Source organism: Hippopotamus amphibius, chromosome 11, assembly GCF_030028045.1.
Source record: "Hippopotamus amphibius kiboko isolate mHipAmp2 chromosome 11, mHipAmp2.hap2, whole genome shotgun sequence".
In the NCBI taxonomy this organism is placed as follows: Eukaryota; Metazoa; Chordata; class Mammalia; order Artiodactyla; family Hippopotamidae; genus Hippopotamus; species Hippopotamus amphibius.
Window position 1 is genome coordinate 86,860,617 of NC_080196.1, and position 72,089 is coordinate 86,932,705.

Here is a 72,089-nt window from a genome sequence, read left to right on the forward strand (position 1 = left end):
ATAAAATGCTATGATTTAATTTCTGCTGGAAGGATTCTCTCGCGCCTTTATGAGGCCTCTGAAAGGGTTCCTGAGTCTCTGACCCATTCAGATTTTGGCCCTGTAATTCCTTCTGGGTGTTCAAAGGGTCTCTCAAATTCTAGGTACCAAGAGATCAGAAAAATCTAAAACCACTGTCTGTACAAACTGCATGGAGAATCCGGAAGGGACAATTTGTGATGTGATGACAAGACTAGGTTTTGTGTAACAGCAATATCTAATTACACAGGACCACAGGCATCCTGAAATTGTAGTCCCCAGGGTGGGTGTAGGGGTGTCCTACAAGGGTGTCCTCTCCTAAGAAAGCAAAGATTCATGATGAAATCTGTGCATGAAAGGCTACAATTTGCTGGTCCAGTATGTTTCATAAGCTGTAATATTCCAATGTAGTTCTTAGGATGAAAAGGGTCAATGTATGTGAAAGCTCTCCATGTAATCTTTAATCAAAATTTGTCACTGTCTTTGTTGGTGCTGTTGTTGTTATTATTATTATTATCCCCCACAGTACTTGGCAGTCTCCTACATACATCCTTTACTAAATATACCCTTATCAATCATTAAGATAGATATTGCTTAATCCATATGCACTCCAACATCAACCCTCTGACACCAAATTGGTGTCCAATAATTCAATTCAGTTCAGATACTAACTGCCCAGAGTTAACATGGACCCAACAGATTAAGGAATCAGTCACACAAGACTGCCTCCCCTTCAGACACCAGCCACAAGTCCTGGGTGTCTCCAAGCACTTCTGGCTGGTTACAAATATGGGGCTTCCCACAATCCTCTCAGGCTTTGATAATTCACTAGAACAGCTTGTAAAAGGCAGGAAACTTCTGTATTTATAATTACTAGTTTATTATAAAGGATAAAAACAGCCAGGTGAAGAGGTACATCGGGTGAGGTCTAGTAGAGTCCCGGCAAGCAGATATTTTGGACGCAAGGGGAAGATTCAAATTCCAGAAATGATGTCAAAAGAATCCACTCTGTTCCTCTCTGTGAAAACTCAGAGAGATTGAGAAATAAAGAAAGTTGTTTGGCCAGGAAGTGAGTGCAATGAGAATAACTCCAATAGAACACACTGTATCTACTCTGTGCTTCTTCCTACAAGGAAGGAGAGACTTGGTTCTTGCCTTTATTTATTCATTTAGAAATATGTAATTCAGAATTTACTCTATGCCAGGAATTCTGATATGCCAGAGAAAGGGAGATTACAAAGGCAGAATCTCTGAACTCTAATGATAGACAGGCATTCAGGAGAGAAGCCCAGATCACATCACATCATGCACATAACGGCCTCTACTTCTCCAAAAAAGCTCAGCTCTGTTTCCTCGTTGTTATCACCCTGCTGTTCTAGTTCTCAGGCAAACTCCAACCAACCATCTCTTCTGGATTTAGTTTCTGAGATTGATCCATGTGAATTAGCTGGCTTATTTATTTGCACCGTTCTCGATATCATTCCATTATAGGACCATTCCAGTTTAGTTATTCAATCTCCTGTGATAGATCTGTGTGTTATTTCTGGTTTTATACTATGCAACAATTCATATATGTGTCTTTTTGACCTTTCTCTGAGTGTTAATCTAGGGAAAATACTTATAAGAAGAATTGTAGGAATATAGGAAATGTGCATCTTCAATTTTACTAGGTAATGACAAGCTGCTCTCCAAATTGGGGGTAACGGTTTACATTCTCATTATCAATAAATGAAAGTTTCCACTGTTACGAGTTCTTGCCAACACTTGGAATTGTCAGACTTTAAAATGTTGGCAAATATTATAAGTGAGAAACTTCATCTCACTACAGTTTACTCCTGCGGTAATGAGTTGAATTTCTATTTACACATTTATTGTGATTTTTATTTCCTCCAGTTCTCCCACTAATCTCTTCATTCTTCTCTTTCTCTGGGCTTAGTTTCCACACTATAAAATAAAGATATTGTACCAGATCAGTCCCAGGTTCACTTCTAGCCCAAACACCTCGTAGCTGTGATTATCATCACGGTCACTACTGTTCCTCCTAAACCTTCAATTCTATATTCACCCTCGACAACTCTGGGCCTCACTCGTTTCATCCGTAACAGAATGTTAGACTCAACAAACTCATGTTCAGTTCCAAATGCTGTAAATCTATAGCCATCTTAGGAGATGGATAGGATGGAAAGAAATTATTTACTCCAATTGATAAAGAAGCTGAGGCTCAGAGAGGCTGAGTGACTTGCCCAGAATCATGCTGTAGGAAGTAAAAAAGCAAAAACAGATAGCTCAGGCTCTAAAAATCAAACTGAGGCATCTGTTTCCTATATCATTCTGTCTCCTGTTTTCTTTGCATTCGGACCAGTTGTGTGGCTCTGCCTTCCTCTTACATGGCTAGTCACAGGATGCTTACAGCCCCTTGCTTTGAATTCAGCAGCAATTGATTGGGATGCTAGTGTCAGAGGTTTTGACTGGCATCAGGCTTCTCCTGGCCTCCCGTTGTTGACTCAAGAGAAAGGGTTGGACTTAACGATATAATCCATGCTAAACTGAGGTAGTTTATAACGGGGTTCCACTGTGTTCCGCTCAGTCTCTCTAGGCTCATCTTGCTGTTTGTTTTTAAAAGGTGCTTCATGTTCCCTGTCCATTTGGACAAAGATCACATTTGGAAGGACTATCAATTCACTGGGAAGCTTCCCTTGATCAAAAACACATTATTCAGCCTGAGGATGATATAAAATGGGAGCAAAGCCACATAATGGGGAGCACGTACATAGATTCCAAGGCAGGTCTGTTATTCTCTTCAGTCATGGGAGAACTTTGCAGTATACTAAAAGTGGCATATTGGGACCATTGACCATGTTGCTGGGATAGAAACCGACTCATTTTAAAAAGGCTGCTAACAATTCCCTTTTACCTTGTTCTGTGTTTTGATTGGCTGGCCACATTCCAGCTTCCTCCTGGGGTGGATAGAAATGTATCATTGGGCTCCCTTGGCGGTAGACCAGCACACCCATTCCAGAACACAGCAAAAGTCACGCAGAGACAGGCAGCAACTGTTGTCCACAGGTTGCACTGGGAACTTCAAGCTGATACAGTGTGCGGTGAATGCAGTGAGGATGGGGAGACTGCACAAACATAACCTCTTTTGGTTACAGCACTCTCTTCTCCTGGGCATTTCCCCAAATATTTCCCTTGAATTATCCAAGGTGCCGTCATCTCTAGATTGTAAAAAATTAAAAGGCAAGAAGTGGAACATAGAAGAAGATTAAGAGAACTAACTAGGCATAACTTAGCTAAATGAAAATGCCAGGGGACCTGAAGCCAGCCGTCTGTAGGTATTTTATGTGCTTAGGTAATTTGGCAAAAAAGCAACATCTAAATTCATCAATGGTAGGAAACAATGACTGCTTAAAGAAGTATAAGAAATCAAAAGTACTCAAAAGAAGCAATATTAACAACGGTTTATTGAGCATCTACTGTGTGTCCAACCCTATGTACAAAAGAAGATTTAAGACAAAAGCAAAATAAGTTACAGCCCTTGCCCTAAGTAACAACAGAGCTAAACAGACAAAACACATGCCCTTGAACAGAGTCTGGGGAGTGAACAATATGCTAAGAGTTCAGGGCAGGGAGAGAGCCCTGTGACCTGAGGTGACCAGAATAGCTAGAGAAATGTATGAGAGATGGACTTAGAGTATTTTCTCCAAAGTGAGTAAATGTTGCTAAAATCAACCTGGATAAAGCCCCAGAATCACACATGTCACTGAAATGCAAGGAACAGTTGCTATTTCTGATTTCTCTGATTCCCACCCCTGCCCTGCTGTGACTCAGAGAGGGTTGATTATAAAACAAACACACTCACCACTCAAGGTCACAGGAAGGGCACGTTCATCACTGTGAGGGGAATTCCTCAGGAAGAGGCTGCAGTTCAGTCTCCCAACGGCAGGACCAGCACTGCTCTGTGTGCTTGATAATTAGAAGGTTCAGTTGAATTCCCAATATCTGGGCCGCAATCGATCGTGGGAGCATGAGGGGTGTGTGGCTGGACTGGTTTATGTGATGGGTCACACATTAGATACCTAATTGATGTGGCTTCTCGGGATGCAGCGGTGCTGCTGACACCCCCCACTTCCTATTACTACTAGGCTTAATGGCTCACCTTTTGATTTCTGCCTCCCTCTCAGCACAATGTTATTTAAATAAGACCCTGTTAGGAGATTTACTTATCACAAGGAAAAGATTTATCCAGGAAAAAAAAATCTACCAAGACGCAACAGTTCCCTCTTCAGAGGTGCCACAATAAAGAAGACAATAGCAATATTTTCACTGTTTAGGTCGATACAATTATAGGATGGGAGAAAGCAAGGAGCAAAAAATATAAATTTCACACTCAGTGACCTCGTAATTTGTCAGTCATTTTTCTGCATTAAACCTAATGCACCCTCTGGGGCTGGGGCAGAGGATTCCAGAGAAATCGCACACTTAGCCTGGCCATGCTCCGAATTCTGCACCATCTCTTTTATTCTCCTTCCTTCTTGAAGATTTTTTTTCCCTCTATGTGTTTAATTGTCTTTGTCTTCTCAGTTCCTATGGCTTCCTATTGAGAGTTTTCTTTGGTCTTTTATTCTGATACCAATTGCTGGAAAAATAATCTCTTCACCTACCATATGATCATTTTGTATTTCTATTTATTTATTTATTTTTGGCTGCATTGGGTCTTCATTGCTGTGCACAGGCTTGTTTGTGGGACTACCCTTCTTAGCAGTGTGTGGGCTTCTCATTGTTGTGGCTTCACTTGTTGTGGAGCAGGGCTCTAGGTGTGTGGGCTTCAGTAGTTGCAGCACACGGCCTCAGTAGTTGTGGCTCGCAGGCTCTAGATCACAGGCTCAGTAGTTGTGGCGCACGGGCTTAGTTGCTCCGTGGCATGTGAGATCTTTCTGGACCAGGGCTCAAACCCATATCTCCTGCGTTGGCAGGCTGACTCTTAACCACTGATTCTTAACCTGGAAAGTAGTACATTTTGTATTTCTTTATTGGAACAAAAGGCCCTAAAATGAAGTGTTGGAAACTCTTGACATTGATCAGTTTAACTCTGCCAGCCATGGAAGCAGGCAAATCCCATTCTTCCTGAGTCTCCAGCCCATATAATCTCCATTCCCCCGCAACAGACTTTCACTACTACACTGATACAGTTTTCATTCAGCAATGCAGGCCCACTGTATTTGCAGCCAGGTATTGGGTTTGAGAAATACATATAAAAGAGACAGGAGGAAAATTGTTCTCTCCAGGAGTTTACAATTTACATGAGGAGATAATACACACATTGAACATGAAACAGTGAAGGACACTATGTGAGGAAGATGGGCTGGAGACAGAAGGAGGAGAGCAGGTGTGGCAACTGTATCCAAATACAGGAAGAACTCTGATGGGAAAGGAGGAGTGGATATACTGTGGAGGCTCTGAGGGACATGAATGGGATTGGATCACAGGATCATCAGGGAGAGAGATGTTAGGTCAATGTAAGAACTTCTCAGTCCATTAAACAGAGTCATCTGGCAAAACAAAGTGATATATATGAGCAACTCATGGACAGGCTGTGGTGGAGGAGTTGCTGCACTGGACAGGGTATAAGACTGGCCCATTCAAGCCCCAAGTTCTCTGGTGTGACAAGTATGTGCTTTAGGAGTCTGCACAAAGTACACATGGCGAGGACTGTAACCACCAGGGAAGACTTCAAAGAAATGTAAAAATTGAGTTAGGTCCTATGTAAGAGCTGAATTGGCCAAGAAGACACGGGGAAGATACTTCTAGAGAAGGAGCTATATACACTCAACCTGCCCTCACACCCCTACATGCACCTATTATTTTTTATAATTCTCTTTCCAAAGAACAAACTTTCTTCTTTTAAGTAGAGAGAAAGTAGTTCACAACATTTTCATTCATCCCCCAAAGAGAAGGAACAGGCACAAGAAGTGGACCAAATTTTAAAGTTGATGCCTTTATTTTTTTTCTCGTTTGCCTTTTCACTCTTCCTGTTTTTCAGTCTTCCAAAAGTTTACTGAGGATCTAGGCACTGGGGCCAAGTGCTGGGGATACAATGACAGATGGTCTCTGCCCTCACAGAGCTCACAGTCTATCTGGGGAAATAGATATTGGCCAAGTAATGTCTCAGATATATATGTATAAATGACACCAAAGAAAAATACAGGGAGTGCTGAGGGCAGGTAAGAGAGAGCCCGGGGTAGGCTGCAGTGGTGACAGAACAGGCTTCCCTGAGGGAGGGATAGGTGAACTGAGATCCAAGGTTGAGAATGGTAACAGGGTGAAAAGGAGCGGCAGTGAAGAGAGTAGAGAGGTAAGGAGCGGGGCAATAAGCTATTCCAGGAAGAGAAAACAACAGCATAAGCAAGAGCAAGAGGAAGGGCTACATATACAAGGAACTGAAATAAAACCCTAGGAAACACCAACAGTTGTGTGTACCCACAATGGTAGAAAATTCAGTTTATGTTTAGCGACCAGGGGTATCAGGAAGGAATGGGGGTGAACTGATAAAATCTGGGAACCTGGGATCTCTGTAAATATTACAGTTCTGATTTTGTATTGTTCTTTGGGAAGATGAGAAGGTTAGTATTCATTTTTATAGGTCCATTGTGTTACAGAAAATATTTATGATTTGGGTCCACGTGACCTAGTTTTAGCATAATTCTCCTGCAGACCCAGGCGGAATTTACAGATTAGAATTGCAATCATATCATAATTATCCGTACATGAATTGTCCCCAGTGACCTGGGCCCACAAATAATTTTCCTTTCTTTCACATTGTTAAGCCTCCACAGGATGGGAAGAAGAACACATATTAGGTGTGGAGGAATCCTGGGGCTGGGTGCCAAGAAGATGGATATATTTGAGAGTCCAAGTGTGTCAGGTTTGAGTAAAGGTTGTGACTAGTCGTTTTCTTCTTGCCACCTTCCAAGATTAAATACAGATGCCTGGATTTTCCAATTTTTTGTATTAGTCTACCTACAGCTGCTTAGGCTGGGTTTATTCTTAAACATTACAGATGTATGTTAAACACACAGATTAAATGAGTTGCTAATAGTTTTCTCCTTTCTGAGATTAAAAAGATTTTTAACAAGGATGGACGGGGACTCTCCCAAACCGTGCCAAGGAAGGCATACCAGGTGGAGATGATGAGAATTATTTGTGTTCAATTGGTCTCCTCCATTACGAAAAAGAGGCAAAACTCTTAGCTTTCTCTCTAAAATACTGAAGGTACTTAAGGTAACTTTTTGAAGGGTGTCGGGTTGAGGTAAGCTATAAAGTGAATGAATAATTGTTCTCTTTAACATCAATACTAAGTAAAAATAAAGACAAATTACCTATGCTACAACCAGTAGAAATCGCTGATTCAAGCTTATCTAAGCTATTGATGTTCTGCGGCTCACCAATCCAACATGTTAGCATTCTATTTACCTAATCAATAGGCTTCAAAAATCTCCAGTGAATCCATCAACAGAGATTCTAGGAATCAGAATTAGGACAATTTTTGAGGAAACTTGAGAAATAGGCAGGATCTGCATGGACCAGTTTCTGAGCTGGTAGCAGAGGTAGCTGTGATTCATTTCTGCACTCAATACTCATCCATCTTAAGTAATATCTAGTGTGCGGCCAACACTAGAGAAAAGCCATGTCAGATAGTTTTGACATGTGCAGGTTCCCAGTTCAAAGGAGCAGACAAATGTAAGCATGTCCTCAGGTCTCGGAAGGATACCATACCTGAGTCCTAGCTCGTGAAGTCAGAGTGCCATGTCCATGGTGGTGGCACTTGGTTATCTGGCAGGGTCAGCTTGTCAGTATCTTGGTAAAGCAACTGCTTTGGTAAAAGATGATTTCCACGGAAGTGGCCAGACAAGGTGAAATTAGGAAGAGGATGACGTTTTCAGAATTCAACGTGGCATGCTGCCCACCCAAGACTTTCTCTCATGTGCTCTACTGGGTTTGCTGTTCCACAAAATGTCACAACCTCCCAATGACCTCTGGTTTAGCCCTCTCAAAACTCCAAAGAATTTTCAGCTGAGTGTACTGGGAAGCATCAACTGAAAAAACTCATTTAAGGATGTCAGTGACTGGTCACTCCCATGGCGTTTTATGTTTTTTAATGTATGCTGTCTTCAATGGATCATATATTGACGGAACTGAAGAAAGACAAAATCATGGAAGAAACACTTGAGGCTGACCTGGCTTTGAGACATGGAGACAGGGCTCCTTTACCTCCCAGCTCTATGGTCTAGGGCAGCGAGAAGCTCCTGGACATCTACATTAATCTCTTCAAGTTCAGATGCTCTGGCCTCTACAAGATCATGCCCCTCCCTTATGGGGAAACAAAGTACACAAGAACGGGGCCTGGAACATAATAGGTATTCAATGAAAGATAGCTTTTACGACACTGACAAGGACTCAAGTCTCACACAGCAGTAAGAGGCCATCTTTTTTTATTGGCTGCTAGGGTAGGTTGAAGAGGGGAGGTTTTTTTGGATAAGAAGCACAAAGACTCCTGAGCCATGCTCACACAGTCAGGGCCTGCACAAGGCTTACCTGGCTTCAGACAGAATACCTGGGCCCCAAACATTATTGTCTGAATGTTCCTGCTCCATCTCAGGGCTCTGGGTAGGCTGACCAATGAGCTGGCCAGGCTGGGCTGCTGGGGGACAGTAGGGGCAGGCTTACCACCCAATGGAGCAAGAATAAAGAAGACCCTAGAGGGGTAAACACCAACCAGGGTGCTAAGGAGGAGCTGACTGCAGGAGCCAGAGTAGATGAGAAGGTGGAGACTGTCTGTAGCTGGGATAGGAAGTGGTCCAGAACTGTTGTGAGCACCCGAGGGGTTTTGTTATGGCTTCGATGGGAGGCAGTGAGGGCTCTGTGGACATGTCACAGCTGCACTTAGCATGCTGTGATCTTCAGTGCTCAAAACACCCAGGAAGATAGGGTGTAGGGGTCCTCACATGCGTCCCTTGTCTTCTCCAAGTCTCCGTTTATAAATCTGTGCAGCAGGAATGACACTGGTGGGTTTTATAGCTTTCATTAGGACTAAATGAAATAATGAGTATGGAACAACTTTGTTTCCTATTATAGTGACTGTTAGGACCATGATTATTATATTCTCAATAATCCTCACTGTATAGGGTTGCTGGTTAAACAGCATTCAACAGACTTTTATCATATTTACAGAATTTCTCTAAAATGTGGTAATATACCACTGATTGATGTGGAAAGTGGTCAAATTTGAGATCAGAAAGCTCGCCCCAAGGCCATGGCTGGAGGAGAGAAAAAGTCTGAATGCAAAGAGACTGAGAGATGTATTGAGAGCAGTTTAATAGTGAGGGGTCTGGATCTGGGGTCCTCAAACCTGGCTGGTTTTACTGGAATTAGCCTGGGAACTTTAACAAAATTACAGACCTGCTGAATCAGAATCTCTGCGTGGTGTCTGGGGCAAATCTTTTTTAAAGTTCCCTAAGTGATTGGGATGACTAGCCATCCAGGTTTAGAAAGCAGAGGTTGGGGCAGTTTGGGGCCAGGTGCCAGAAGCCATCAGCCCTGCAGGACCAGGTGTCCCAGGGCCTGGGGCCTGGCTGTCAGCTAGACCGTGACAGCACGCCAAGCACTGGAACACAGCAGGGGGTGATGGGGCAGCCTTCACCAGCCTGTGGCTTTTGGTTATTTGCTTACTTCTAGAAATTCAGGGGCTACAGTTCAGGCTGTTGGAGAGGCTGGGTCTGCAGGTGTGAGGAGGGGGAATGCTGCAGTTAAGAGGGGAACCTGCAGGAGCAGCTGAGGGTCAAGACCAGGATGGAGAGGGTGCCTCTTCTCTCAGTCTTAGACCTTCTCTCTGAGGAAGTGGCTTGGGACAGTTTTTTTTCTGCTGCTCTCAGGACATGGTGAGAAAACAGAGCCTGAGGGGGAAATAATGTGGTGGAATTAGAAGAGGAAGGAAAAATAAGAGTGTGGAACTGGGTTCCCCCCTCTTCACCTCCACCTCCTCTGCAGCTACATCGGGGGAGTGAGGGGAAGCTACAGGTGCCCTGAAGAGCGTGATGCTCCTGGGCCCACGTTCTCAGGCGGCCAAGGAAGAAACCGGCTTGGGGACTGACAGAATCCCTGGGGAAAAAGCTGTTTTTACACCTTGGTGAAAGGTCGGACTCCTCCGCATCTCAGGAGACTTCTAGAAAGCCTCCAGCTCTCAGATACAGCTTTGGTAATCACAAAGCAAAAAAAAAATGTCCTCGGAGATACAGTAAAGTTTGTGAATCAGCACAGATAAGCAGGTGAGGAATTCCCCAATCAAGGTAGTTGATTGTGCATATTTTCAGTTTAAGAAAAAATTTTAAATAACCTCTCTGAAAGAGAGAGAGAGAGAGAAAGAGAGAGAGAGAAATATTAGTTGTCTATGCTTTGTCCCAGTGAATTGGCAAAATTAGGATTCCACATTAAATTTCCCAAATTTTGCAGAGGGACTGAGTTGCAGTGAGTGAGTTGGTCTCCCAGGCCAAAGCCTCACTGCCCCCACAGGCCACTCTGGCAGGGCTGTTCCTTCTTGGGGGCAGTGCCTGCCTGGAACTGGGTTCCGACAGAGCTGTGAACATTGGTGAGACTCCTCAGAGCCCCAGTGGCCCACCAGGGAACATAATGAAACACTGTCATACAACCAGACTTGGTTCAAGTCACCCATAATTAAACGTGTAATATATGACCAAGATGGCACAACAGAGAAAAAAGTGTGAACTTTCAATAGCAAGTCCAAACCCAACTTCTAACACATCCAGTTATGAGGCCTTGGGCAAGTTAACAAACACCTGAAAAATGGACACAAAAGACTCCTTCCCCAGCCACCTGGAGATGTGAAGGGACTCGGATGAGAGAACGCGCAGGAAGCCACTTTTTAGTGTCTTAAGTGTAGCAGCATCAAGAGCGCATCATAAACATGGTGCTGCTGCACTGATTCCCAAGTGCATCTCTCCCAAGATCTTTCTGCACACGGAGGGTCAAAAGTGGGATCTCTGGAGAAGTGCTGTCTGAGCTGGAAGATGAGCGGACCAGGACTCCAGGCATGAGCTAAGTGAAGGCCCTCTTATAAGGCCGGTTTGAGCTGGGTGAGTGGGCAGAGGTGGAGATAAGCTGGAAAGACTGGTCGGAGTCAGACTGTGAGCCAGAAACAGGAGGCGGCAGGCCCCGCTTCTAGTGCTGCTTCTAAAGAAGCTCCCCAGGCAGCGGCCCCGGCTCCCACTCCCCAGCCTCCGCTGCCCCCTGCATCAGGCAGTTAATGTCTAACCCTTTGGAACGGGTCCATGTGGGGTGGAGGCCTCAGAGTCTGGGCCTCCTTGCCCTGGGGGAGAGAAGGAGAGGGCCTCCTGGACAGGCAGGGAGCACCACACCTCCATGCCCTCGGCTCTCCGGGCTGCGCCTCTGTGATCAGGTGTTTATCTCCAGGTGTTCGCCTGAAAGGAGGTCATGAAAAATCAACACCAATCAGGGCAGTTTCCTTGCAGGCTGAAATTATCTCTCAGGCATCTCAGAGCAGGTGCAGGGCTATTTTGGGCCAGCAATCACTGTGTGCAGAGGAGGGAGCTTCGCCTCTTCTCACAAGGCAGCAGCCCAGAGAGAGCCAATTACGGCAGACGAGCGCTTCCAGCTCCTTCTGTCTGTGCCACCACTGAGGGCTTCTCTCCAACTGATGAAATGATAGGGGCTCGGCTTCCTGGTCTGAAAAAGAGTGTCCCCCACCTGCAGGAGAAAGTTCACATCTTTTAGCTTGGAATTCAAGGCTCCCTCTCTCCAAATGCACATGCAATCTCTATTCAGGATCTTTGCCTGGATTCCTCCCATGCTCTTCGCCAACCCAGACCCTCCACGCCTGTTGGAGATACCTTCATTTTAACCCAGATATGCCCAACCTGCCTCTGGACCTCTGCCCGGACTGCCCTCCACCTCCTCCCTCCTCCGTCAGAGTTTTCACTTCCCCAGATTCCCCTTCATCATCAAAGGGCACTTCCGCCCAGAAGACCAGCCCAGCCCACAGAGCTCTCTCCTTTCTCTGTCCTGCCCTCGTTGGAACCACAGGACCCGACGGTGCACCTGTGTGCACTCTTCAAGTGGCAATGAAGGCTTCCCGGGTGTATTACACCACCCCCTGAAAACAGGAAAGGGGCTTCAGGATCTTCTACTTCTTCATGTCCCCCCAGTATCTAGGACAAAAGTGTAGGCACTGAATAACCACTAATTCAATTGCTATCTCTCCTAATTCCTCAACTTTCCGCAGAACCTACCTCGTCTCCCCTCACCTCTCAAAATCTCCTCAAGTCTCTCAAGTCATTGAAGTCGGTTACGTTCAGAGGCAACATCCCAGAGTCTGGGAATCACTGTTTCCTAAAAGCTTCTGATTAGGTTTGTCTTGTGTCTCCAAACAGTCCATGTCTGAGGACAGGGCTGTGTCTTAGATATCCTTTCTGTCCTCACTCTCCCGCCAGCTAATAGTGGTGGGGGCGGGGGCCGGTGGTGCTCGGTGTGTGTTCTCTTCCCCTAAAGACTCTCCACCTGGTGATCTGGTTTCCAAGGAAGGGAAATACTTGCATTGTAAACCGGTTTATTAAAATCCGTGCCCACGATTCTTGTCTTCTAGGAGCCAACAATCTAAAAATATGCCACAGAGAGAAAGGGCACACAGATAATGAAAAGACAAGAACTGGGAGCAGACAGTATCTAAAAATATCAGGGTTCTGAACAGAAAAGGGCGGTTTTACAGTGTCACATGTTGAAAGCTTGTCCAAAGCATCACATCTCCTCTCTCTCTCTCTCTGTCCCTCTCCCTGCCACTCCTAGTTTCTTCCCTTCTTTTTCTCTGTCCATTTCCTGCCTTTGAATATTTAAACCTTAAAGAAGTCAGAACACAGTGCCCTGAACAGCAAGCACCACACCCATCCTGCTTGTTCTCTTCCCTGAAGAACACCCCGTGCCAGTCCTGTCGGATCATTGAGCTGAAAGGCCTCTCCTTCCCCTGGTAGCATTTAGTGTCCTCCTGACCCTGTGCTGATGAAGTTGCCTGGGTGGTAGTCCTGTGCATGTGGTTTCCATCCCCTGTTAGACTATAAACCCCTTCATAGAAGGGATCGTGTCTCATTTACTCCCAGCAGCCACAGAACCCAGTGCTGCCCAGGTTTCCGCATAAGAAAGTGTTTTTGCTAAAGGAATGAGCGAGCGGTTATCTGCAGCCGTGATTTTCTCTGGCCCTTGACAGCCTGTGGACACGCTGATATTAATAACCACGTTGAGGTGCCACACAGCTCCCACCTCCACAACCAGACAGTCTGTCACACATTGACTCCATCTGAATCAGAAATGAAGGAGGGGGCACCTCGACAATTCTGTCTAATGGAATCTCAGACAGACCCTAATGTAAGAAACAGATGGGACAGGTTAAAACGTCTGGGTTTGGCAGAAGCTGCTTTGCTATTGTAGAGGCTCTAAAGCAACGAGGGGCCTAGGGCTCTGTGCTTGGACCCAAGGGGCCGTCTCACGAGTAAAAACCAGGCAAGCCAAGCATGGCCCTGGCAGCCCTCCCCCTCCAACCAGGGCTGCTCTGTTTCTCCCAGGGTCACAGTCTGGGATTCCATGCAGGATTCTGTCCAAAGAAAGTCTTCCAATAATTAGGAAATAAACCACTAGGTTACAACAAAGTTTCCCGATCACTGCTTCCTGGAACAAAATGCACTGCTCACGCCCACCTTCTCCCCAGGAGCACCCCTTAACTGCTTCCCCAGAACTGCTTCAGACCACTGGCCACTGTGCAGTAGAATTGGAGCCGGGGGAGTGTGGCTACAAATTGCCCTTCCCTGACCCGTGGAACTGCCGCAAGTTGTCTTTCCTCCTGCCTCCCCCCGCCCTCGCAGACTTCAGGCCCTCCTGCACCGCCCTTCTCCAAACTCCTCATGAGTGTCCTTCATTATCACACGTGAATAACTGAATGTGAGAGTAGGCATCCACTCCATGGCCCTCATCTCAGATGGAGAAATCCCCTGTGATTACAGACAGCCAGATTGATCTGCCCAGTCACACTGTTGCACGGTGGCTGTGGAAAGACTCATCCTCCTTCCAGCCTTAGCATATTTAGCAAGTTTCAAAGATCACAGTGAAAGAAACCAGGGCCATCAGAGAATTCCGAGCATCAGCCACGTGCAGGTAGGGCTGAATTCTGTCCAAAGCAGGGAGAGCAGTGGTTCTTCTGCAAGCGCCCTCAGCAGGTGGGTCATCACCCTCTCTGTGTGCAAAGCCCGCACTGCAGAAACTTGTTTTTTTCTGAAAAATTTTTGATTGTTTCAGCCAAATGGGATTGGCCTTGAACTCCAAGAAAAATGTTTAACTCACGTCTTCCCCAGTTTACCTGTCCCAGGAATATGCGAGAGAGCTGTGCTGGAGCTGCCGTCCAGCTGGGGACAGGGATGCTACAGGGACCAGAGCTCGCTGTGTGGCACCAGCTTGACAGCATCCGTGTGAATGGAATCCAGCCAGGCCTGGCATTTTTCTGCCTCTCACAGAAATTCCTATCTTCCTCGCCTGCCCCCTCTCCTCCCACCCCTGCCCCCAATCAAGAGTGTTGTGTTTCCCAAACCCCATTTCACAGCAATGTTGTTTTATAGGGCCCCTCCAAAATACCTTGAATAGTCCCTTTTTATCGCTTCCATTTTCTGAAAACTCCAGCTGCTCCTCTGAAACCATCCAAATCTAATTAACCGCCTAGGCTGGAGTTCGGGGAGCGGCTCACTTTCGGGTCCTTAGCATACCCATTCAGGCCTTCTTTCAATATGGGCACAAAACCAGGGATTTCTAATAATTGTATCTATGGGCCTGGAAGGGAAAAAAAGAGAAGAGAAAGAAAAAGAAAGAAAGAAAGCTGCTAATAAGTAGGTCTGTGAAAGCCGGGAGATCAGCACCTCGCCTGAACTTGGCAGCCCAGCCCGGAGAAACTCAGAGACAATGCCACGGGGGATCTGAACAGCTTAGCCTCCTGACTCAAATCCTGTGAGAACCGACCCGGCTGTGAATAGAGATCCCAGCCTCCGCGCTAAATGGTCCCAGCTCAGACTCATTGAAATGTCTTCTCACAGAATTGGAAAAGAAGAGGGCCAGGAAAGTTTGCAGAATGTCAATAAGGCTGTGCTGAGAAGTGGAAGATGGGGAAATTCAGAGGTTTGCTCCTGAATGACATGGATTGAGACAAAAGCAGCACATTGGGTCTCTGCCAGGTGGTGCTGACAGAAGGGGACCGTGCTGCCTGGGGAGCTGTCAGGGACGGGAGCTACCTGGGCATGGACCACTTCCTGGGGTGTCACGCTGGGGTGGGAGACCTTGGGACGTCACCTCACTGCTCCTTTAACAGAAAAGGCACGGAGAGGGCAGGGGCTGGTACGTGCTCCCCAGAGCCCCTGCTCCCTGCCTCCCAAGAACGGCCTTCCTCGCCTCAGTCCCCTCACTGTGCCAAGAGAGGCCATGGAAAAATAAATATTTGTGCCCATTTTTCCAGACCCATTTCAAACGCTAGTACCTCCTAAATCCTTCCCTGGTCCTCACTGCAGCTCCCACTGGCCAGCCCTTCTTCCCACTTTACTACCTAACTGGCTGATTCCAGGGGTTTGGGACTGCACTGTATACTTCTGGTATGCTCCACAGTTCCTTATGCTTAGGACTTAATTAATAAACATTATTTGAATAGACACATGACTAACCCAAGCTAAGCCTGGAATTCAGCTCTGCCAAATCTCACAATTCAAAATTTTACCACATTGTGTTGAAAGGCTCTTCCCGATGGTTGTTGGTTTACTTGTTTGATGATTGTGGGAGCAAAAGTGGAAGAAGAGAGGGAGAGTTGCTTTTTGTTAGCGCTATGTTGAAGGTGGACAAATTGTAAGAAAAATTAATTGATGCATGAACAGATACAGACGTGTTCACTATATGTATATACGTGTGTATACAAATGTATATGTATAGTCTTACATATATGGAATGGCAGTGAATATGTTTATAACAGAGCAATTACAATACGAGAGAAAACCGTTTTCTTCTGGAAAGAAGTCAATGGTCTCTCGTAAAGAGGAACCGCAGGTTTTTAACAAGGGACATAGATCAGGCAGTGCACAATTTAGAGTAGTGCTTGGCACCTAGCAAGCACGACATGTTTTATCATTGTTATTATCAACGTTGTTTCAAGTTGTTTTTCCAGGAGTTGTGTCTTAGGAATAGGAATTCACTCACAGGGGCTCACTAGTGAGGTTTTACTGAGAAGAACTGAAGCACCATGTCCAGTCACATCTTTGCTCTTGGTGATAGTGATCTGAAGCCCAGTTGTAGCCCAGATGTGATGAGTGATAGAACTGGAACAGAATGAATCACAAGCTGTTTCAGGCCACAAACTCCTCTCCAAATGAAATCACAGGCAGGTAAATAAGTTAGGGCCATCTCTGATTGGGTGAGGTGTGTGGAGCCCCCCCTCCTGCTCTCCCCTCCCTGCCCCACAAACCCCAGCAGCCCCAATGGGGCTCATGGGTTTCCTAGCTCAGAGGACCATGCAAAACCTTTGCTTTCCTCCAGCACCCCAGCTTTACAGAGTTAGAGTTAGAAATTCCAGCTGCAGGTCTCAATTCTGCCTTTTTCTAGCTGTGGCCTTGGGAGCTCGTTCCCCTGGAGTAATCTAGTTAATCTTGTGTAGAAAATGGTCACTATAAGCACAGTACAAAACAGTGTGCATCCCTCCTCTTGTGGATCTTCAAGGACATCAAACACAAAACAGAAGACGTGACCATGAATCTTCTTGGTCTTGACAGTCTTCATTATTTAGAGAAAAAACAGAGGATTTGAGATACTGAGTGTTGGGCCCAGGTCACCTGGAGCTCCGACCTCAGTGCTCTTCCCTCATCTCACCTGGTGACACTCCTGGTGAAGAGGAGACATCTATCTTTTGGTGGTTACTATCACCAACTCTAGAGCCAGAAGGGTTAGGTTCAAGTCACAGCTTCCTCACCTGGCTTATAATAAGCGCTATACGTGTTAGCTATTATTATTATTACTATTATTGCTGCTTTTAATTGCTTTTCCAAGATTGTGAATGGACTCTCTCTTGTGCAGGCAGCACATATAAATCGTCCAATTAACCAGTTTAGGGCTACAAATGGGACTAGATTATCCCTTAGGCAGGCAGAGTGCATACACCCAACCAAAAAGGTTGTGATGAGGCCAGACTCAGCTCTGTCCATCCAGGTGCTACCAGGTGGGGAAGCCACTTTTGATAATCACAGGGACAAACGCACTAATGTAACTCAAGCCGAGGACCCCTCTGACACCACCCCATCTACAGTAAAGGCAGCTGAACATACACAAGGCAGATGTCAGCAAGCTGTGAGCTAGAGAGCTGTCTGTCACTTTCTACCTTTCTCTTCAGGTTCCTTTTTCTTCCTGTAGTGCCTTCCTCTCTCCTGCTTCCCAGAAGCTGTGTGTGAGCTGGCCTCTGGCTGCCCAGGGTAACTAGCTGCAGCCTTCTGCCCAGGACATACCTCCACCCCACAGAAAGTGAGACCGAATCTTTGTCTCCTACTTTCCCACCTCCACACTTATGTACCTGGTGTGTCTCTATCATTATTGAGAGAATTGGCTCAGCTGGTACCCGGTGGAGTGTTTATCAATACAAAAGCATTCATGGCTACTGAGAGATTCCATCTGCTTCATCAGAGTGGTCTATGCACTTCAGAATGGGAAGAATGGAATAGGGTTCACTTGCAGAAGTAGAATGTCAGGCCAGGTACTGGGCCAGTGGGAGGGCAGTGGAAGGACAAAGGCTGGGACTTGCTGATATCCTTTCAAATCACACAGCACGTTGAGGCCCTGCGGGAGAGGCAGTAAAATCTGTCAGAATCACAGTTCCATTTGGCAGAGGGGCAGGGGACTGGTCATCCAGCAGCATGTAAACAATAAAAGGTGTTTCTTTGGAAATTTTTACTTGTATTTTATATCTTGGATTCATAGCTTTGGGGTTTTCAGTTTTGGATTAAAGGAATGTTAGAACAATGAGGGAACTTAGGAGATTTTGTAATTCACCCTCCTTATTTTACACATGTAAAAACAACAACCCAGGAAAGGAAAATGACTAAGGTCCCAGAGCAAGGTGGTGGACTGTGTGTTTGGGGAAAATTAGCAAGATTTCACAAATGTAAGATAAAACGAAATCGTCTATAGGTTACGGGAAAAATGAGGCCCCTTGCTTCAATGTATTCTTCTTTTTGATTTTGGGGGTCTCAGAAACCAGCTGAATCAGGCATGGAAAATGCATGTGAAGAATTAGCATCCTTGGATGTGGGGGTGACCTGGCTGCACCTGTCACCCCGTGGACCATCAGGGTTGATTCGGTTGATCTAGTTGTCTAGGTGGTGTCTCCTCCCTCCGTCACTGCTCTAGGTGTGTTCCTCCCAAAACTGCGTGCTCTGTCAAAGAGGCCGACCTTCCCTGATATAGGAGGACCATTCTTTGGTCGAGGGTAGACGAGTAGCTGTGCTCCCTGGCTAGAACCTCCAAACAGGCTCTTAAAGTCCTTTTGCAGGAGAACAAAGGTAGTCAAGCTTCCAAGATCCCAGACACATCCAAATGACATGCTGCATGTAGCAGTCAGCCTTTCTTTTAAATAAATAAATAAATATATATATATATAAATAAATATTTTTTTAAAAAAAGAATTCCCTTCTTTCCATTTTAAATGACAAATTGACCAATCAGTGAGCAAGCAGGTTGGAACATCATGTCACTGTCCTGTGGTTTGACATTTTAGTGACCCCATGACCTTGCAAGGGTTACCCTCCCAGTGGTATGCTGGAACTGTCTCACACCAAGCCAAGTATGTTCATCTTTCTCCAAATCCAGTTTTAGTAACTTCATGTTGGTAGCTTGAAGTTGGCCATGTTGAAAGTATTTACACCAAGGAAACCAGCAAAGCTACAAATCAGACCTTTTTTTTATTTTTATTTTTTTCATTGAGCTGGTGCATCAGCTTTCTTTTTTCCAGGACCACTACTTACCCCGCTATCAGAGGCTGTCTTGGCTCAGCTTACTTCTGGCTCCCCTGTTGAAGAACTGTAATCAGAGCAAAGTGGCAGGTCTTTAGAGAAAGAGACACTGAAGTCTTAATGCTCTTTTCGATTAATCAATGGCAAATCTTGAGCTCTCTGGTTGACACCTTGGATTGGAAATATCTAGGTGGCTGTGATCCTTCATGTCCCCTTGGTACTCTGTGCACTGTCATTCTTCATTCCTACACAGGGAACCTGGGAGGTCAGGGACAACAGATACATCCTTTGAGCAAATTTGACTTGGAAGAGATGAAGAGACACACTCTGCCCTAACGCTAACCCTTAACTTGAATAAAAGGCACTGAAGAATTTTTGCAGGTCCTATGTGCAGTGCTAATGAGCAAGGCCTCCCAAAAGAGTACTATCCCCACACACACAGTTAGACATTGCCTTTGACTGTATACTTTGTCCTGTTGCCATTGGGACTGTGGGAGGGAAAAGAGAACTATTAAGATAGTAGCCGTATACTTGCTTACCAAGAGCTAAGAAACCTTGGTCCCCCAGATTCATGGTTAGCTTTTTTTCTGGGTCTCAGACACGAGGAGTCAGACTGAGATGTGGGTGGAGTTGATGACTGCATCTATGGCAAGATTGAAGGGAGGACCCATAGCACATTTCCTGTCACATTAGGCCCATGACTTTTATAATGTTGTTTCCCTTGTTAAGCAGTTGGAAAGTCAGGTTTATTATCTCCATTTAACAATACATGAAACTACGCAAATGTCAAACCCAGGAAGACTTTGGGCCTCCAGTGCTGAGGTCAGAGAGGAAAGGCCATGTAGACAAAAGAAGGATGTAAAGAGCAAGTGGAAGGGGTTTAAGACCAACCTCAGCTTCCTCATAATTTTGCTTTGATTTGTCTTCACTCCTTGTTTCTCTCACACTAATGAGAAATTGGTCCTATTAGATATTGAAAGGTTCCAAATAATATGAGTAGCCAATAAATACCAAAGATTTTGATCATCCAGTTAAATTAACATTCTCCTAAAATTTTTACCATTCAACAGTAGAATGGCAGGCCTTAAGAAGAGATGAGTTCCCATCATCTTCAGCCAAGAAGAAGCTGAGAAACACCTTGGGCTATAAGGATCTTATTATGGGGGTTCCTGAATTGAAGGAGTGACTGCAACTGGCTGAGAGAGAAGCTAAGATGCTCTGTGAGGTGGTGGCACTTGTCCTGTGTGAGTCTCAGTCAACATGGGAAAAACAAATAAAGAAATGTTATCCCTGCTCACCTCTCCCTCTTGTATCCCCTTCCCTCCTTCCCACCATGTGAGAAGGAATTAAGCCTGAGTGCCTAGAGCAGAAAGATGGGGGCACTTCAACATCTGAGGAAGACAATCTCCAGCTTTCTCTTCCAGGATCCTTCTACCTTCCCAGTCTTCCCTGGGTCTCAGCCACAAGGGTACTTGCCTCTTCTGTTCATCTCAGGAAGTCATTTTTCAAACTAGTTCATATATATGACTTAATATGACACCCAAACTCAGGTGCATTTACATTTTAAAGGAGAACACTAAGAAAACATATGGCTTTATCCAAAGAGAAATCACACATTTAATAGTGAAATCTCAAGGATCCAAGGTGAGTATTTCATATATGAAAGAATTGACTGAAGGATAGTGTTCCAGTGGAGGGTAAGCTAAGATTAATTTTATACATACATGCATGTTTCATGTTAAAATCATATTCTAGTGCATTGTTCATAGTGCTTTCATTTAATCTGTTTTAAATGTACAAGCAAAGCTGGGAGAGTGTGTGTATGTGTATACATAAATCTTATATATGAACTTGCTCTAGATCATGTGTTCATGATTAAATACCTACCATGCAGCAGGCACAGGGCTAAGCTCTAAGATACAGGGGGAAGCCGAGAAGACACTGGCACTCCTTGTGAAGCTTAGAGTCCAGTGTGTAACCTTGTAAAAGGCCTGGGCAGAATCAAAACCAAGACTCCTGATAACAAGCCCAGGATTCTTTTACTATGTGATAGTTGTTCTCCTTGGAAGTGATAAGAAATGGCAGAAATGGGTATTGGTAGGGCTTTCCAAGAGATACCCATAGATCACACTGGATCCTTGGTAAAACTCTATGGACTGAGGATGACCAAGGCTCTAGGCAAAGCCATTTTCTCTGTTTGGTCTGTAGGGAGTGAAGTGATGCTTTCTCCATCTTTTCCTTCGCTGTTCCTGACACAGTCTTTCCCCAAATCAGAGGGGACTCTGCTAGAAAACACACAGGGAAAGCAAGGGAGTCAATTGCCTTCATGGAAAAGGGACTTAAAGTCTGAACACATGGGGGAGCCCCCACCTCAACCACTCCCCAAGAAGTTTCATTTTCTCTGGGCCCCCAGAAACTCCAGGGAGAATCAGCCACTGGGAAAGACTCCAGCGAGGTCTGCATTCTGAAGACGTGAAAGTAGGCAACACTATCATCTGCTCCCAGGGAGAGGAGGCTGGTGAGCTCGGAGGCCTGTTTTTCTCTTAGCAGATGCAAGAAAAGAGCTGGAAAAGGTCAGAGATAAATGCAGTCCTCACTTTGTTCTGCATATTCAAAAGAACTTCTCTAAAGAAAGACCCAAAATATATGTGTGTTCACTCAACCTTTTCCTGTCAGGCACAGGGTTCCAGATATGGAAATGACAGGGTAGCCACCAACGAAGTGTTTGCAGGGCTGTGCACTAGCGGCACTCACAAGCTGGCCCCTCAAAAGAGCATCCATTGTGCAGGACCCATCAATCTGACTGGAGAGAGCAAAGCTTGGAAACAGCACAGTATCTTGAGAAATTACTCCCAGAAGGGAGCAAAAAAAGTTCCCAGGGAGAAATCTGGTGGAGGGAGGGGGAGACCGGAACACCGTCATCACAGGCGGCTGGATGGAAACAGGGCAAGACCTCATGGTGGCTGACATCCCTGCGCATAATCAGAAATTCCTTTCAATTATGTGGGAAAAGTCTCTTTGCATTGTCAGCCCAGACGCCCCCATGAAGAAATAGCATGAAATGAGTGTCCGGGAAATGTCAGCATGGGAGTGAGAGCCGATTGCCAATGGCTGGGTGGGGGAAGACAGGTCAGAGAGATAGGGCTGATGGAATAAGCTGTTGTCCCCCAAGCAAAACAACATCAGCAAAAGTAAAGGGACTCTGCACCCTGGCTGGGGCAGTGCGGATGTCCATTTTCTCATCGGTAACCCCCAATTTTTAATCCCATAACCCTGAAATACCTCTTCTACCTGTTTCCACAACCAAGGATGAACCAAACTGCCTTTATAACCATAATTCCCCCTATACCCTTTGGTTCACCAAAATAGACTCTCTTCAAACATGCTTAGGACTTTCATACACCACCTCTCACCCATCTCTCCGAATCTTATAGTACTTGAAAGATGACTTCAAATTCCACCTCTTATTAGTAGACCCTGTCCTAAGGCTCTTTTCACACACCTCCTACCTAGCCACACTCTATATTAGTCTCAAATACTAACAATGATAAAAATAATAGCTAATATTTATTGAGCACTAAACCTATACTAAACTAATTTAATCCTTGTACAACTTAATGAGCGAATAAACAGTGACATCATTTAATCCTTTTCAGAGAAACAAACTGAGGCTTAGCTAGGTCAAATGACTTATCTGTAATTACACGTATAGGCAGAGGATACAATCTCAGTCCGTCTGACTTGAGAAGCTCTATTCTTTACCCTCATGCTTTTCTGCCTCCCATAATGTTTGCTTACTATCTATCTTGTGAGGAGAATTGATGAGTGCCCATTTTGCAGGTCTAGCCCAGAGAAGTTGTTCAGTTGTAAATAATGGATGCCTTTGTGTCTGACTGTTTTCTTTACTCCATGCATATATTCCAAATACTAAACTCTTCACTGCTTGCTTTACAAGAAAATTCATTGATGAGAATGAAACCTGGAGTAAAGTTTTCAAAAGGACATAAGACGGGGTTATCTGATACACAGTTAACAAATGTTCTTGAAAATATTAGGAGAGTATTTTCTTCTTAGGTAAGACCTTGGGAACAAGAAATTCTAAAATTAAATGTTATAGTGAACAATTAACTTCTACCAAACAACAAAATTTCTACATTATAATTATAGACAGGGCTGGAGATGATTTTAAGGGCATCTAGCGCAGCTGACTTTTTGTTATAGATGGGAAATCTAAGGTGTAGACTCAGGATGGACCTTGTTCTTGGTCATTCAGGTAGCTCGTGTCAGAATTGACGCTGTTGAAGTGTGAAAACTAGAAAAGATCAACCCGCAAAGGGAGCATGGAACACTGGTGGTGTCTAGTGTTTCTTGAACTCGAGTAAGGACACAAATCAAGTAGGGGTTCTATTAACAGGCAAATTCTGACTCAGTGGGCCCAGGGCCCAGGTGAGGCCTGTACTAATTGCCCATGGACTGACTATACTCTCAACAGCTGGGATCTAATCTAGATTAGCAATGCCTGATAGAAAGATAACTGGAGCCACTTATGTCATTTTAAATATTCTAGGAGCTATATAGAAGAAAGTTTTAAAAAAGATAACATTAATTCTAATGTAATTTTTTGGATCTAATCTTTGAAATATAGAGTGTAACTTTAAATTGACAGCACAATTTGGACTAGTCAGATTTCAAGTGCTCTATAGACACCCGCTTAGACAGAATAGCTCCAGACCACACCAGTAGACTGTCTTGTGAAGTTTACTTCATTTTGTGGTCTTGAAACCCAGCTAGACCACTTCATCCCTCAAAACAAGCTCATTTCTGTGTGTGCCCTCTGACATCTTGCCCAGGTCTGGGCACATACACATATAGTCAGTGAAGACTTAATAGATTTCTACTTGCCCTGACTTCTTATAGGGAGAACACAGACTTTCCCACCATCTTCACACATTTACGTTATTCAGCTCACAGCTCTCTAGTTCCTGCACTGGATATGACATTAGATGAGGGGACGTCCAAGCTTTCTTCTTCTTCCAAGAATCTGTGATTTTATCCATTCCAATATTAGCTACAGTCACCTTCTCAGCCTCCTCTTTTTCTTAATGGCAAACAGTTCTTCCATCCCTCCTTCACTTTCCCTCTTAAAAACTCATTAATCACCTGCATGCTCCCTCCAGAGCCAATTTCAGGCGACTCTCAGATTTAGAGGCTTAAGTGGAATGCTGGAGTCTAATAGAGGACAATTGGGGTACTATATCAGATGCTCCTATTTCTACACGTCCTCAGAATCCTGTCTCAGGTTTATATACGGCCCTGAGAAAAATGGCCCATGATCAAATTATTAAGAGTGCAAGGAAGAGTAGAGTGTAGTGGTTAAGTGCACAGGCTCTGGGATCAGAGAGCCTGTGATCAAATAGCAGGTCAGCATGGGAGCAAATGTAAATTCTCTAAGCTTCACTCTCTCCTAATAGCTATGTAGTTCAATGAGAAAACCCAAGTAAAGGACATAAGACAGTGTCCCTACAGATTAGTTCTCAATAAGTGGCAGGTAACTATAAAAGTTGGGATTTTTTGAATCGCGAGAAGGGGACCTGATCCTTGCCTGGCTTGCCCAGAAGAAGTACCACGGCTCAAAAGGACTGAGCACATTTCGGGTGGTGCCTAAGTTAGAGCAAAACTATTTCTCTTTCACATTAGACATTTAATCACTCTAATCTCAAGATCTTCTCATGTCAGTCCTTCTCTTTAAATCTCTTCACTGGTTTCCTTCTCATCACCTCACTACCCAGCACTCACTGGCGACCTTCACCTGACCCTTTAAGTACCTGTCGAGTGCAGGTCATTGCAGAGAGCCCTGTGCAGAGACCTCCTGGGTGACGCCTTGTCTCCATGCTGCCCAAAGTCACCTCACGCAGTTTGCAAATAAACAACTTCTCTCCTGAAAGAAAGAACAAATAGTTCATAATTGGCAATCTGCATAACGAGTGGCGCATCTATGCAAATATAACATTTGGAATAATCTATTAATATCTCGACTGTGATGTCTGTGGGCCACCACTTCCCATGCTAAAGAGCTAGAGCCAAATATTTTCTGACTCCTCTTGAGGTGAGAAGAGAGATTGACAAGCTGCTTTCTTCTTGGGGTTCTGATTAGAAACCTGGAGACCACCAGAGTTGGAAGGGATCTCAGAGGCTGTTCCATCCCCACCCCCACCTACCTCTCACATTAAGGGTGAGGAGTTAGAGTCCAGAGATATGTGGCAGCCTCTACATGGGGTTCCTGTGCTGTTAGTGGTCACAAGCCCGTGCAGAATCCCAGCCTCAGCCCTCCCCGAGATGCCAACATCTGATCAACATCATCTCCTGCCAATCAGGTTTTGCTGCTAAAATGCAGCCTTCCAAGTGGAATTGTCTCTAGCTCTCCCTCCCCTGCCTTCCCTTTCTCTTGATTGGACTCCTCTTGCTGATCTGGACTTCTAACCTAGAGAACCAACTAGTGGGACTGCAGGACAGAGGACTGGGGAACTCAGACCAAAAGCATCTGCTCCCAAACAAGATGCCACTTGTGAGTTAAGCAAAAGACACAACCCCTGGGTAGGGCTGAGCCCTTTGCTTTTGAAGTAGAGAGACTCTTGAACATACACACACACACACACTTAAAAAGATAATACCACTGAACTACCAGCACTGGAGTGCAGGACAGGCTCTGTGAACAATCCATGACCACATTTCCTTAACTCTTCCCCTTTTATCGCAGGCTCTCCAGCCAAACTTAGGCAGCTTTGCCACTTCCATTATGCTCCTTCCCTGCCCTAGAAGCTCCTTCTGTCACCCAAGCATCTAACAAGCAGTAGTGCATGTCCACATACCTGGCCAGGGCAGGATGGGAAACTGTGGCCGGGGACAGAACCACTGGTTGCTCAATTAGGCAGTTAACCATTGCCCAAGCTAGAAGAGTGACAGTGTGGTTCTGGGAGGTTTGGGCCACACCCAGGCAGGGATACTAACAAGCTTTAAGTTCTCCATCTTTCTTTAAGGCACAGGGCAAACAGCTCCTCCTCTCTGATGCTTTTTCTGGACCTGACCTCACTATTCAGGTTGAATTAACAGCCCCTCCTCCTGCTTCAGCTTGTATAAACTACCCTTTTCCTTTGTACAATTTATACTTTGCTGAGCTGTTTGTGCCCCTCTTTCAGGCTAGATTGTGAATCTCTTTGTCTCCTGAAGCCCTGAGTACCTTGCACAGTGTCTGCCACAAATAAATCCTCAGACAGAATGAGTAAACTGAGTCACAAAAACCTCTGCAGACTTCAATTTCCACATCAGGAAAATGAAGTAGTTGCACTTTCTCAACTTAACTCTATGACTCTAAGATATTATTGAGCACCTGCTGTGTGCTCACATTCTGTGAAGAGGTACTGAGAATCAAGGGAAAGTCTGTGGACAAACCACCCTGAAGGTGCCTGATCTCATCTGATCTCAGAAGTTAAGCAGGGGCAGATCTGGTTAGTACTTGGATGGGACATGTGAACCTACTCCCAGCCCTCACGAGTCTAGTTGGACAGAAAAACACATTCAGTGAAGAAAATCATTTCAGGCTAAACTGACTGGCTACAGTTGATGCAACAGAGGTTCAGAGAAAACAGATATCACTGCCAGGTGCGACGTTTAAAGACAGTTCTCAATGGCAGTAGGTGAGTGAGCAGAAGGTGGGACCATCCCAAGAGGAGAGGATGAGTGAGCCACCCACGGCATGGTTTCGGGTCTAGTCGTTCAAGCCAGTTATCTGTGGAAGGGCAATGGCAGTCTCGTACCTGATTTCTGATGGCCCATTCAGTAAGAGACATTTACAGCTAGATTTTGGCTCTTCTCTCTGGCTCACATCTTTAGCTTCTCCTTCCTATACACTTTGTCCTGAAAATGGGTCCTACTTTAATAAACCATTGTATCACCAATGCTATCCTCTCAAAATGTTCCTTCACCTCCTAACCCCATGGAAATGTGTCTCACATCACTGACTCCACTGCGCAAACAGCCCCATGCAGTCTGGCTGCTTCCTCCTCTATGTGCTGTTGCTACCTTCTAAAGGACTCCAAAACATCTTTAATTGCCAAACCTCAAAGCTATTTCTGGTTGAATCTATCGACCACCAGCCTGTGATTCTTGAAATGTCCGCTCAACTTCAACTGCTGTCTGTTCAACTTCTTCATCACAAACCTCACTGTCCATCTTTTTTTACTGCCTTCTCTTCCCTAAACACAGATATTCCCCCAAACCACTGAGAACCCTTACCTTCAATCCCTTGATAGTTACATCTTTTCACATAACATTGGCTTCTACCCAGATGACTTGCCAATTGCTGATACGAACCCCAAGTCCTCTCCCAAGCTTTGGACACTGGCTTCCAACTGCCAACTAAACTCTCCACCTGGAGTCCTAGCAACACCTCAGAACCACTGTCTAAGACCTAGACCCTCCTATTTGCTCTTAACCCAGCCCTTTCCCCTGCCATTCCTCCTTTCTCCCCCTTTCCTTTGTCAGCCACATTTATTCCAAAGCTTAAGCTTTGTAGATTCTCCCTCCTCAGCATCCCAGTTTCCTCCTTTTCTTTCCATTTCACGTACTCGCCCTTTTGTTTGGCTCGTCTCTCCCTCTTAGACACCTGCCCAGTCACTCTCACTTTCAACCTATATAAAACTGCCATAAGCACCGTTTCTATGCCATGGCTCTGGTTATTCCTCTTCACTGGATGAAAGTTTTCCACAATCCTCCTTTACCTACAGAACTTGAAAGAAATCCTCGGTCTGGGCATCCAAGCCTCTGTCTTCTGTGGCCCCATCTGGCTTTACCTCCCACCACTGACTATTCAACTTCCCAATTACAGAGATCTTGACTGTTTTGCAAAGATATCCCACAAGTTCCCATCTCTGTGGCTTTCTCAAACTCATGTGTCTTCCTGAAATGTTCTCTCCCCACAATTACTGTAAAAATGTATGTATTCTTCAAAATTCCTATAAAATTGCCATCTTCTTCTTGAACCCAGAAACCAGTGTAATGTCTATCTCTTTGTTTCTCCCATAAGTCTCCTCTTAGATAATTTATTTTGAATTTACAGTTATTTATCTGTGGGCTCCAAACCAGACAGTAAGCTCCTAAGACTAGGGGCTAGGTCTTGTTTCGGAATTTTCTGGAGTATTTAACACATTGCCTTAAAGGCTCTCATTAAAAGTGGGTTGAATTGAACTGAACTGAACTGAATTACTGATAAAGGGGTCTGATGACAGCTTCCTTTGTTCCTCATATCCAGAGTAAAATCTTTAGAGAACTACTACTTGAAAAGAATCTGTGAGCTACAACACAGATAACATTTAGACTTGAACTTGGATGGCCATCCCCTACATCTAGTGAAAACTGACTTCAAACCCTTCTGGAAGTAGTTTTTCCTTTGAAACTCTGAGATAACATGACAGAAGCAGGTGATTCAGCAGGAGTTGGACATCAATTGTCCTGAATTCTTATTTACTCTTGCACATGCAGCCACATTTATGGGCTGACACTTTACTGATGCTCTTTGGGAGGTAAAAAGTTAGATAGTAACACAGTTATGGCTTTCAAGTTTAAGAGCTTGATGAAACTCTAGGAGAAGAGGTTCCATCCTTTTTTTTAATCAAGGTATCCACAGAGTCTGGAAAACATCAGTGTGTGATACATTTTCACCAAATGAATCTAATGGGGAGATGATATCTGAGCAAAGAGCTAATCAAATTAAAATCCAAGGTAGCAAATTTTCATATAAAAACACAGGTAGAAAAGTGATGACATCATGTTAATCCTTGAATTCTCCATCCCACCCTTATCCCATCTAATGCCTAGAATAACCCGCATGGGCACATTAGAGATGGAGTAACCATAGGTGTCATGGAATAAAACTTCCACTTGGTACAGGATCTGCTCTCAAGTGTCCTTGACAAAATGTCCTCCAGGTTCCACTTAAATTCCCTCAAGAATAGTAAGCTTGCTGACATCTACATTGTTGGACAGCTCTCCATGTTAAAAAGGCACTTCCTATATTGAGCCAAAAGCTGGCTTCTTATAAATTCCACCTACTGGTCCTAATTCTGCCTCCAAAGTACCATAGTGAAAATCTATTTTCTCTTCCATGTGATGGCCTTCCCATGTCTGAAGACAGCAGTCACATCTCCACCATGCAAGTTGTTCTGCAATCCCTGCCACCATTGCCCCAAGCGTTCTTCCTGTGACCTGGTTTCAAAGCCATTCTTCACCATCATTACCCTCCTCTGAACGTGCTACCCACCGATCCTCTAAAATGTGATTCCCAGACCTGAACAAAATATCTTATTTATGCTCTATCCAAACTGTTACCTTCTCTAATCTGAGCCCCATCCATCTCTTAAAGAGGCCTATGAGCATGCCAAATTTTATCGAAGCTTCATAATTATTTGCTTACGCCAAGTGTATAATTATGTTAAAACCTCATGTTCATTTTAGATAAAATCCTCCCCACCAAGTCTCTCATCCTCTAATTATCACAGGACTTGACCATGGCCAAAAAGAATGTAAAGCAAGTACTGCGTTTTACACAGGGACTTGTAGGAGCTCTATGGTAGATAAGGAAAGGAGCTCTCTGCTAACTAGCTAGGAGACCGTATGCAAATCACTTTCCATCTCACCTGCCAAATGGCACAGTGATGCGCATCCCACCTTCCTTACCAGAATAATATAAGGCTCATATAAGATAGCTAGATTTGAAAGGGATTTGAAAAATTGAAATGGAGACTCAAATGGAAATATTAAGAGGATGCATCCTCCATAAATCCCCAGTGCCTTACAACTATCTCCTGATGGCTGCCACTACAATATCCAGGCCTCTCTCCCTTGTTCAATGGTGTAGTAGCCAGGAAAGAACAAATCCAATCCTTACTAACTATGTGACCATGGCAACCCATTTAACCTTATGGAAATTTTCAACATCCTCCAGCCAAAGACCACCAGGGACACACCTGTAGTTGAATATGTTGGGGTTATTTCTCTTCGTAGCAAGGAAAATTGCACATCATGGGGAAGCACTGTCATCTCAGGCAAAGGGTGCTGAAAAGAATCGATTGTGAAATTTTGACCTAGTTTTGGTGATTTCAGAGAGGGTCAAGGAAATGAAGGTTTGTTCTAGATTGGATTCTATCAGAAAGTGGGAAAAAGCCTATGATTGGGTATCTTCATAAATCTCATGTACAGTGAGAACAAGGAAAAATCTATAACTGGTAAAGAAGTAGAAGTCACTCATTTTAAGTGGGTTTTTAGTATTTGTGGGTGGCATGGTGGCCTTGTTTTTGTCTATGTTTAGATAAAATTATTAGGTACCCTTGCTTTGTCTCATTTTATCATGGTCTCAGAATAACCTTGTCTGAGATCATTATTCTGTGAGATTGTTTCTGTCCATCAGGAGAATAACATGACCTAGCTGTAAGTGCCAGGCGAGCTTTCAGATGTCAAAGACTGCTCTTTTTTTCTTTCTCAAAATTAATTTAACTATTTGTTAATCTCCTTGAATATCAATTACCTCATTTAGAAAACAGAAATAACAACTCTCACCGTTGTGGTCGGGGATCAAAAGTATCCACATTTGTGGAAATGCTTTGTCAACTCTACAGTTGTTTGATAACTATGGGACTGCCTTGCTCAGCTCTGGGCTCTCGGATCTATGACCTGTAGATGTTCTTGAGTTTTCTTGGGCCCTGTTAGGCCATCACGCCCTCAGAAGAAAAAATCTTACCTATAGCTTTATAGCTTGAGTCCCCTGAGGAAGCTGCTGTGCACTTTTCTGATAAACCTCCCTCCAGAGATGAAGCCAGCCAATTTCTGTACTTATTGAATTATCTCTTCCACCAGCTGAAGCTGATCTCTCTGCTGGGGCAGAACCCAGCACGCCTGAGTTCATCTTACCATGTAATGCAGTTTGATAGTGATGTGTGGCATATATTTGGTTAATAAATAATTGCACCCTTCAAGTCAAAACATCATTGGAGACAGGACATACTCTTGACCAAGCCTTTCACTTTATAGTTAAGGAAGTTAAGGATCAGGAAGTGAAAGACCTCCTGAGTTTAGTTTTCTGTGGTCTCTTGATTGGGGTCATCTAAAACTGCATAAGCCACAAAGACACAGTACTGGATCTGATCTATTTCCTTTGCTTTTAGATCCTGACCTGAACCAGTGAACGCTTCAACATTTGAGTCAATATTTTATTTTTTCTTCTTCAATGTGTCTTGGGCATAGCTTTTAGGGATCTAATAATATGGACTATAAACTCCTTAAGGGACAGACTGGCTGAGGACAAACATTGTGATTTCAAGTCAACTCAAGTAACATTTGGGAGTAATACTTGTGCTCAATGTTGGGGATATAGAGAAGAATTAAACACAAGCTCTACCTTTAAAGAGCTTGTACTTTTAAAGGAAGGATAGTACATGATAGAATGTACTGAGTAGTACAATGGGTATCAAGGACAGTGGGATTTCATTTTACCTGAAGCCATATGGGAAGACTTCATGCAAAAGGCATTTTTGCTAGAGTTAGTCTAGATGGCTTGGTCTGCAAAACACCTAGCTACCATATTATGTCTCCCAGATTCTCCACAGTGCTTAGCTCCCTCTACCTCACTTTTGCTACCTGCATGCTAAATAATTACCTACCTTGCATTATTAGAAAAAAAACCATATGCCCTTATGGTTTGGAGTGAGTTTAAGTCAGGTGTCATTAGTCCCTGAAATATTTGTATTTTAGGTCTAATCTCTCTGTAAAGAACTTGTGAAAGTTATAGGCAATTCTTAAAGATTTCTCAATGATTAAATGACACCAATACTTTTAGATGTTCCTTTTTATACTTCATGCAGCTGTTTTGAAAATAGCTGCTAGATATCAATTTTTTCTATGGCCATGTCAGTCTGTATAATATTTGGCAGAGGAAGAGTTTCATTTAGAACTGTAAGAACCTTTAAAATTGTCTAAACCAGGAATGGCAAACAGCTTTAGTCTCAAGAAAGAGCTTCTAGTTGGTTGATAATGGCTGTTTCAAATGCTGTGTTGAGAAGGATTCTGAGTCTAGTTCAGTAGCAAAGATGACCTATTAGCATTATGTGCTATGGGTATGGACTGCTTAGCTCCATTTGTGCTACACATTTGCCTTCCCTGATGTATTCAATGCCTGTATTTGATAGAAAAGCAAATTAAAAACTAGAGAGGGAAAGTGACTTGCCCAAGATCACACAATGGGTTATTGAGAAAAGTAAGACCAAGACCCAAGTCTCCCTGATTCCAAATTTATTGCTTTTCCCATAACCCCATGCAGCTCCCAGAAGCACCTGGGAGATTCTGTGCAGGCTATCTGTCAAAAATAGAAGAAACTGGCCCATTGTATATTAAAACAGCTCATCTCCAGGTGTAAAACACAATGACCATACAGAAGCTACTTTGAGGCTATGGAAATTCAAAACTCCATCCAGCTCATGGAATCCCAGAGGCTGAGAGCTGAAATGGGCTTAGCAGTCATCCAGTAACACTACACATCCAGAGCAAGAGTCTTTTCCATAGCATCCCTTATGGCCCTACACAAAACTTTGGTATGGGCTCGATTTATATTTGTTACTCTCCCATCTCCCTTGCCTTCTCTACTTCTCCCCACCCTCCTGGGACTCCTTTCATGGGCTTCCAGGTGTTCAAACCCTTATGATGCTCTTGATCCAATTTAGACCTTCAACCCAGGCTTAATCTTACCTCAAGTTGGCCCATAATTCAAACTATCTAAATCACTATCCCTGCTGGAGGTTACAGAAGAACAATCTGAAAAATATCCTTGGGTGACTGCCATGGGCTGGGCATCCCTGGGCTTATTTTTTCCACTTCTGGACCTGTCTCTTCTCTGCAGCCCCCAAAGGGCATCTGACAGTGAGGTGAGGTGGGAAAGGTGAATGAGGTTAATCTGAGATTTGTTTGCAGGATGGATTTGAGGAGAAGGATGAATATTAATGATAAATCCCCAGAAAATGAACACATTTAGAGAGCCAAGGAGAGTTTCTGGGTTGAGTAGAAGTGGAAAGAAATTTCTCTTATATACAAAACATGACTAGCATAGGCAGAAGTAGAGATTGGATATAAATTACATTTGTTTGAAAATGAGAGAGCTGAGTCTAGAAGCCTTTGCCTTTCCTCTTAAACCACTGAGCCCTGACCCACTGCACAAGAGAAGGAGTAAGAGCTTGAGGGAGCCTCATAGATGCTCTTGTCTGCTGACTGCAACATGCTGGCTCCATCTCTAGCAGCTGATTTCACCTTCAAAATGAAGAGCAGCATGGACCCTCCCAGGACCAGACTGGGAATTCAGGAACAAACCTTCCTGCTGTAAAGTGAAGGGATCAGAACCTTTGCTCTCTAAAGGGTTTTGTGGCTCTAGGATTTTCTATGGGAATCAGCCCACAGCCTTCACAAAGGGAATCAGCCCACAGCCTTCACAAAGGAAACATCCCTCACTTTCATGGGGCTTCTGGGAATGCCCCAAAGTCACCCCCAACATGCCTTGGCCTGTCTCTAAATAAGGGAAGGATTTAGGATTGACTCTTAGGCACTGCTGCCCTCTGCTGGGTGGTATGTAGCCAACTGGCCCCACCAGGTGCTCTGTCCACCCTTCAGCTGCCCAGCCAGGTGCCCTATGGTGACCTGTCTTGCATCTCATGTTCAAGTGGAAAACCACAAGGAAACTGAGGACCTGGGAGTATGTGTGTTGGGGAGAGACGGGCATGTGGGGTTAAACCCAAATGGCCAGTTATCCTCAACTAAAGGTGAAAGCTCCCTTATGACTTGAGTGAGACCTTAACTGTGGTCTCACTCAGCTGAAAACCACGTGCTGGTTACCACAATCATGGCACCTTCAAGCAAAGATGACCAGGGCAAGCTTTGCTTGTGTTTTATGATCAGTGAGCTAAAGCACAGAAGCAAAATGGGAATAACCGGATAGCAGGGGAACATCAGGATATTGTAATTGTTCTCCTTAGAGATGAAAAGGAAAGCAGAAAAACATCTGCACTCTGAAATCTGCTCTGATACGCTAAGTGGGCCAAGAAAACCTGCAGCCACGAAGTGGGGCTAATTTACTGCTCTAATCACCAGCAACCAATCTGAAGCCAGACATTATCTTAAAGTACACACCAGTTCCAGGTGGTGCACAGCAAATGTTTGATTAGCGCTACCAAATTCCCTGCAACTTGATAACGCATCCCAGTGCACAGGAATCCCGGGCTGCGCATTGATGGAGCTGGGCTGCCACTGGCTCCGCAGCAAGTTGTTTACCTGTGGTCACAACCTTCCTTAGAAACACAGCCAGGCCCTTGTTCCCAGGGTACTGAGATGCTGGGTTTGAACAGGCCAAAAAAAAAAAAAAAAAAAAGGAACTCAGCAGGGGCAAGGAGAGGTAGATTTAGTGGATGAGGAAGATGAGGAAGAAACAGGTTGTTTCCAGTGAGGCTTAAAAGTATAGTAGAGGAAGAGTGGGGAATTAAAAACCCACAAAGGGTCTGATCTATGCCATGTGCCGGATGTTTTGTATATCAACCAACCTCACATACTAGTACCTGGTTGCCATCACTATCTTCCCATTTTGCAGACGAGGAAACTGAGGTGACTGTTCAAGCTAGAAAATTATAAAACTGTAACCTGGACCCATGACTGACTTAAAAGCTTTCAAAATAAATGGCTTCCAAGGAACTGGGGTTCAAATGAGCTGATTCGGATGTTAGAGTGCTTTAGGGGTTGCACAGAAAAGTGAGAAGAAGATGTCAGTCCATGACAACAGGAAGGGTGGAAATAAATGCACTTGGGGTAGCCAAGGCCTTCACCGATCCCTTGCCATGTCCCCAGGACTGTATTAAGTGCTGTGAGTGAAGCAGAAGGCACAGTGCCTGCCCTCAAGGGGTTTAGGTTCTATTTGAAGGAGACGAGATTGGCCCAGAAATGAGAGGTGCTGCAGGGTTCAGAGTTAAGAACTGCGTTAAGAAAGAAGGATGATTCAAGTCAGCAGAGAAAAGAACATAAGCCAAATTGTGGAGGTAAAATTGATGGTGGTGAGTTATTCTGGGGTAGATGAGGAGGCCCAGAAGAGGAGTCACATCTGTCTAGCTGGAATTGGTTCAAAAATTGCAGCTGGAAATTACTTCTGGCTGACTTTTAAAACCCAAACTGAAGGGTCGAATGTCTCATGGAAATTTCATATCCAAAACCAGTAGATGGGAAGGGAGATGGTAATAAAAGTAAAGGGAGGACCAGGGTTGAGTGAGGGTCGGTGACAAGGAACTCAGTTTTTCAAGACACCTGGAGTCAGAGCTGTTTCCTGCAGTGTCTTCAAGAATTCAAAGACCTCAGGAGGATCTTGGAACACAGAAGCCAACCAAAGCCTTGTAGTCTGAAGGCACACGGCGCCCCCTAACGGGCGCAAGCTTTGCCTCTGTACCTGGCTTCTCCCTATCACAGCTCACCTCCCTGGGTCCCATCCTGGAAAGGCTCGCTTCCTGCAGAGTAGCAGTGGTGCAGCTGCATTAACAGATACATTAAGTCTTGCTAATAACACATAACTCTAGATTCCCCCTCCATTCAACAACCGCTAAGGTGCCTGATTTCAGAAGGAGAACAGCACTGTGGTTGAGAGCAGGGCCCCTGGGGTCTCGGCAGTGAAGCCAGCTGGCTGTGTGACCTTGAGCATCTCACTAGACCTCACAAAGCCTCAGTTACCTCAACCAGGTAATTAGAATGGAGGTAGAACCTACCTCCAGGGACATTGTAAAGGCTTGTGGCAATAAGGTACACACACCTCTCAGCACCTAACCAGGCACACGGTGAGCACATGCGATAAGTAGTAGTTTGTTATTAGTTGTGGAATTGTGATTCAATCTAAATTATTGTCTATAAACATTCTATGAATGTTAACTCTCTCTCCCTCCAGACCTGGGCTCAAAGAGTTTCTGGAATGCTCTTGTCTGAATCACTGTTTTTCTCTAAACTGGTCCTAGCCCACTTGCCACTTCTTTCATTGGGGCTTCACTAATATTCTACACGTTGAGTCATCTCCATAAGAATTCTGCTGTATCTCCCTTAGAACTTTCTTCCTTGTATTACAGTCATTTATGCCCATCTTTCGTTCCTGTCTTACAAGGATGAGCTTCCTGTATCAGTCAAAAGAGGCAAGGCTATGCTGGCATCCGTGGCCACCAAGGTTTTCTACCAGAAAGGCTTTTGTCTCCCTTGTGCCCCTTGTCCAACAGCTGAGGGGTTCAGCTAATGGCAGTCACTCAGGGGAGCAGCCCCCATCTCACACTTTGCTGGTCACTAGGCATCAAGAGGGTCTCACACCAGCATGTAAATGCTCCAGCCTGGAAATAACACACAGGACTTCTTGCCACAACTCTTTAACAAATTTGTCACACGTCCTGCCCCCAACACAAGGAGACAGCAGATGCAAAGCACCCTACCACATGCCTCCCCACCCCTGAGGTGATGAGAACCAGATGTTGGTGAGAATGAGTGAGGACAACCACACTCCTGGATTGCAAAGGCAATGTCTACTCCACTTTGAACCACACCCCATGTCTACCCTGCAGTGTGCTTTGCACAGTAAGTGTACAGCAGAAATCTTTGAATAATTAAGTGAATGAATATATTAGTTCACAATTATGTCCTTTCTCCCAATAAAGATCAATGCCTTAGATAAGAAATCTCGTAATGACTACCAGTAGAAATTTCAGGTACCCTCGTGGCAAGTCAGAGGGATGGTATTTGGATACAGGACACAACTTTATTTCCCTCTTAGTCACATCTAAAACATAAAAAGTTTTATGAATTATTGTGACAATCAGTAACTGAGAAGGACTATTTAACTCACACATGAAATAACATCTACACCTGATGTAGCTGGAAGACAATGCACAGCGCGGAAAATGCCATGAAGCTGGTCCACACAGTGCCCACTGGAGGAACAGCAAAACAGATGGATTCCCATGAGGTCAGTTATACAGGAAGGAGGTCATTCTTCACCTGACTCTTAAAGACAGCGCGCAGCTTGGGAAGGCTCTGAGGGAGAAAAAGTCCTGGATCTTCTAAAGCTCGCCTCGTTCATATTTCAAAGAAATCATGAATCTGAAATGAGGCCTTATTTTATTGCAGATGGAGAACAAATTCACTCCTTAGATCTTGACAATAAGAGCTGCTGAGAGCTTCTTCCATTCCTTCCTGGTAGCTGGGGCCGCTCTGGCCAGGTCCCTTCCATGTCTCAAGGCTGAGAGTACCGAGGGCGGACAAGTTTTATGTATTGAGATACAGAATCTCTAAGCCTTCATTTCCCCTCATAGTCCCCAAGAAATGTGAAAAAATAAGAATCCCATCCATGTTTCTCATTCCAGATGCTAACTAGAAGGAAGAGCTTCTTGGTACTTGCATGGAGAAGAGATGAAAATCACAAACTCCTCCATTGTGATCTATGAATATGAGGGGGCTTAAAGGCCACAGGTGCACACAAACAGGCATTTGTGTAGGATAGGACTATAAAACCAAAGGATTCTTCTATATCCTTATACATTAAAATGTGGGTTGGATCCTTCAAAGAAGGCACATTGATGTGCTAGAAGCATCTAATAAAGATTTTAAATATTGAATAAATAATGAGGGGAAGATAGAAGTAAAATATTCATATATATAAATATGTGCATATAAATAGACACAGTAATCTGGCATGGATGAGAGCAAGAGTTAGCTCTTTGAGAGGTAAAACCTTTTGATTTCAAATCATTTTGATGGAGATCTTTCTAAAATATCTGACACAAATGTGAGCCCTGGTATATAGAGGAAACTGGCCATCCTGAAGCTAAATGCTGGTGATAAGGATCGACATTCTGACCAATCGTTGATAGGTTGGGGAAGCTTGTTGTAGCTTGAGTGGTGGGATGGAATGTGTGTGAACTCCAGGGACAGGGTTGCTCCTTGTTTCTTTGACTAAATTTTTTTGTTTGATGCTTTATAATTTTTTGTTCTCATAAATCTGGGCTACAGATTCCATCTTCATCATTTCTTGAACCATGGAGTATAGTTCTATTTCCCCCACATTAATGGTCAACCCAGTGGCCAAACTAAGCTTTTCCAAAAGGATTGTCTCATTCTTCATCAAATCATACTCCTCCTCATCTTTGAGCACGGACCATTTTTGCAGTAAAAAGGCATTGTTCTTGCAGTTACTCTCAGGGTCCCAAACAACTTCAACTAGAGTTCTACCTTCCTTGGATTAAGTTAATAGCAAACATTGCAAAACCCTCTTAGGGTTTTGCTACAAAAGATTTCTCAAACAATTGTTGAATTACAGAAATAAAGGTGCTTTACATTTGAGGCTATTTGCTTATAGATGCCTGAGGGCAAGATAAGCCTTAGGCAAAATAAGAAAATTGGCAAAGTCTGGCACACTTTGCCCGATGGTTCTCTCCTATCTCTCCTATCTCTCCTTTTATCTGGATCCTCAGCCCCATTCCAAAAGATCTGTAAATTAAATTTCACATTTACTCTAAGGAATAAAAATGGTTTTCCTGCTAAATATCTTTGCATTTTGACATATACCCAAACTTTAAACTAAAAGATTATTGAAGAAACAAAAGCCCCATTGGCATTTGAGAGAGAACTTGAGAGAAGACATGGCCTTGCCTTAGGGCCTGGAGCAGCAGAACACAAATAGTCCTTTACCCTCCCTACGCACCAGGCTATAGCCTGGGGCAGTGTAACCTGCATGCCGGGAGAAACCCAGTTGCGGGGTGGGCACTGACATACCGGTGATGCTGAAAAGGGACCTTCACTTATCCAGTTTCCCCTGTCCCCACCTGCCGTCCTCTCACTGGGCTTCATTATGAGGCAAGCAATAAGCAGTCTTAGGCTGTGTCTCATTACTGTCCCAGGTGCTTGTAGGGCTCCAAAAATGGTACAATCAGGGTGGACTAAGGGATCTTGCCTTCCCCTGAGCTACATGGCAGGAATGGCGCTCCATGTTCTGCCTCAAATTAGCGAATTCATTCTTCCATCATTAAATAAGTGTTCCTTGAGCACCTACTAAATGCTTGGCGCTGTTCTAGGAGTAAACAGAGGGGAACTTACATTTTATTATCTGAGAGAGACCACTTTGAAAGACGCACAAATAAAATAGGGTCTGTATAGAATGTCTAGGAAGGAGGTTAAGAGGTGACTGTGAATGAAGCGGTGTGAGTTTAGCTGGGGTGGTCAGTTCTGAAAGGCCTAAAGGAAGTGATAGCATTGCTGCCTGTCATGAATGGCCACAGAGGCCAGGCGCTGAACTGAACACTTTTCACTCAGCTCTTTTAGCGCTCACAATAACCTGGCCAGACAGTCAATATTGCTGTGCCGATTTTACAGATGAGGAAAGCAACATTCAGGGAGGTTAAATACATTGTCCCAGGACACACGAAAAGGAGTGAAAGCAGGATCTGAATCCCAGAGTCCTAACCACCATGCTGCATCACCTTCTGGGAATGGGCCAGATGAACAACAGCCAAGCCACCCCAGGCCATTTGACCCCACGGAGACCCTCGGGATGTGCTCTCACTGACAACTCCCCACCCCCACCCAACACACACAGACTTTTCACCTATATTTGCTGGTTTTGTACTTTTAATCTAAGGGTTTAATTTTGTTTGAGCTGTGTTAATTCTTATTGCTAAATGTTTAGAAGGAGGAGAATTGAAAAAAGCACAGTCAGCTGGCCCAGGTGGTACTTGGACCAATGAAAACCTCACAGCACAGCACGGTAGTCAGTGTTCATGCTGCTGACTAGTTCACCGCAAAATGTCAGGATACATTTAATAGCTCTGTGTAAGATGCGCCAGAGTAGAATAACATATTTTAAGAAGATTTTCCACTAAAGTGGTTGGCGTACACAATATTTGCTTTAACTGGCATATACCATGCTTACATAAAGAGTTCACTTACCTAAGTGTTGAAATAAGGTGTCATTTGTGTGGCTATGCACTTTATATCTGAGCCTTTGGATATATGTACACACATTTATATGGAAATATGTTTGTGTATGGTTTTTCTATCTCACTTTGAAGTAAAGGTACATAGATAGTTAGAAAGTCCAATCTTTATTTAAATCGTTGGGATTAAACTAGTTTTTTTTTAAGAGCACATTTGCTTTCTAATAATATGAATCAACATATTTTCTTTGTTAAGGAAGCAGTAAACTCTTAGTAACTGAAGAAAGAATATGAAAGATTTTTCTTTATAAGTTCCCCCAGCATTCTTTCTAAAAATGACTTGACTGGAAAGTTTCTCCTCTCTCAACATTTCCTCTTATACGTGTGTGAGGTAATATTGATTACCAACAGTTTTATATGTTGGTACATTTTTTAGGGCTATTTTGCATGCACATGATCCCAACCTATATTTAAAATAGCTTAGAAGTGTCCAGGAAAACCCAGACTTCTAAACACGCCTTGCCCTCATCTGCCAACCCATGCCTGAAATTTTGCTGGCAGTTGGTTCATTCCATTGATTGAAGCCTTATCCTCTACAGCACAAATTTATAAAATATATGCATTCTTGGGAGAGGGGGCACATCAGTGGCTTTAACAGAAAAGCATGCCCCAACTCATTTTTCTCCACAGAAAAGTTTGCAACGATAGACAGTCTCTGTGCATCATGGAAACCCAAGGTCGGAAACAAGGAAGCTTTTAAAGGTTTTAAAGGTTTGCTAATCCAAGAGAATAGGAGAGAGCTTGATGCTCTTGAGAGTAACATAAGCCCTAGGAGTGGACCCTGCTAGTCCCCTCTGACTTGGCCTCCTCTGTGATGTCTGAGGAAGCACCCAAATTGCTCTCTTCCCTGACTCCTTCTTGCATTGTAGATGCACAACCCTCACCATTTCTCTGCCAGTCGTCCTCATCAGAGCAGCAGCCAACATCACTGAATTCTCACTATGGGCCATACACCTTAAAGCATTACGATCCTATTGAATCTTCCCTAAAGCTCTTTGTGGTATTATCAACCTTGTTTTACAGAAGAACCAATAGAGACTCAAGTTCTCACTATTAGTAAGTGATGGAGTTGGGATCCAGACTCAGGTCTAAAAAGCTCCATGCTCTCAGCCCTTCCTTATCCTGTCTCACAGATGGTCTTCATTCATTCAAGTTTGCCTACTTAGAGCAACTCAGGATTTCTTCATTTGCCTGCTTAAAGAAACCAGAAACATCATGCACATTAAATAATGTGCTATGCTGTGATACAATGATACTTTTATTGAACCAAGTATTACGTGGGGTCAATCAACTGTGGATTGAAAATTCTTGTGCTTACCTCCTCTCATTGTTCTGTTGTGGAGTCACTTTGCAGTGTCGTGGGTTTGCTACTTTAGGCATCTCTATTCCTCTTAATTGACTTCATATAATCCGTTAATGTGCTAGAAATAAAAAAAATCATGCTCCTTAAAACTGCATGCAAATCAAAACTAAAGAGACATTAAATCAGGTCCTCAGCCTTCACTACAAATAAAATATATATAAGATTTGTAGCATCCTTTGCAACTCAATGTTTTTGATTATTTTAAATTTAGAATCATAGACTGTCAAAGTAGAAATTACTTTTAAGACATTATCTATTTTTTGATAATGGCCATCCTAACAGGTGTAAAGGGATAGCTCATTGTGGTTTTGATATGTATTTCATTAATAATTAGTAATGCTGAGCATCTTTCCATACACCTGGTAGCCACTGTATATCCATTTTGGAGAATTGTCTGTTCAAGTCTGTTCAATGTTAAGTTCAAGTTTATCCACTTTTTAACTGGGTTGTTAGATATTTTCTTCTTGAGTTGTAGAAGTTCCTTTTGCATTTAGGATATTAACTCCTTGTCAGATATATAGTTTGCAAATATTTTACCCCATTTCGTAGATTACGTTTTCATTCTGTTGATTGTTTCCTTTGCTGAAATTGGAACCCTCGTGAACTGTTAGTAGGAAAGTAAAATGGTGCCAACCTGGGCGGAAAGCAGTATGGAGTTTTCTCAAGAAATCAAAAATAAAGCCATTATACAATCCAGCAATCCCATTTCTGGATATTTATTCAAAAGAATAAAAATCAGGATCTCAAAGAGATATCTGCACTCCCGTGTTCACTGCAGCATTGTTCAAGATAGTCAAGGGCTGGCAGCAACCTAAGTGTCCATTAACAGATGACTGGATAAAGAAAATGTGGTCTATGCATGCGATGGAATATTATTCAGCCTTAAAAAAGAAAGACATTCTGACACATGCTACAATGTAGATGAACCTTGAAGATATTATACTAAGTGGAACACAGCCAGTCACAGGAGGACAAAAACTGTACGATTTCATTTATAGAAGGTATCTATAGTAGTCAAGCTCTTGGAAGCAAAAATTAAATGGTGGTTGCCAGGGCCGGGAAACAGGGGGTTGCTCTTCAATGGGCATAGAATTTTAGGCATGCAGGATGACAAGTTCCAGAGGTCTGCTGTACAAATGAGCATATCATTAACAAGATTGTCATGGACACTTAAAGCTTTGTTAGAAGGCAGATTTCATGTTGTATGTTTTTCACCACAATAAAAAAGGGAGGGAGGGAGAGACATTATTTAATCCAGCTTCTTCTTTTACCAATGAAAAAGCTGAAGCTTGGAAAGAGTAAGTTGCTGTCTCAAATAACAAAGCTAGCTAAGGAAAGCACTGGACTTGAACCTGCACAGTCAGAGACCCGCTCCTCTGAATGTCAGGACTGCCACCTCCCTTCATCCTCCTCCCCGTTCAGGGCCCCCAGGGAGAAACCCAAGAGCTTAGACTCAAGGGATTTGGAGTTGGAAAGGGCATGTAGCCACAGTCATTAAATATAATCCACTGCCTGACAGAGCAATGTCACCTAAAACATCTCTGATGGCTAACCCACCAAATTCTGCACTAATAGAAAGATGAGCTGCTCGGTGTTGGGAAGGCACTTATGCCATTGTTGAACAGTGAATAATTTTTAGGAAATTATTTATTATATGAAGTTGCAATCTGACCCTACATCTTCATTTTTTTTGTTCTGGTCCTACTTTATGGATTAACAAGAAAGAAATTATTCTTTTCTTCCCATACGTTAACCTCTCAAATATTTGGAGACAACTGTTTTGAGTTTCTAGATGTCTTCTCCCCAGGTTGGGCTGGGTCCCTCAACCCACAGGTCATGTGTGATGTGGTTTCCAGATCTCCTCTCATCCTAACCATTCTGGTCACCCTCTTCCACATAAATGCTAGTTTGTTCAGCTCTTTCTTCAGGTAATTCTCCCAGCACTGAACATATTGTTTTAGATGTGATCGTACCAGTGCAATGGTCTCCATCTTTGGTTACTGCTCTACTAATTGTAGTGCCTAAGGGAACATTAGCTGTTTGGCAAGCACATCTCACAACTGGAGCATGAAGCATCTCTGGACAAATAAATCATTCTTAATCCTTTTTCACTTCACTTCTGGCAACTCAGTTCATCTATGTTCCAGGTGTGCACTGTTTTAACCTTAGTTCAGATCTTTACATTGATCCTTATTAAAAGGTATATTCTTTGTTTTGCATGTATGTCATGTACAGAGCACTTTTTGTCATCCAGTAACTGGCCTTCCCAGATCCATGCGGTTTTATAATCCTTCTTTTTGTGACTTCATACAAGCCATTGACAAATAAAAAACTGCTAACCATGCCAAGGGCAGAGTCCTATGGAACTCTACTAGAGACTTTTTTCTATCTTTATGTTCATCCATTAATCAATACCCCTGAGGTAAATTATTTCCTCAGATACATATTCATCCAACTACACTATCATCAGTGTTACTCCCTTGGCTTGTTCACACACACTAACAAAATGTCAAAATCCCTTCTGTTTTCTTATAATTTCTATTATTTTGAATTCTACATTTTTTTATTTACCCGTTTAGCTAGGCATTTGAAGGGGTGGTGAAGGTTTGCAGCTCTAGAGTTGACCTGCTTAACTCCTGTCTCCATCACTTACTAGCTGTGGGACCTTGAGCAGATTAGTGAGTTCCTCTAAGCCACAGTTTCCACATCTGTAAGTTAGAGATAGCAATGGGACTCATCTCTTCAAAGAGATATTTAGAGAATTGAATACCTTAATCTATGTAAGAAACATTTGGTTCCATGCCTGGTCCACAGTAGGCTCTCAAGAATTAGGAATATTAATGATTATGATGACAGTGATACAAATAAATCTTCTAACTGCCAGTTTATATTTCTTTTGACGTTAATATTAGCAGGGGGCTTATGAGCTAACATTTATTGTCGGCCTACATACAATGCCAGGAGCTTACATATACAAGCTTAGTTAATTTTCATATGGAAAAAGAAGTAAATATTCTATGCATAGAATTTGTTTTACCTATAGGAAAACTGAGGTTCATAGAGATTAAATAAACAGGAGAAGGCCCATGTACATTTAGGATAACAGAGCAAGATCCTAAAGGAATTTTTTCTGAGTCCAAAGCCCTTGCCCTCCCCACCATCCTCTCTCCTTCTTGCTTCTCTGCATTGAGTGTGTAGCTGAGAAGAGGCTGGATATTAATTTTTGACCAAAATCAGATGATGAAGGCCAAGATTTCTGAGGGCTTTAAGTAAGATGGTCGTACCACTTCTGGGCTGTCTTAAGCGTCAGAGCATATTCTTACCATGAAGCAGCAGGAAGTGGATGAGCAGACATTCAGTATAAAACAATAGTATACTCAAAATAATTGAAAACAGGGACTCAAACAGATAGTTGGATACCAATGTTCATATCAGCATTATTCACAATAACCAAAAGGTAGAAACAACTCACATGTTCATCTACAGATGAACAGATAAACATGCAATAGAATATTATTCAGGCTTAAAAAGGAGTGAAATTCTAACACATACAACAACATAGATGAACTTTGAAGACATTATGCTGTGTAAATGTCAGTCACAAAAAAAGACAAAATATTGCATAATTCGACTTATATGAGGTACCTACAATATGTAGATTCATAGACACAACAGCAGAATGATGGTTTCCAGGGGCTGGGGGAGGAAGGGGTGGGGAGTTATTATTAAACGAGTACAAAGTTTCAGTTGCAAATGATGAAAAATTTCTGGAGATAGACAGATGGGAGAATGATGTAAGTGCTTAATACCACTGAACTGTACATTTTTAAATGGTTAAATTTTGTGTCATGTGTATTTTACCATAATAAAAAATATATTTAGACAGCCAAAAGAATAGTGTAATGACACTTTTTAGATGCTAAGTCCCATCTCATTTAATACTCACAGCAATTGCAAGACGTAGGTCTTATTACTGATCTCAATTTTGAGATGAGGACACTAGGCAAAAGAGGTTAATTACAGACTCATCTTCACATAGCGATGAGGACTGGAGCCAGGATTTGAACCCAGGCAGTCCGGGCATCCCTGGGCTGAGGTACCCCAGGAGGCAGGCGTGTGTTCCTGAGCCCACACAGCCCTTGAAACTGCCACACTTCTCTAAGAGGCAGGGTTTGGAGTTTCTCTCTGCTTCTGAATGCCTTCCCAGAGCCTCATAAATATCCTAGACGTGGGAGACCCAGCTGGGGTCCGTCGTCAAGAAGGCCGTGTGAGTGAAATGCCACTTCCTTGGCTTCTGCTGGGTTTTGGCACAGAAGAACTTGGGAGGTTTCTTGGCAGTGGCTGATTTTTGTTTTTAGTTTTCCTTTCGTTATTCTGTTTGATGGGACTGTAGGGGAGGGGAGAAAGAATATACATTATGATGGGACTTTTTCCCCCATTTGCATCTATTTTTTTTTCTATTTTTTCCAATCTTTCTTCTATTTGCTGCCACCCACACACCCCCAACTACACAGAAAGACAACTGGTGAGATTCTGTTTAGAGTTACAAGAGTTCTGATTATGCTACTCTTCCTGTAGAGGAATTTGTAAATGAGAGTTGATGGCAAGAGCCAAGTGACAAAGCCACCCCATCAATACCTTCCTCCCTCCTTTCTTCCTCCTCATCTTCATCAGAGTTGGCTCTTCCCCCAATAGTCCTATAGATCTGAAGGAATTGTCTCTCTTGTCGCTATTCACAGCTGTATCATTGTCAGTTGCAACTTGTGTTGCAAGGAACTTGTCACTAGCAATAGTTGAAGTATGGGAGTTTTGGGTAAATTTTTTTTTTAAGTGTAATATTACTTGCAACAAGTTCAAACTTACAAAAAAATTGTAATAATAGTACAAGGAGATTTCAAATAGTGCTTTTTATCCAGAGACTCCCCCAGTCGAATTACACCAAAGGCTCTAATGATGTCCTTTATAGAAAAAGGGAACCATCCAGGATGTTGGGTTACACCCAGAGGTCACATGTCTCTATTTTCCCTCAATCTGGAACAGTCCTTCAGTCTTTCCTTGAGTCTCATGTTCTTGACCTTTTAAAAGATTACAGGGCAGTCATTTTGTAGATTGTCCCTTAAGTGGCGTTGGTTTGATCCTTCCTCATGATTAGACTTAAGTTATCCATTTGGGGCAGGAAATCCCAGAATTAATGCTTTGTTCTTCTCATTGGCATTCTCTCAGGTGGCATGCAATGTTAGTTTGTCCCATTCATGTTGATACTATGGTCACTTAATTAAGATGATACCTTCCACTTTTCTCCACTATAAAGTTATATTTTTGCTTTTGTACTTATTAAGTAGGTTGTGTGGGGATGCTTTAAGGCAATGTAAAGATCTCTTTCATGATCCTACTTTCACGCACTAGTCTTAGCATCCATGATGTTCCTTGCCTAAGTTAATTGTTACTATGATAATCCCCAAGTGGCAATTTCCTAATTCCATCACTCCTACATTTATTAGTTGGCATTCTCCTGCAAGAACTTCATTTTCTCCCCATGTTTTTATTCATTTGTTTATTTATATCAACATTGACTCATGGATTTCTATTTTATTCAATGGGTCATAATCCATTCCTATCATTATTTATTTTGTCCTAGATTTGGCCAGCAGGAGCCCCTTGAAGCCATTCTCTGTATCCTTTTCACCTAGCGTATCATTCTTTGAGCAATTGATTTAAATTGTACTTTCCCTGCCCCAAATCTGGAGTCAGCCACTTCTCCAAGGATGCTTAGTTCTTTGCAATGGAGCATGGTCTTTAGAAGCTAGGATCTGGATGCTAAATGTACTCAGACGTACTAAGGTGTTGCTGCTCCGAAGCCCTTTCAGTTGACAGAGCTCTCTCCCCACCTCCTCAGGTCTCTTTTGAAATATCATCTTTATGAGCATCCCTGTCTAGCCTATTTAAAATAGCAACCCAACACCATCTCTAGCCACAGTCCATTCCTCTCCATCACTTTAACTTTTCCCTCTCATTTATCATCATATAATAGAAGTATTTTATATATTTGCTTTATTATGCTCTCTGTCCCCACACTTCCCCCCTCCCCAAAATAAAATAAAACATTGGCTCCATGAGGGTAAGCACTAGGCTAGGTGACCAAGACAGATGTAAATGCTTGTCCTCACTAATGAATGTGAAAGATGTCTAGGGATTACTCAGGAAATAATGTTGAGGCAGGGTATGTATAAAAGCCCTAAGCTTAGAAAAGCCATAGCCATGCAGGACATGTCAGGCTGGTGGCTGAGTAGGGGAGAAAGGGGTAAGTGATGGCAGAGCAGTCAGCGGAGTCCACAACAGCCAGAGCTGTGCGGTTCAGTAGAAGGATTTGGTGCATATCCTTATACAGGCAACAGGAAACCCCTGCAGAGTTTTAAATATAGAAGTGACCTAATCTAGCTTATATTTTTCAAAGATCCCACTGGTTACTTAACAGAGGAATAATTATATAGGGGCAAGATATTTAACAGAAATATTTACATGAGATTGTTGCAGTGGCCCAAGAGAGAGATTATGGCCTAGGATGGTGGCAGTAGAGTAATAGTAGAAGATTTAGGGAATATTTTGGAGGTAGACCACTGGTGATGGATTAGTTGCAATGGGTAAGGAAGAGGAAAAAGTGTCAGTAATGATCCCCAGGTGACAGTTTCAAGAATAGGGAGTTGCATCTGTACCTGTCTGGCTTCAAAGTCTATCATTGTAACTGCCTTAACATCCCTGAGGGCCAGAGACAGAGACTAAGGTTTTGCAGGTGAATATTTGGATCAAGCCTTGCTTCATAAAAATCTTTCCACACTTCCCTACTTACCTGTGAGCCATAACCCCCTCTCATCAAAGAAGTGATGGTGCAGGCCCTCAAACTCTAAGACAGAAATCTGCCATCCCTCTGCAGCCTCAGCAGAGACTCGGGAGCTGGCAAAAGAACCCCCAGGAAAACCCAGGAAGGAGAGATCATATTCTAGCCATCTCACCCAACACCCCTCCCTCCCCCCACAAAAATGTTTCTCTTTGTAATTGTCTATAAAAGATTATTGTCTGCATTTTATTTAATTATTCCATATGAAGTAATTATGAGAGAATAATCAGCCAGTTTGCCAATAATAGACATTTCATAAAAGAACACAAAAGACGCTAATAAAGGCAGAGCCAGCCCTCATCGCTGTCATTATTAGTTCCTCTACATCTTTAATTTTCATACATTTTTATTGTTTGCCTGAAATTAATTGCCCGTTTCTTTCCCCAATCAGGTTTATTGCAAATGGGCCACTTCTAGATAGCTATACCATTGGAGTGTTTCTCTGGCGAATGTCCCAATAGATCTTGTCAACATTGAAATATCTCTTTAGGAGGCTAGAAGAAAAAGAACCATAAACTCAGTTGTGCCTTGGTAGCCTAAGGGGCCTGACAAGAATGTAGCCACGCCCCTCACCCCACCCCTGCTCCACAGCCTCATTTTACACATGAGAAATCTGAATCATTAACAAGAGTTTGCAAGCTGTTGGTAGCGGCCCTGAGACCAGAACCTGGATCTCTTGGATGGCTCTAGAGTGGTGAAGCTACAGCAGGATTCATCCAAACACAAATGAAACTGAACTTTCCACCCTAGGTGTGAACCATTTCGGAGGGTGGTGTCTGGGCTTCCCCACCCCTGTGCACGCTGTTAGGAAGGTTCTTTTTTTGTTTGTTTTGTTTTTGTTTTTGTTTTTCTGTTTTAGAACTTTTATTGAGATACAGTTAACAGACAATAAACAGCATATATTTAGAGTGTACAATTTGGTATCCCAATCTCCCAATTCATTCCCCCCCCAACCCTCCCTGCTTTCCCCACTTGGTGTCCATGTGTTTGTTCTCTACACCTGTGTCTCTATTTCTGCCTTGCATTTCCTCTTTCATAGTTGTTAGCATTTGCCTTATGTATTGAGGGGCACCTATATTGGGTACATATATATTTATAATTGTTATCTCCTCTTCTTGGATGGATCCCTTGATCTTTATGTAATGTCCTTTCTTGTCTCTTGTAACATTTTTTATTTTAAAGTCTATTTTATCTGATATGAGTATTGCTACTCCAGCTTTCCTTTGATTTTCATTTGCATGGAATATCTTTTTCCATCCCCTCACTTTCAGTCTGTATGTGTCCCTAGGTCTGAAGTGGGTCTCTTGTAGACAGCATATATATGGGTCTTGATTTTGTATCCATTCAGACAGTCTGTGTCTTCTGGTTGGTGCATTTAGTCCATTTACATTCAAGGTAATTGTCGATATGTATGTTCCTATTACCATTTTCTTAATTGTTTTGTTGTTTTTGTAGGTCCTTTTCTTCTCTTATGTTTCCCGCTTAGAGAAATTCCTTTAGCATTTGTTGTAAGGCTGGTTTGGTGGTGCTGAATTCTCTTAGCTGTTGCTTGTCTGTAAAGCTTTTGATTTCTCCCTCAAATCTGAATGAGATCCTTGCTGGGTAGAATATTCTTGGTTGTAGGTTCTTCCCTTTCATCACTTGAAATATATCATGCCACTCCATTCTGGCTTGCAGAGTTTCTGCTGAGAAATCAGCTGTTAACCTTATGGGAGTTCCCTTGTATGTTATTTGTTGTTTTTCCCTTGTTGCTTTTAATAACATTTCTCTGTCTTTAATTTTTGTCAGCTTGACTACTATATGTCTTGGCGTGTTTCTCCTTGGATTTATCCTGCCTGGGACTCTCTGTGCTTCCTGGACTTGGGTAGCTGTTTCCTTTCCCATGTTAGGGAAGTTTTCAACTATAATCACTTCCAATATTTTCTCAGGTCCTTTCGCTCTCTCTTCTCCTTCTGGGACCCCTATAATGCGAATGCTGGTGCATTTAACATTGTCCCAGAGGTCTCTTAGGCTGTCTTCAGTTCTTTTCATTCTTTTTTCTTTATTCTTTTCTGCATCAGTGATTATCACCATTCTGTCTTCCAGGTCACTTATTCGCCCTTCTGCCTCAGTTAATCTGCTATTGGTTCCTTCTAGTGTAGTTTTCATTTCAGTTATTGTGTTGCATATCTCTGTTTGTTTGCTCTTTAATTCTTCTAGGTCTTTGGTAAACTTTTTGATCTTTGCATCCAGTCTTTTTTCAAAGTCCTGGATCATCTTCACCATCATTATTCTGAATTCTTTTTCTGGAAGGGTGCCTATCTCCTCTTCATTTAGTTGTTTTTCTGGGGCTTTATCCTGTCCCTTCATCTGGTACAAAGTCCTCTGCTTTTTCATTTTCTCTATATTTCTGTGGCTGTGGTTTTCAGTTCCACAAGACGAAATACTGCTGATACTGCTTGATACTGCTGTCTGCCCTCTTGTCAGGAAGGTTCTTCCTTCAACTCCTGCCTCTTAAATATTCTTGCTATGACTAAGACACTTCAGTATCACCTAAAGGGATATGTTTGTCTGCTAGTACTGCCATAACAAAGTATTACAGAGTAGGGGGCTTAAACAAGAGACATTTATTTTCTCACAGTTCTGGAGTCTGGAAGCCCAAGATCAGGGCACCAGCAGGTTGGGTTTCTGTGAGGCCCCTCTCAGCTTACAGACAGTCACCTCTCTCTGCGTCCTCACACAGCCTTTCCTCCGTGTGTGCAGAGAGAGAGAGAAAGAGAGAGAGAGGGACAGAAAGAGAGCGAGGGAGAGAGAAAGCTCCATTTCTGCTGTCTGTTCCTCTTCTTCTAAGGACACTGGTCCTATAGGATTAAGGTCCCACCATTAGGACCTTATTTAACCTTAATTACATCCTTAAAGGGCCTATATACAAATACAGTCATGGGTGGTAGGGGGTGTTAGGGATTCAACATATGAATTTTGACTGTGGGGGCAGGAGGACACAATTCAGTTAATAATCCAGGATAATAATTTAATCCTATCAAAGAATCTCTTTTTAAAAAAAAAAATTAGGCTAGTAATGATAGTCATTGCTTGGAAGCAACAGTGTGCCTCCACAGCTGGGAGCCATGGACAGGGTGTTTCTCCAAGCCTTGAGGGGGGCTGCCCCTGAGCTCTCCGCGCTTCCCTCCCCCCTCCTCTTGTGAGCTGCCTGGAGGGCCTGGCGGGGGTGACAACTGGGTGTGGAGGAAGGCAGGGGTAACGGGACACCCGACCACCCCACACATGGCCTCAGCCTCATTCACCCCACACTCTGGGCTGGGGCCTTACTGTGTATGTTCTCCTTTGTACCCCCAGTGTCAGAATCAGGTTGTGGCACTCAGTCAGAAATGAATAAGTCAGTGAGTGAGGGGGTGCTCTGTGTCAGTCAGATTTAGTCACCAAACACCTCTGCTTAAAATGCTCAGTGATTCCCAGCACCGGGAGGGTGAAGGCCAGGGCTTCCATGGCCGGAGCAGCCTCCACCCTGCAGCCTCCGCACTTCCCATCTCTCACAGGCACCTTTCTCCCTGTATCTCTGTCCATGCTAAGTCTGTGGCAGTTCTCAGAACACCTCTGTCTTTGCTCACGCCATTCCTGCAGCCTGGAAGGACCCCTCTTCATCTGGCTGGCTGACTTTGCTGTCAGGACTCCCTCACCTTCTTCCAGTTTGAGAGGTTCTCCTGTTTTCTGAGCTCCCATTGCTTTCTACTCAAACCCTTCCTCCAGTGTTATATATGTCCATTAACTTGTCTGTCCCTCTCCTTTAGGTAACTTTTCTCTGTGTACTCTTACTGTCTGGCACAATGCTCGATACACCAGGGATTAATTAGCCTAATGAATTATGATATTAACTTTTGCATAACATAATAATGACTAGATTTCTAACCCATTAACTGAAAGCTGGTGCTTATGTAAGAAAGTTTATAATCTTGGGGACTCAAGGAATTTGGCTGATCCCTGATTTCCCTCCCTCCCTCCCTCCCTCCCTCCTTTCTTCCCACCAGTGGGGAGGTACCTCCGTTACAGTGCTTCACACTTGCTGGAATGGGAAGCTTGAAGGACAGTGGGCCTGATGTAGTAATTCCCAAACCTGTCTGAATCTCCTGGGAAACATGATTACATATTCTGAGGCCACACATACCCCCACTGAATCTCACCTCTCACTCCAAAGACTCTTCTCATAAAGGCTAAGTCTCATAGCACCTCAGCCACTGTTTATGAGGTAGAGCATTTGCCCTCACTTAGGACAACAGCGATAGTTACTTGCCGATCTCAACTTTTAAAACCCTGAGTTCTTTTAGCTGGTGTGAGACATAGACCCTGATACAGAGCACAACTCTCTGCTGATGTCTCAACTGATACATGCTCCGGTGGCCTTGCAAAGGAGCAACCGTGAGCTCTCATCTATGGCCCTGCTTAGAGAAATCTGCCACGGAAACAAATCTTACCATTTTAGCTTGTATAATAAGCAATTGCAATTATGAACCTCCCCACGTTGCTTGTTTAATTATTACCTAGGTCAGGTTGAAAAACAGTTGGTGGAAATCGAGCTGCCTTTCTTTGAGCTGAGGCACAAATGCTTTACTCTTCACTGTTAATATCATTGCTGGGGAAATCAAGCTGGCATGTGTTTTCAGTAACCACCACTGAGATCATTTTTCTCTCTCTCTGGGGTAATTCTGAGAAAGAAAAGCATTCAAAATATTATATTTGCCATCCCCTAGCACATTCATGTCATGTAGAGCCTACAGTTAATGAGTGGTACTTGTGAGGATGTGAGTCATTACAGCAAAGCATTTAATTCCATTCTTCTCCAACGCACTGATTTAATCCGCCCTGAGTTAAACTGGAGCTGTAACGCACCTTCCCTGAATAGAGCTCCATGAGATAACATGGTGTGTCCGAATGACAGTAATATTGCACGTGTACATAGCAGCTTCCAGGCTAGGATCTCCAAGAGTTGCTTCGCACATGGTAATTGATGGCACCTCTAAGCGTTACATTAAACATTTAATTGAACAGTTAAATGTGGATTAATGAGGCCATTAATTAATACAGTGGGGAAGTCTGCAATTCTTATCTGTGGACCACAGAGAGGATTTCCCCACACCATGTACTTGAAATTCCATCTTGAAAATTCAAACTTGTGAAGCTGTTGAGAGTGAGGTGGGGGGAGAGTACAATGGGAATAGAAATAAAATATGGCTGGCAGGAAGGAGACCCAGAATTTGGAGACATGAGCCCAAGACCAGGCTCTACTACTAATTAGCTGTATGACTTTGTATAAATCACTTTGCCTCTCTGGGACTTGGTTTCCTTATTTGAAAAATGACAGCTGTACAACATTATCCTTAAGATTTCTTTTATTTAATCAATGCTGTGAGTCTGTGAATTTAACCAAATATATTGAGTGGCCCAGTTGCTCAGCTATTCACATATCTACAGACTTCTACTCATCAAACCCTTAGCTGAGAGCTCAAGCCCCTCCAGCTTGAGTCCCCTACCGCTCACCAAGGGGAGGTAGAAGCGCTCTGTACTTGGATTCAAAAGTCCCATGCTCCACTGCACTGCTAGAGGGGAGATTCCAGAAGTCAACAAATGCATCTGGTTCCCCACTCCTCATTCTCAAATATAGATACGATGGTCTACCGCAAGGAGTTGTTATGAGGACTAAATAAGATACTTTACATGAGTGCCAAAAAGTGTGATGTATGTGTGCGATACTGTTTTTGGTTTTATTATCATCAACCAGGGCCACTGGTGGTTGGTTCTGGGAGTCAGGTCAGAGCCTGTGGCTGCTCCCTTGTCTCTACTCTCTTTCTCTCCCCTGCTCATTCTTGAGTTTCTGTTTTTCTAAATATAGAGCAAACTATTATTTATCAAGTCTTTGGTATCCATAATTCTTCACTCAACAAACTATTATCAAACCCCTTTATGACTGTGGTAGTGAAAACAAAACAGAAAAAAAAAAATCCTAAAGTTACAGATGATGGTGTTGCCTCTTCCAAAGTTAACCCAAGCCACTGAGTTTAAAGGGGAGCTTTCCTTCCATCATACCTTTTCCAGAGGAGTGTTTTCAGGATTCTTCTTAGATAAAAATGAAGAAATAAAAGGATCAAATGAAAAATCGTTTGTGCTTTTTTTCCCCCAAATCCTCATGAGCAGTATATTTTAGAGAAGTTATTTAACTTTAAATGAATGTCATAAACTTTCATGATCATTTGGGATGGTCTTTATATAAATCAATGAAGCACATAATCAAATGTTCAATAGCATTTTATTACTAAATATGCCTTATTTTATTACCTCATGATATATATGAATTCTTTCTTAACCAAAATGTTTTATTTTTACTACATTAAATAACAAATCTTATTAATTCATTTATTCAAAACATACGTATTTGATACTTACTAGATGCCAGGTACTGTGCTGAAGAATATACTTACATATACAGATATATTTCTCTCTATGTATTGCATATACATTTGATCCGTATTTGCTAACTCACTTACTAGCTAAAATTTATTTGTAGCCTCAAAATCAGTATTCATACTGTTTTCAAGTCATTCAAGGATATGTGCAGATTAAGTCACCAGACTCGCACATTCCCAGTTGAGCTGGATTAAAGTGATGCTCTGTTTTTTTATTTTAGCTCTCATACTACAATGTGTCCTTTTGGTGATATACTTAATGCCACATATTTTTTACATTTTTGTGCTTTTTCTTGGTGACTTTGCTGTTTAAAGTACCCCCCAGCACAGTGGTGAAGTGCTGTCTAGTGTTCCTAAGTGCAGTACAGCTGTGATGTGCCTTACAAGAAAACACATGTTTGATAAGCTTCACTCAGTCATGAGTGATATACTGCTGTTGACCATGAGTTCAATGTTAATTAATTAATAGATATTATATATGTTATCTTTAAGCAGAAGCACGCATAAAACAAGATTATATGTTGATCAGTAGACAAAAATGTGAGCAGAGGCTCTCAGGAACCTAACTCTATATTTCCCCTAGGAGCAATGGCTTAGTGTTCACTAATTCAGTGTTTGCAGCTGCTTTATAGAACATAACTCCCATGAGTATTGAGAATTGATTGTACATATGTGTGTGTGTAACTAAGTACTAGACATTGACTATAGAAGAGTACACAGAGCAAAGTTATCCAGTGCTTTCCTGTTTAGCCTGTTAATCTCACCAGAAGTTGCAAATTTAAATGAGTGTTTCTGTTTTTGTTAGGATAAATGAAAATCAGTCAGCCCAGTCTTAGGAAACCAAGCTGCACTGCATTAGAATCTCTGATCAAGGGAAACACACAACAGAAGCATAGTGAATGGGATGCTCATGGTCTGTCTTTGAGCATAAACAGGATCTGAGTTTGAGTCTCTCCCATAACACAAAGTCTCCATTCCCCATACCCACAGTGCACTGTCATCTCTATTCTCTCATAGACCACCATCCACTCCACAGCACACATTCACACAGAATGTATCAGGTCCCAGTAACAGAGATGGCAAGTCCTCATCTTACAGTGATCACAATGTTGTGGTCAGATAGGGAATGTGGAAAGACGGCTGAAGAGAGATAGCCTAGGATGGAGGGTGAACGTCAGTAAAGGCTACCCAAAGGATAAGATGCTTCAATGGAGAAATTAGGACCAGTTAGCTTGGTGACTTGGGTGGAAACACTGGTGCGAGGGTCCACAGCACTTATTTCGTGCAAGGCACTGGAACAGCCATCATGGGTGACACAAAGATTACTTAGCCTGTATCCTTCAAGGCCAGTTTCTCAAGAAAGCTTTTCCTGGAGACATCCTTCCCTCCAGGCGCACATACGCTCCCAACCAAGACTAGATCTGGACCCTTTCACAGGACTCCTTTCCCCTTCATCCTGGCACTTAAGTGATTAACATCTGTCTCCCCAAATGGAGTGTATGTCCCTGAAAGCAGGGGACAGATATTTTTGTTGTTGTTTTTCACTGTTGCACCTCCCACTCCCTTAAACTTCACCTGGCACAAACTATTGAACAACTGAATTAAGATTGCAGAGTATGGCCAAAGTCTTACACCCAGGATGACCACTTTGCTAGGAAGTTCAGCAAAGTCACACTATTGGAAGGATTTTTTCCAAGTGGAAAAAATGTTTTATTATGGGAAATCAGTGTACACCCATCAGTATTTTTATCCATCGTGCTCTAAGCTTTTTGTTGCTTAAGCATTTGACCTAAAAATGAGTAAACTGGCACTAACTAGAACTGAGAAGTGAAAAAACAAAAAGGTTTCAGGTCCTTTCATTTATACTTCTAAATGCAAATTTTGATGCTAGCAGCTTGGCCCTTGTTCTCAAGCTCATCTGGGCAGGGGGCTCATGTGCCTGCTTTTTTAATCTCTTACTTCCAGATTTGAGCTTGTAGGTCAGCATAGAATCCCATTCCCAGAGAAATTATTTCCGTCTTCTCATATGCCTTAAATGTCCTTGCAATGAAGACTATTCTTTCCGAGTATACGAAGCACATCCAAGTGGGACAGAAGTCGTAGCATAAATCAGAGGTGATGATCAGGTCAGGATGGCCAGGGTGGCCAACCCTGAGATGATTGAAGGATGCTGTGAGGCTTCTGAGTCAGGAGGTCTTGCCGTTCTCCTGTTCCTCTTCTCTTTGGTGTGGGATTCTTAGAGTCAAATGTTCATGTGGTGGGGCAAGCAATGTAAGCACATGGAGCTGGCCAGGTGGAACCATGACCGTGTCAAGCCCTGTCTGAAGAGGGTAGCTGCTACGCAGCTCCATGCCAGAATTTTGGGACCAGTGTTGCCAAATCTTCTGATTTTTCAAAATAAAGCAGAAATCTGGCATTCCATCTTCAGTTCTTCAGGTTTTATTGCTGTCATTATTGCCTTTCCGAAGTGCCTTTTGTTAATCATTAAGGAAAAGATAGAGAGAACTGAATGCCCATCTAAAGGAGCTCAAGGTCCGGGGGAGAGCTAAAACTCAGCATTACGAGATCATAATGCACAATAGCTTCTATTGTCCAATGTTATCTACGGAGAAAGAGCATTGGGCAGTTTCATTAGGCAATTTGGTTGAGAAGAATCATTACCCTAGAGTAACTAGAAACTCAACTGTTTCTGCCCCCAGAAGAGGAAACTTTCTGCCAATAGGGCTTCTTTGTTGAGCTTGTAGAGTTGTCGAATGGCTTGTAGAATTGTGTTACAGTATGGTAAGAAGGCAAATGAAGGGGTTGCCTGAGTTAAAACATGTTCCAACAACAGCACTCTGCTAACATTCTTCTGCTCCCTTTCCGTTTTCTTTTTCCTCATCTGGGCTCAGACCCAAGTCCCTGACTTTCGATAAGGCATTCTTTCCTCTCCTTTCTTAAGAAAGAGCAATCAGTACTTTAAGGTAATAGGAACATTTTAGATTCAAAATCCCAGTGCTTTTACAAAACCTGACTGCTTTTTCCCTGACATTGTCCTTCAGCAAGTTGATCAGAGATTCACTCTTTCTGCCCATACTGAGCCATAGTAGTTAACGTGTGCGGTTTTGTTTTGGAGGAGCGTTCTGGATCTCTGTTCCTCTAACTTCTCATACTCTCTGTGTGACTTGGACAAGGTGCTTAACTTGGTCCCTAAGCCACAGTTTTCTCACCTATGAATAAGAAAATAATAATGCCTACTTCTGGGGTGTACTGCGAGAATCAAATGAGATCGTACATTAACCAAAGTGAAAAACCCTGAATTATCCTAACAGAGCATGGTAAGAAAGAATATGTGTATATGTGAAGTACAAGAAGGGCTCAGTTAAAGACAGTCAATATCATTATTATCAAATAGAGACATGAATACTTCCTGGCTGTGGAGATTTGTGAGAATAGGAGACCTCTTTGTACAGGAGTCTACATATTTAACCTCTTCAAATCACAAGAGTGTCAAATTTTTAAAAGAAGATGATGTGTCTGAAACCAAAAAGGTTATCTCAAGTAACAGAATTTTAGACAATCTTAAAAAAGTGGGTGGAGCAGATTTTTATAAATAGATTACATACCTGCTGACTCTGAAGTGCACCAGCTATGTGGCTACCAAATACATCTTGGTCAGGATCTTCATGGCCTACTGTGTTGGTTTAGAAGCCCCTATTTTGTAGGTCCTCTTCATCACAGATTAGTGCGGAAACTTAAGCTTTGACTCAGAGTTGAAGCCCAGAGGCAGGAGGTGTGTTTCTATCATCGTGCTCTTCAATTTCATACAACTGAGCACTTCCTGTATTGCCCGAGCAAATATGTAGTTTCTTCCTGATGGGTGTGTGTGTACTCTGAGACTTGATTACATACTGAATTTGCCCATCAAAGCTCTCTAATTGAGCCATCTCCACTATTAGATGACATAAGTCAAATTTTAGTCTTATTTTGAACTAGACCATGAACAGATTAGACTTCTCTGTCCTTCTAGATAACTTCAGAGGCAATGGCTCTCACATTTCCAATTGTTAAAGAATTGCCACTTCAAAGGATTCAACTTTTTCCCAATTTTTATTTAGAAAACTGATAATGGTTGAAATAAGCCACAGGGGGTCAAAGAGCCAGGTGGCCAGGGAGCTTATACCCGAGATGAGAAACGCCTTGCTGCCTGCTGGTTTAATAGGCTGCCCTTATTTCTAATGGGGCTTGAGTGGAGCTGAAATCGAGGCTGAGAAACCATATCAGAGCGATCTTAACATCGAACCACCTGACATTGGGTCTGTGGGGGATATTTCATCATTGTCTGCTTGACCTTTGGCCTCTTAGACTTACAGCCCATCATTTCTGAGAAGCAGAGACTAAAAAAGCCATTTGTTCCCCATCGAATGTACCTGTTCTGATGCTCTGTCAACAGCTGTTTGCATTGCTAACTGTGCCAGGGGAAAACAATTGATGCCAGCAAACTCGGATTTCTAACCATCTCTTTTATTTCTGTCACTCCTGGTGCTAATGATGACCTATATTCTCTACCATAATGATTATCTTAAAAGTCTTTTTGGCTTTGAAGAGAGCATTTGAGTCCTAAGTGCCTGTATTGTGAAAGAATATAATATGGAGAGGTCTATTATCTTAGAATTCATTTGCCCATTTTTTTCTTTTTTTGAGGCAGCGCTGTAAATTAAACTGCTTGAGTTGGCTTTGTAGGTTTCTTTTTTCTTTCCTTTTTTTTTTTTTTTTTTTTTGCATACACAGCAAGGATAACTACACCTCAGATTTATGAGCATTGTGAACAGGTTTCCATAGCAACCACTCTGGCTGCTCTACACCAAATAACCTTGTCATGTGAGCGTTTATCACAGGAACATCAAGGACTGGATTGCACTGTACGCTCTTTGGCTAAACAGCAGGATTTTTCTGAATAATAATTGGTCGTGGCCTTTTATTCCACCAGTCAGAGTTAATCATCCTCGGAATCTGAAATTAACCATAATGCATTCAAAGCTCAGAGTGCAACCATTCAAAAATTCCTCTTTGGAGGAAGAAAACTTTCCAATGATCTTTGCTCTTTGTTGTATATCACCATTGTTGTTATTTTTATTGTCATTATTACAATTGGGAGGGCTTAACGAGAGAAGGATAAGGATTTGGAAATGGCATATAGAACTTGTTACTATGATATAAGTAAAACAGACATTTTAACTAGCCCATTATTTATGAGAAATACAAGATATTTTAAGATGCCATCAAAACCAGTAGTTATTTTTTCCTCTCAAATTACCTTACAGGACATTTGATCATTTGAATGGATTTTACTAGGTTAATTTATTTTCCACAGATTCATGTTTTACTACACACTCAGAAATTTCACTCATGCTTCAGATGTATCATATTAGTAAGGAAATGAATGGGGTGTAAAGGATCAGTGAGCTGTCTCCGTGCCTACACAGCATGTGTGTGCGTGTGCACACGCAGGCACTTGTGTGCATGTATAGGAACCCATAAGAAGGACCCCAGAAAGAAAATAATTACATCACAAGGATACAGCTGGCTCTCTGTCACAGGCAATTATGTTAGAGCTGGGGATAGGTGGGTTAAAAAAATGTCAGGATCGGGTTATGCATCAGCAGGGAGGTTTCCTGGTCCATGAAGAATTGCCATGTAAAATTCTAATAGGGCTGGGGCCAAACTTCAGCAAATTCTGCAAACTGTAGTTTGCTTGGGCTTAACACTTACCACCATTAGTGACCTCTCTCTTATCCCTCTTTTTGCACTTCCTTAGTCCCAGAGTCTCTTTTTTACATGTTCCCCCATCATCATTATTCTAGATAATAATCGTCACATCATAGGTGTGGACTCTCCTAAAGATAGTCACATAAAAAAACTAAACATTGAATCTTAAATGGAAACATTTAAGAAATCAGTGAAGAATTGTTTTTTGAAGAATGGATTGGACGAGGAAAGACATTTGAAAAATTCCCATCATAGTATACCTTCCAAGGAGCCACGGGCTTCATCACCTTCTTCTTCTTTTTTTTTTTTTTTTTTTTAGAAGCGATGACATTAAATGTTCAGGCTGCCATCTTTTTTATTTTTTTAAATACATAATTAATATATTTTTTTAAATTTATTGGCTGTTTTGGGTCTTCGTTGCTGTGCATGGGCTTTCTGTAGTTGCGGACAGTGGGGGCTACTCTTTGTTGCAGTGTGCAGGCTTCTCATTGCAGTGGCTTCTCTTGTTGGGGAGCACAGGCTCTAGGCACATGGGCTTCAGTAGTTGCGGTACGTGGACTCAGTAGTTGTGGCTTGTGGGCTCTAGAGTGCAGGTTCTGTAGTTGTGGTGCACGGGCTTAATTGCTCCATGGCATGTAGGATCTTCCCAAACCAGGGCTCAAACACATGTCCCCTGCATTAGCAGCTGGATTCCTAACCACTGAGCCATCAAGGAAACCCACTTCATGACCTTCTAAGACTCCCTTTTATGAGAAAGACCTGCAATCAGTCCAATCAAATGAAATTAATGATTGGATTTGGACATGAGAATTAGCTAAGTGGGCAGATTTTGGATAAAACTGTGCAGGGAGATGGCAATCTTCATCGCATGTCACACCCCTGCTCTTGTCTTTTTGCAGTTCTCCCTTTGAAATAAACGTATACATGGGGCAGGCAATAAGCTGAGTTTTGGAAAAGCAAAAACATAGAGCTGTAGTTGAAACAGAGTAATTCATTTACTCACCAACTGTATATTAAGTTCCTTGCAAATGCCAAGGACACTGCTAGGTGCTGCGTGGGAAAGAGCAATGAATGAGACCAAATTCCCGCCCTCTGGACACTTACCAGTTTGTAGGGGAGATAAAACGTGAACAGAACCTGGGTAGCTGCTGCACTATTGAATGAGAAATCAATCTCTTGGGAGTGAGTGGCATAAAAGTCTGGAGGTGGCAACAGTCACTGACATTGTCATGGGAGGGGGCCCCTAGTGTGTGGAACTGCTGGACTCCAAGGGTATATGGAAGGCTGGTGACTGGAAAGAGAACATTCCAAGGATGACAAGGGCATGAGTGAAAGCAAGAGGCACAGATTTTGGGGTGTGTTCTGAGAATGGTTCTGAGTTGTGGGTGGAGGTAAACCGAGAATTACCTTCAGGCTAGATTTGAAACATTGTTACTAAGATTACTTAGGTGTCATCTTAAGATGCTTGGACATTTATTTGGATGACATTAGAGAGTCATTTCAGGTTCTTAAGCAGAATATTGATCCGACCAAAGTTGTAGGAGAATTTAAAGGAGATTGAGATGAGAAGGAGGAAAGGAGACATTTCTTTCATCTCTTGGAAAGGTGGATTTACCTCAAGTCTCTGTTCAACTAGCCTTTTATCCTTCTTTTACTTCTGGGGAAAAAGAAGGGGTGATTCCTTTTTGATGGTGGTGCTGCGGCTGTGTTAGAGGTGGGCAGAGGATCCCCCTGGTGCCAGCCTCACATCCATAGTTTAGCAATTAGGTAGGAGGACAGCGAAGAAATGTCAGTCATATTTGGGCTGGTCAGGCTGAAGCACCAAAGACACAGCCAGAGTCTTATCATTTGATTTCTCAAGTGCTAACAGGAGTCTTGTGAAGAGGAAAGAAGGGACCAATATTGTTGACCAGTGCTCAGTAAGCTCTGACCACTCTGTCAATGAGCATCACTGCTATTAGACCCAAGGGCGCTATAGTTAGATACCAGCGAGAGAAACCTGCTATGTGGTGGAAAGATCTTCACAGAATTGTGTCTAGAACCCAGGATTCACGAAGCGCACCCTGACCTGGATGGTCCCTGGGGTTCCCCTTGGGCCCCTCTGACTCTTTTGGGGGGTATGACATCTGTCAGTGAAGTTTAAAGTGTGAATAGAAGGGTAAACAATTCTCTCTCTCATGTCCCTTCACTTCATCTTGCTCTTGACCATCAAACTATTGAGCAAATTTGTTTTGTGCTGTGGTTCTGTCCTAGAAGTTGTTCAAAATGAATTTTTTTATCCTTTCTCCTTTTTTATTTTAGAAGATCCATGAGGACAAAATACAACATGTCCTCTGTACTCTCAATAAAGTGGGTGTCCTTCCGGTTCTTTGTGTTCAACATCAGGTTCTCCCTGGTTAGAAATAACAGCTCTGCTTGGGAAATTGTGTGTTATCTAAAGCTGCATAACAAATCTCTCCAAAATATGATGACTCAAAGCAATAATAATAATTAAATATCTCTCACAATTCCTGAGGGTCATAAACTTGGCAGCAGCTGGGCTAGACAGTTCTGGCTTGGGGTCTCTCCTGAGGTTTCAGTCAAATGGCAGCCAGGGCTACTGTCCTCTGAAGATATGACTAGGGCTAGAACAGCAGTCCCCAACCTTTTTTGGCACCAGGGACCAGTTTTGTGAAAGAACATTTTTATGCAGATGGGGGTAGTGAGGATGGTTCAGGAGGTAATGCAAGTGATGGGGAGCTATGGAGAGCAGCAGATGAAGCTTCGCTCGCTCGCCCACCGCTCACCTCCTGCTGTGCAGCCTGGTCCCTGGGGGTTGAGGATCCCTGGGCTAGAAGATGCACTTCTGAGATGACTCACCCACATGACTTGCAAGCTGGTGTCGGCTGCTGTCAGGAGTCCTCGGTTCTTCAGCCACAGGGTCTCTCCACAAGGCTGCTTGAGTGTCCTCACAACTTGGTGGGCGGTTTCCCCCAGTGTGAGTAAGTAATACAAGATACCAAGCTCGAAGCCTTGATGGCCCAGGCTTGGAAGTCACACACCACCATTTCTGCGATACTCTATTGGTCACACAGGACAGCCTGCAGGGATGAGGCAGGGAATTATACAAGGTGTGAACTCCAGAAGGAAAAGATCCTTGTGAGGTTTCTTGGAGGCTACCAACCACCAGAAGTGCTGTACTTTCGTACCTCACAAGTGGATGTGTGAGCGTCTGTATTCAGAAGAGAAACTGCCCTTTCTGCTTAAAAACTCTGGGGAAATTTTTATGTGTCCTGAGGTTGAACAGGGCTCACTGGAGAACTGCTTTTATCTGACTTAGTCTGGAATAATGGTTAATGATGGGTCAAATTATTTTAAACATACATAAAAACAGTAAATTTTTTGTTTCAGCTTAAATTTGTAAATGTGCATTCATTTACCAATATTTTCATTTTTTTTTTTGAGGAAAATGATTTTTCTTTGAGGAAAGACCTTCTAACTAAAGTTCTGCATCATCTTTTCGCTCAAACCATGCCCAGAATGTATAATTTAAATAATCTAGTTTTGGTTTCTTTAAAGTAAAGCCAGAACCTAAAGTGTATTTCCCAAGCAATGTGAATGCAGACTTCATCAAGACCTTTATGATTTGGGCTAACCTCTTAGAGATGTCTCACCCACATTCAATTCAACATCAGTTTTTTTTCTTTTTTAATCAAGTTCCCATTTATTGACTCTTTCCAAAGCAATCAACTTGGTTTTTACCAAAGAAACAACTCTCTTTGCATTTGTATTTCACAGTTTTGCATTATGCTTAAATAAACTACATACTTATGACTACAACCAGCATAAAAAGGTTTGGGAACAAACACGATTTGTGGAAAGCATGCAGTGTAATCGGTAGGAGTGGAGTGCACTGGCCCCCTAGACAGCAGCGTGCTGGCCCCACCGGTTCATCAGAACGTCCTGAAGATCAGGTGGGCAGCATCGGTTAAGTGGTTCTGTGTTAAGGCAATGTTTATGGTCAATATTGTTACTTACTTGAACTTCCTTAAAAATATGCAGTGGAATGACTGATCTTTGTGCTTCTTTTTCAAAAATCAAATCTGTGTAAGTAATTGAACTGACCATGTAACTGATCAGATACTCATAGACTACCAATGAACCCATAACTTTCTCCTTATCAAGCATGTAGAAGAGACCTAAAGAACACCTCAAGGAATGGGAAGATGAATACTTAAAAGAGTTAATTATGTTTGGCCCCAAACTTTAGGGTGATAACGTGGATGAGCTTCTAATCCAAGGTTCAATGGCAACAGCCAGGTAATAAGTGCACCAATCCCAGTCTCAGAAGTCAGGGAGGCTTCCTGGAAGAGGGGGTCTTGGCTTTGGCCTTGAATAAGACATGAAACATACAGTAGAAGTGAGAATGAGTGGGAATGATAAAAATGTTTGAGAAATAGCAAGGGGAACATGGAAAAGAGAAGCTGAAACTGTGATCAGGGTAGGGACGGCTAAAGAGTCCAGGCATTTTGATCTACTTTTGGAAACAGGAAGCCACAGAAGATCTCTGAGCAGAGGAATAAGCGTGACTAATGCAAAACTTCAGGATTATCAGACTGGTGAAAGGACACTGGGTAGATTCACGTGGGAAGAAGCTGGAGCCAAGGCCAGCTTGCAGGGGCTTTCAGAGTGATTTGCAAATATGTATGAGAAGGTTCTGACAAATGTAGAGTTTGCAGGTATAGAGATTTCACTTAAAAAGTAGCTTAATTTGGGAACCATAAAACCGTGGAGGTAAGTAGAAGAAATGAGAGTCTAGAGAAACAGGAGAAATTGTTGGTGCCCCTTGTCACAGGGTGAAAATTGGGGGAATGGAGCGTGAGAGAGTAAGGGAGTGATGAATGCAGACTGCCCTGGGTCGGGGATAAAGGGGAGTATGAAGAGGGCTGGCAGAAGGCTACAGACACGGGGCACTGGACTTACCAGGGGAGAGGGGTTGGAACCCAAGGGGGAGATTCTGGAACTGTCCACAGAGCAGCCTCTATATTGTATATAAAGGCCCCCAAAGTGGGTAGGGTGAACCTCTGAGGAGGGTCCCACAACAGAGGGAAAAAGAGGGAAGGACACTGTCAAGACCGGACCTTGGCCAAAACCCCTGCTCCCTCCCCTGGGTCAGAGCTTCTCATGGCTCAGAACAGGGGCTTGAGGGGCTGGTCTCTAAGACCTCACAGCCTAATCTTTCAATTTCCCCATTTGCTCCTTTTTGAGGAGTCTTACCCTCTGTCTTTCCTTTCTGGGTCTCCATTTAGACAATAGGCCTCAGATCTTGTGAAAACATGTGCTAAACTCAGCCTGTGTAAACTCAGCCTGGCTCCCTCAGTCCCCATTTCTGCCCTTTCTTTGCTCTCCCCTCCTAACTTTTCTACTCATTCCATTACCTAAAATGTCTCCCTTGTTAAGGATGAGAAGCCCTCCATTAGGACCCACGCTCCATTGTGTCACACACCGTTTAAATATCTTTATCACTTTCCCACTGGGAAAAACAGTAATTGATGGTATTTCCATTTATCTTCACTTTCGCTGCTCCATTTGGGGGAAAGATGACGATTTCACATAGCTCATTATTTATTTTCCACTCAGGCTCAAGTTGGATTCCAACACTGTCCTTACAGGGACCCAGATTTCCTACAATGCCATAATGTTTTATGAGCAATTTTACAATCTAGACACTGTATTATCATGTCCTTCTGAAAGGTGGTAATGTGAATTGTCAGCACACAGGAGCTGGGACAGGGTAACCATTTGATGTTCAGCTCACCATTTGCCCTGAGCAGAGCCCTTTGCTCGGGGGCTCCTGTGTGCAGCCACCATTGCTATGGGCAGGCCACGAATGTTTTAAAGGCTCTTCTGTTCAACGACAGTGGGCACAGGCTGCCCTGGAATGTCCTCTCCAGAAGATTTCTTCGTGAGCATCTATGTTGTCCCACCTATTTCATAGATAAAGAGACTAAAGCTCAGACATGGGATGTGATCAACCAGGGACACACAGACATGATGACGTCAGGGACTGGAGACTGAGCTTTCTGACAGTCAAAAAAAAAATCTTAAAAATTCTTTCGGCTAGATATGTAAATGTGAAATCGAGTATGTCTAGTCAACTGTCCTAAGTAGAAACAAACCCACAGATGATGTCATGCAGTAATTCTAATCTGGTGTTTCATGTTGAGAAAAAGTGAGCAGAGTCCTGGTGACTGGCGCATCTTCTTCTCCCTTCCAGCACTGGTGTTCAAGTGCTCATTTTTGGTTTACCTTATCAGACCGCATCACCTCACACAAGGTTTATGGAGCTGAGATGGAGTTTTTCCACCCCTTACTCACCTCTTTTGCTTTTATGCACAGGAGAGAAATAACTAGAGTAGAGTGGAGGAGCAGGTTTGGGCTGTGCTAACCAACACCGCTCAAGGCGGGCTTTCAGAAAGACTCCTAAGATGGGTAGAGGGAGAGAAGGCACCAATTTGCCGATTTCACATAACAGCATCAGTTATGAATCCCCACTGAACCCTGGGCAGATGGGATTTCCTGTAATAAAAAGAGTTGGGAAGTACAATATTTAAAGGGCCTGAAGTGACATGTTGTAAAAAGAACACTCGGCTTGGACCCAGGTTCTGGTTCTGACTTTGCCACCGCATAGCGATGCAAATTTTCTGAGCCTTCCTATTCTCATGTGTAGGATAAGGCGGTTGGTTTTGTAGATTCAGAGACCCTGTCCAGCCGGAACGCTCTGGGATTCTATGGAGACGTTGCACCTGGGCAATGGTGAGCAATGATTGCTAGGAACACGGGCCGGAAGGGGAACGCGCAGGAAGGGCTAATAGGAAACACATGGTGCAGATGACGAGCAGCAGGAAGAAAGGGGGAAGGATCGGCAGCCCCGCGGCTCCCCGTAAAGGCTTCACTTCTCCAGGGGCACACTGTTTCCAAAATCACAACTGAGCGAGGCATGAAGAGTTGGACACCCATAACTTTCTCATAGTTCATCAGAGAAGAGCAATTTGTAATCATCTCTGTTGACATTCAAAAGCACCCTGTGAAGTAAACAGACTCTATTGTCGTGGGTTTACACATGAGATAACTGAGGCTCCAGGAAGGTACAAGACTTCCCAAGATTTATTGTTTATAGGCGGAGTTGGACTAGACCCAAAATTTCCTGGGTTCTACTCACACGCCTTTTCCGACTCTGTTTGCTATAGCAACCACTTGTATTTCTACAGCACTTTTTACTTTTAAAGTGTTTTGAAAAACTGTTACCTCATTTTTAATCCCACAGTGACCCTGGGGATGCTAGGGGCTATTTCTCTTGCTTTAGAGATGAGGAAACTTAAGCCCAGGTAAACTAAGTGGTTTTCCCTGAGTTTTCTATTCATCCAATAAACCCCTATTGAGCACCCATGGTCCAATAAGCACATTCCAGACACGGCTGCTGAAAGGCAAGGCCAACTTTGATGCTGCAGTGTCTTGACTATACACCCAGTGCTCTTTAGCGACTATGATTGTTAATGTGAAAATAAAAGCTCTCAAAAGAAGCTTCCAAATATGGTGCCCATGATATGTCCCTGCAATGGTAATATCCTGTCCAAATGCTGGTTCTCCATTGCCCTCTCTTATTTTAAGATGGTCTTAGGAGACACATAATAATTGTTAGAGGCAGAAAGGACAATAATAGCGGTTGATGAGGATACCAGGCCCAGGTTTCAACTCTGATCTGAGAAAGGTGAAGTATGTTATCAGTGAGTTCCAACCTCCTGGTACTGTCTCCTCTCTACCTTCTCAGCACCAGGATTCCAAAGCCTCCTCTGCCCTAGAAATGTAGCTTTGGTTCAGCCCCTGCTAATCCCCACTGATGGATGCTGATGTATCAATGGAATAAGCAGTTGCAAGAATAGAGGCTGGAGGCTTGGAAAAAGATGTCTGCCCTTTTGTGAGAGGGCACTGAGACTATTCACCTTTAAGAATACATGAAATATAGTCACTGGGGAATTTGGTCCTTCAGTCACACCCTCAAATATATTAGTAAGCTGTCTAGAACTTCCTAGTTGACTAACATTGCATTAACCTTCTACAAATCCTCAAAGTAATCCCAATTTCCTCATTACCCTTCAAGTCTTCTCTGTAGGTAGGAAACACAGTCCTGGTATATTTCTCCTTTAAAGTTGGGGGGTGGATTTTGTCTGAGAAACTGTGTGCTATCCCTCTGCTTCTCACCCATCATCACCCAGGATGCTCTTTGAGTCTCTGGAGGTGGAGGTAGCTTTATCCTGAGCCACCCACACCTCCTTGTGTCGTCCTCTGTGATTAAGAGAAAGAAAGTCTCTGGGCACAAAAAGTGAGCCAACCCAGCTCTCCTACTCCCTCCCACCTCCACCTCTTCTTGCCTTTAGCACCACCTCCCTGCTGACCCTCCAATCCAGCAGCAATCCAGCAGTCAAGACCCCCCTCAAGTCTTACTCCCCTCTGATGCTTTGCAGACCATCCCATCCCCCTGGACCGCTCCCTTTCCTGGGCTACCACAGCCAAACTTTTGTTCTTCACTGAGTGCCATTCATCATTATTCTCCTAGACTTCCTCACTGACTAGTCAAATGTGTAATCGTGACTTTTAAACTGGAGCGTAGCCTCCCTGAAGGCAGAAGACATGCTTCCTTTACCTCTGTTCTTCACTTTACATTAGATAGTCACATTGAATATATTAGTTGTTTTAAAAAATGACTTCTAGGACTTCCCTGGTGACACAGTGGTTAAGAACCTGCCTGCAAATGCAGGGGACGTGGGTTCGATCCCTGGGCTGGGAAGATCCCACATGCCGCGGAGCAACTAAGCCTGTGTGCCGGAGCAATTAAGCCTGTGCGCCACAACTACTGAGTCTGTGCTCCAGAGCCCACAAGCCACAACTACTGAGCACACATGCTGCAAATACTGAAGCCCCACACCTTGAGCCTGTGCTCCACATCAAGAGAAGCCCCCGCAATGAGAAGCCTGTGCACCGCAACAAAGAGTAGCCCTCACTCGCTACAACTAGAGAAGGTCCTTGCGCAGTAACAAAGACCCAATGCAGACAAAAAAGAAAAATGACTTCCAAGTGGGGTACACCCTAACTTTAGCCTGAACAACACAAAGCAGAGATTATATATGTGTGTGTGTGTGTGTGTGTGTGTGTGTGTGTGTGTATGTGTGTATTATATCCATGCATACAGTGAAATAATGGCCCTGAAGAAGATTGGATTTTTTCTAAGGGAAGCAAGAGTGTGTCTCAGAGTCCTGGTTCTGCCCTAGGGAACTAGCATTGGTCACACATGCCTGTGTGAGGAAGCCCCTTCTTTGCTGATTCTGGACCACCCATCACAACAGCAGGAAATCTATCCATCTGTTATCCTCCCTCAGGGAATGACTGCATTGCAACCATCTCCTTTCACCTCTTAAGAGGCCAAATTTATTCATTCTTCCTTCAACACAGAGTTGGGGAAATATTAGTATTGGCTGAGTTAAGACTGTGGGTCATTTTACCCGATTAATAGTGGACGGAGTCATTCCAAAATACCTACAGAGGGACATAAGCAGCGTGGAAATGGACACTCTACCCCCTTTCACTGGAAGACTGTGGGAATAATTCTTTATATTTGTCATGGGGGAAACCAGACTCCTGGTCTGACGTTCACTTAATTTTTCTTCATGGTAAAAGCTGTTGACTTCTCCTATTAGTGGAATTAGAAAAAAACAGCCCTGGCCTGGAAATCAGGAGGCCTGGCTTCTCACCCTGGCCACATGCCCAAGACCTCCACCTCCTGGTTCTTTCCATGGGACCACACCACTAGCACACCTGCCTGTCACTTAGTACCAGGAGATGGGTTCATTTGGGTGGCATGTTTTCTTTGAAGACCACCCAGAAGTTCCTGCTGAGACTCATGCTTTCTACTTAGAATTACTGGCAGCAGGGAAACCCACCTTTGAAAAATATGATGTATGTGCAGAAAGGTGTCAAAGTGGAACATGGAGGGTCTGGGAGCCGGGTTTTCTCCCACCTCATTCACATGTGGCCAGGAAAGCCCTTTAAGTCTCTGTTTATTTCTCTGTCCGTAAGTTAGAAATAATAATTCAGATAACACTTATCCAAGGGTTTCTACCAAGGCTCTTCTGAGAATTAAATGGGATTAAAAATATGACTACATTTTAGAAGCAAAATGATGTGGAGACACAGATGGTTGTCAGAGCATCTTCACGTGTGTTGCCAAGAGGACAGTCCAGGCGGGAGACCTGGTGTCTGATTCCAGATTGTCCACTACCTATGTGATCTTAGGAAAGTTGTAAGATCTCTCCGGGCCTCACTTTCCTCATCTGTCAAGTGGGGATTTAAATAACTTCCCTATCTTTCACACAAAAGTGCAGCGAAAATCTGAAATGATATACATGAAAGAGCGCTGACGAGTATACAACAGTATATACTCAAGTAAGAAAGAGTTCAGCATTTTTAGCAAGTCTATCTGGATTGAAGTCTATTCATTCCATGTAAGGAACCCACCCTCCTAAGAGGGAGTCCCAGAGGGAGAGATTATATGTAAATTACTCGGCTACTGTACGTGCACTATCTCTGGAAGATGTGTCATTCAACAAAAGGAGCACCAGCCTGAGAATTAAAGATGGAAGCTGGATATTTACAAGGAAAATTTACAACACAGCCCGTCCCTTGGGATAGCATATATCTTAGCAGTATTATATCCACTTCAAATAAAACAACACCTTTCAAGGGCACAGTGTCACTTCTTCAGATTGTTGGATAGACATGATCCATGTTTAAGAAGCTATAAAATGGAGACCATAGACTATAACTTTAAAATAAAAAACCAACTTTGCAGAACTGTTGAAGCAATTGTACACTATATTGGAAGTGTGGAGGAAAGATGGTGCTAACATGAATATAAAGCAGAGAACAGCACCACAAGTGGGTGCCACATACTTGCAGGAGAGGAAAATCCCTGAGGGCTGGAGAGGGAACTTTCCCTGTATAGGCTGGTGGTCATGGAGCCCCCAGGGCACATACCACCTAAGCTGGTCCTGAAACATAAACATAATTGGAAAAGCAGAGAAGGCAGGACCATGCTAAGATGACATGGTAGGGAGATGAACAGAAGGGAATAGCAAGTTTGATGACAGAATGGACCAGTCCCTGAGATTGTACTTACAAAAGACCACTCCAAGTGAAAATAAGAAAAACTAAACAAAACTCCCAATTAGGTTGTTTAGTAAATATAAGACACAGAAATTCAGCTTCTCTGAAGTTGTTTGAGATGATGACTGGTGATTCCTGTTGAGTATTGGTTCATCATTGACCATGAACCAGTGATGACTGCTGGTTCTTGATGAGCCCCCCAATTTGCCCCCCTACTGCTGGTTCTCAATT